The sequence below is a fragment of the Coffea arabica genome, chromosome 6e (genome assembly GCF_036785885.1).
Source record: "Coffea arabica cultivar ET-39 chromosome 6e, Coffea Arabica ET-39 HiFi, whole genome shotgun sequence".
NCBI classification, from domain to species: Eukaryota; Viridiplantae; Streptophyta; class Magnoliopsida; order Gentianales; family Rubiaceae; genus Coffea; species Coffea arabica.
In genome coordinates, this window is record NC_092321.1 from 37,150,889 (window position 1) to 37,222,977 (window position 72,089).

The 72,089-nt window shown below is 37.5% G+C and overlaps 2 long non-coding RNA genes across 2 annotated transcripts; one reads left to right on the plus strand and one right to left on the minus strand.

Annotated features, from left to right (window-relative positions):
• Positions 1-28,224: 28,224 nt before the first annotated feature.
• On the plus strand, positions 28,225-31,828 carry LOC140010045 (uncharacterized). The gene is made up of 3 exons (XR_011817305.1): positions 28,225-29,683; positions 30,927-30,989; positions 31,646-31,828. It is a non-coding gene; the product is annotated as an uncharacterized lncRNA (long non-coding RNA).
• Positions 31,829-46,516: 14,688 nt separating this feature from the next.
• Positions 46,517-47,920, minus strand: LOC140009194 (uncharacterized). The gene is made up of 2 exons (XR_011816548.1): positions 47,521-47,920; positions 46,517-46,726 (listed from the first exon to the last, which is right to left on the minus strand). It is a non-coding gene; the product is annotated as an uncharacterized lncRNA (long non-coding RNA).
• Positions 47,921-72,089: the final 24,169 nt, after the last annotated feature.

Here is a 72,089-nt window from a genome sequence, read left to right on the forward strand (position 1 = left end):
TGACTAAGATGCTTGCAAGGGATATACACCACCTCTCCTTGTAAAGTTTTAGCACACCAAGCTTTCCAAGTGCTCAAAGGAAGGATTAATCAGTTTAGATTCTTGATTTTCACTCAAATAAGCTCAAACTTAAGATGGAATTGAAGCTCTTTTCTCCCTTTTTTTTCTCTCAATTTTTGGCCACCATAGCTGTAAAATGAAGATAAAATGAAGTCCAAGAAAGATAAGAAGCTTGGACTTGAATTTGGTCAAAGAGGGTTAGATGTTCTCCAAGTGTCACTCCAAGATCTTCCTCAATTTTTTTTCCTTTTCCTTGGCTTTCTTAGTCAAGAATTTTGGCCATCACATTCTGATTATGGGCTGATATTTTGGCTCTAATAACAATGAGATTAAATTAATGAAGTGGTGTATTCAATCGGTAGTGAATGATACCCGTCGGTTCAAGCCGATTTTCCTTAAATCGCGTATACTAGGGTTTTAACTTATAATTCACTAACTTATTTTTATCACTTCCAATCACACACTTAATATCATCTAAAACTCACTCTAAATTACTAAATTTGATACATACTCCGTACCGAATAATTACACTACAAAAAGGTGTAAAAACCCTAATTTACGATAACTTGAAAACGAAAGAAAAAACCCTTGATTCAATGTTTATTTGCACTTATTGTGGGGTAAATGAGTAGTAAGGCTATTCTAAAGTAATAAATTCCAAATAAAAGGGAATTTTAAGAAGAATATAAGGAAATTTTACAGTCGTCACAAACCGGGCTAAGTTGTCTTCATGAAAGTTGTAGCCCTTTGTCTTAGCTTCAAAACGGTATAAATTTTACCCTAATCCTATAAGCGTAGCTTCGGTTGTGACTGATACGCTAAGAGACGTCAAACCTGTCATTTTGTTCTTTACCTTAAACCTTATTTCCGGTCACTTTTCTAGCTTGATTTTGTAATGGAATGACTTTTAGCCTATTGAACGGCTATTGTAATGAGATTATTTGTGTGTAATTTTGGGGGCTGATTGAGGAAAATAATGAAGCCATAAATGGCTAAAAAATAAGTAAATACAAAGAGCGTGCTGCCCAAATTTGCACTCGAGGGCTAGGTAGATGTACTCGCGACTTGAGTAAGGGTTGAGAATGAAACTAACTTGAATCATCTAAGGTATTCAAGTCTTCTTTCTTAGAGGTATATAAGTTAGAATCTGACTGAAACTTGTACCCTTGGAAAAATGAAATTTACGACTAATAGAAATACGTTTTCTTCGTTTCTTCGACTCAAATGGAGATTTCAAAGTTTTACGAGCGAGCATAAGTTTTACAAATATTCTACTCATGTCCTTTGGTTTAAATGTATTCTTTTCACTTCCAAAACTATACTTATACTTTGTACTAGTAGTTATTCGGATTTTCTTTGGTTCACCTAAACTTTGGATGGTTTTATTGTAATATTTTCTCTTGGTTATTATTAGGGTTCCTTGGTGATTGAGGGTATTATCCGGAAGGAAACTTTGGACGTTATTTTGCTTAAATAGGTGAGTGTTCTTTGTACGTTATGTTTCCAATGACTATGTGGATTGTTGTGACTATGTGACTATTTGTGAATGTTGGATTAAATGTTAAATGTTTTCAATAATTTCTAAAATTGAATTTTGCTAGGCGAGTGTGTACTTTATCGCACTCGACCTAAATGAATGTGAAATTTACAATGATTAAATGATTAAATGTTTAAATACTACTTGTACATGAATGTAAGCCTTTGGCTGAACTGGGCCCTTGCCCTTCGTTGCCGGTCGACTCGAGCCAGAAGCGGACTCGGTCGGGCGATTGGTGACCCTGGGTTAATGTTTGGTATACTCGAGTATGACCAGAAATCTGGTGGAGACTGGACAGTGTTCAGTAGGGGGAAAATGAAATGAATGAATGAATGGCAAGAACAATGGAGGGGTTTTCACTTACAAATGAAATTATTTTTAATGCTGGAGGAACAGGGAAATGGTTGGTGGAATGAATGAACGAAGGGCTCCATGTGAGCATGTACCCTTTTAGTGAATGTATTATCATTTTTATATTGTAAATGTTTTGTCGATTACTTCTTATTACATGATTAATGTCTTTGTTTAATTATTTGGCTATGTGTATGGAACCTCACTGGGCTTTTAGCTCATTCCGTTAGCTTTGTTTTCCTTACAGGGGATGCGAACGAGGGCGTGAGTCCTGTGCAGACTAGATTGGTCTAGTTTTTTTGAAATTTTATTTTTTTTATTGTTCTCGCGCTAGTGCTTGGATAAGGTTGGATATAGTATGAACTTAAAGCTTTTGTTCTAATTGGGATTGTATTTTTGTTTGAGATGGATATGAATGCAAGTATATGTTTCAAGTTTGGGAATTGTTTTTCGCTTAGTCTCGAGGTTATATCTTATTTCACTTGATGAGAGCGATCGAGTCCTGGCGAGAGCTGGGCAGGCGGTCCGCCAAACCCTTTGGTTCGCCTTAGGGGAAGGTGGGGCTGTCACACTTTGGTTCTCCTTCTTTGCTTCAGCCGAACCTCCCTTTTTGGTTTCTTACTCTCAGTTCCTTGTTCCAGATCTCCTTTTTAGTTTTTCTCTCCTCAAGCCCGTAGCTTTCTTTTTCTGTTTTCGCTTTCTCTCGATTTTCTTCTACCCGAAAACCCCAGCCCGTTCCTTTCCAGCTTTTTCCTGCACCACAGTCTCCCTATCTCTCCCTCTTGGTCTCTCCCTCTCACTCTCTCCGTTTCATCTTTTTGTTCAGTTCTCTCCGGATCTTTTCTTTCAGCCATCACTCTCTTTTCTTTTCTTTTAGCCGTCACTCCTTCTAGCTTAGTTTTCCCTCGAATCCGGCAACTTTCTCATTACTCTACTTTCACTCTACCTCTCACTCTCCCGTTCTCACTTTACTTTAACCCTAGCCGCCCCCTCCTATCCCTCTCGCTTGGTCCCTTTCTTTCGGCCAGGTTTTCATGCCTTTATATGGCACAAAAACTCTAAACCCTATCAGCAATGGTATGGATGGAGCCGCATTTTCTTGTGGTATCTGGGAGCCATTTGATGGCCTATATTCTGGAATCTTCCAGCTAAGAATCATGGGGTGAGTTGGCAATGGTACCAAATAGTTTGGAGAGGAAAAGAAATGCGAAAAATTGAGTGCTAAAATGAGCCAAAAAATGCCGCTGCAATTTTTTGTTTCTGTACAGGCGCATGGTTTCTGATAAGGAAGTAAAGAAAGGCTTGGATCGTGTGTAGCTCAGGATGCGCAAGCTTGCTTTCTTTTTTTTTTTAATTAATTAGCAACAATAATGAAAGAATTTTCTTTTCCGACAAATTTTAATGCTAAAAAAAATGTCTTAAAATAAAATTATGAGATTGATAAGCAAAAGAAAAAAAGAGGATAATAATTAACATTTAATCAAAAAATAAAGATAAATTTAAAATAAACATTCAAACCTTACATCACAAGTTTCCAAAAATACATCAAATCTCCCAATAACTACAACTACCATAAGTCGACTAATCAATTACATCCCAAAATACTAATCAAAAGTATCAAGTCGGCTTCCCCAAAAATTCTTTCCAATCCGAGCTCCTGTTAAGGAAAACAAACTAATGGGGTGAGCTAATGCTCAGTGAGGCCAAGAAAATCATGCAAGCATGTAACAGAGCGAGTAGAAGAGCATGGGAGAAAAATGAGATATTACTAACTAGAAATTGCATGTAATTGACATTTCAAGGAAGGAAAGTAAATAGAAACAATTCAGGGATACTGCAGCTCTCAGGAGCAAAATTTCACGTAGCTGGGTCACGGTCTTGATCCAATTCCATGTTGACACTCCGTCAACCAAGTAAGTATCAAATCCGTAGAAACCCCACTTTCCCTGGATTCCCGTTCACCGTTACACCCCCTATACCGGGCCCGCTCGTCAAGGTTTTGATATTACTCGAGTATATCGTGGCAATACTACGCGAGTATGCCAAACAAGATCTCCCAATAGATCAAGTTTCATGTTTGCTCATGGTTTACTAAGCTTCTCGACCAAGCCCATGCTGGCTCGATTCGCAAAGTTAGCCAATGAGGTTGGGCGTCCCCCATAAGTAAGAATGGTCGACGAGACAACGCTCCAATCAACAATTACAAATATAAGTCGATGAGATTCACTCCAATCGACAAAAGTCAAACACAAGTATAATTTCAAGTATGAGCAAGTCAAGTACAATATCAAGTAAAAGAGAACGAGAGCGATAAAGTACACACTTTACCCAACAAAACCAATTCATATATTCACCTAGAAGTAATTCAGGTATCATGCAACAAGTCATGCACTTGACACTCACCAATTCAAAATAAGTCAGTAAATAGGTCCTTTAGTGTTCCGCTCCGAGGTTTCCTTCAATATCCTCTTGAGCGCTGAAGAAATAGTGATCAATTATCACTCACATATACTCACAATCACTTAACATACAAGGAAGGAAATATATTTGCTTAAACTTAGAACAATGTCTCAAAAGAACTTCATTCTATTGAAATTCAAGATTCAAAAGTGAGGATTTAAAGTCACAAGGAAAAACTTGTATCCTCCATGAAGTCGGGTCTAAAATGAACTATCCATATCAAAAGGAAATGAAAAGTTCTTAAAACTCATTTCCTATGAAATCAGAAATTTTCCGCTTTACACTACAAAACTTGGAAAATTAGATCTTGAGTTTGGTATGTCCAAAAATGGAAATGTTTATACCATTGGTGATGTGCGACGGATCTAGACGAACACCAAGTTGGGATGATTTGCGGAACTTTGACCCTTCTAGAATCACAAGCCACGAACTAAGGAGATTCCTTAACGCAAGACTAGCAAATTTAGTGAACCAAAAGTATGGATAGTAGAACGCCACAATCAAGGAGACTACTTGGTTGATAAGTTCAATGAACAGCTTGAGATTGATTCTCAAGTATTCAAAGGAAATTCTCTTGAGGCAAGAGAGAGTGAAATAACTCACATATATTTTATAAAATCTAAATTCTCTTTAATGAATGAAAACCTAGGCTATATATAGCCTTACAACTTGAAAACCTAAAGTGACTTGAAAACCCTAACTCGGCTAGGCTAGGCCTTTGGCCCGATTCCACTACTCAAATCCACTATCTAATGGTCAGCTTATAATCGATCCAATGAAGGCTTTAAGCTGGTCCAGCATAACCCAATAAAAGCTAATTAACCAACTTAAGTTATAGTGAGCCTAGACTCTATAAATCGGATCCAACTCAACATGAGGTCTTGGACCGAATTTATTCCTAGCAAATAAAATAGAAATCTAGAAAATAAACTACTAACTATTACTAAAAGATTCAATCTCTTGCAGCCCAAAACATGGCCCATAAGCGGCCCATATTTCGTATCATTCCCCTCCTCTTAAAAAAAGATTTGTCCTCAAATCGTGTTTGGAAATGAATGGTACTACAAGAGTTGGCAGTATGAAACTTCAAATCTCCACATATTGGCTCTCTTAGAATGGATGATACTTGCATACGTCGTGATTATTGTAATTCGCTGCACATGTCTCTTGGTTAGCTTGAAAATGCTCACAATCCGCCATGGGAAACTCAAGGCTTTGCTCCAACCACTCCAAAGCTCTCTAATCAGCATTGTGTCATGAATGGTCGAATTTGGACCTACACAATAAATCACACGATTAGGATTTGTAGGTATAAAATCACTTGACATTCACAAGATAAGGATCTTCATAGTGATGCTCAATCAGGCTAGGAAAGTCTCGGACATAATTGTGCCAAGTTACAAAATTCATTGCAAGTTGTTGTGGGTATGGCCTATCTTGCACAAATGGAACAAGATCGAGATAGGTAGCTTTTGAACCCTCAAATTGAAGAATAAAACCAGGTTGAAAGGAATCAGAATTTGGACCAATGAGGAAAGGATTGTCACCAACAAAATAAGAAGGAAATGTATAACAAGTTTCAAGTGTAGAAACTCCCTTTGAAACTTCATTATTCCTCCCAACAAGCAAATCAGGCTCATGGTTGACGTTGAACATCAGTGGATGACAAAGAGAGACAACACTTAAGGTGCAAACTCCATGAAAAGTTTGATATTCACCAATGGATTTAGGCATAGAACATGCCAAGATCAACTCAATTTTTCCTTGCTTAACCTGCATAAAAGTAGAAACACTAAACAAAGTAGAGTCAAGATCGTTAGAAAAAACATATGATCTCACATCCTTTCTCACAATTAGCTTACTCTTAGAATTTTTAATCTCTTTTTCATGCTTAGTAGCTGACTTTTTCCCCTCATTATTCTCAACCTCTTTCTCCTTTTCAACTCCCTCGAATTTTACCTCTTCAGTCACAATTCTCTCCTCCAGCTCTTTCTTCATACTATAACGCTCATGCTCACTCTTCATGTATGCTAGATCAATACAAAGTTGCTTAGAGTTAAGCGACACAAGCCTGGTACGACGGCCATTAAATGTGAAGGAATACTTATTAGTATATCCATCATATTTGACTTCTCGATTAAACATCCACCATTGTCCCAACAGCACATGCGTCACTTGAATGGGAACCACATCACACAACACCTCATCTACGTATTGACCAATACGAAAAGGAACAAGTGTGTGCTTAGTAATCCAAATATCACCACTATCACTTTGCAACTTGTAAGGGCGAAGATGATCAATGGTTGGAAGATTCAATTTCTCAACCAAGACAGTACTTGCGAGATTAACTTCACAACCCTTATCAATGGCTAAGCTGCAAACTTTATCCTTGATATGGAAACGTGTATAAAACCAATCATTTTTTTGAGCTTTGATGATTTCCAATTGCGCAGTTATCTCACGCAATGCCACAGTATTTACTCCTTTAGGCACAAGATGGTGGAGCTCCAGTTGAGCATTCGTTTGTCTCATACTTTTATTACCTGCAAAACTCAACAAAAATTAGTAGAACAGTCCTCACTCGCTCCCTTACGTGTTTCGCTCACTCTCGTGTTTTGCTCAAGTGTTTAAAACACTCTAATGATCTCACCAATTCACTGCTCAAACCACTTGTTTGTTTCCTTTGAAGAAATCAGAAATTTTCTCAAGGAAGTTCAATCAAACTTTAATCAAAATAGCTCACAATTGTATCAAAAGAACAAGGAAACAAAAAGTAGAAATGGAAAGCTCAAGTAATGAATAAGGAATGGAAGAGGAAAGAATTGATGTACAAAGAAAAAAAGAAAGTCCAAGTACGATGATGGAGTTCCCAAGTGCTTTACTAAATTGCCCAATTGATTTTTGGAAACAAGTTAGGTGTTGGACTTATTTGGAAATTTCCTTAAAGTCGGCTAACCAAACAGAATTATTACCAAAATTTGTCCAGATTCCCTCTCCAAAAGCCGTCCTAAAGTCGGCTATAACAAATCAGAATTGTTCCCAAAAAAATTCCAGATTTCCTTCTCTTTTGAAACCTCCCAAAGTCGGCTGCAAAACAGAATTTGGTAGCTAAAAAATTTCCAGATTTTTGCTCCTTTTAAACCTTCCAAAGTCGGCTGCAAAACAGAATTTGGTAGCTTCCAAACCGCTGAAAATTTCCAGATTTGTTACCTTATCAAATCAGAATTGCTTCCACGAAAAAAATTCCAGATTTCTTGTCTTCTTGAAGCCTTCAAAAAGTCGACTATCCCTCACTAAAATTTCCTCTCTCCAGCCGCCCTTAGCTTGCCAACAATTCGGCCTTTCTCCTTCAAGACGCAACGCACAATTCTGTTCTCTCTTCCTTAGACAAGGCCAGGCAGTTTTGTTTCTTGTTTCAAGGAAATGGCTTCTCAAGACAACGAGAGTATTGTCACTCAAGAGTCCCCCAAGCGGCTTGCTCAAGAAATTCCCAAGAGATTTACTCCTAAACCAAGGAAGCCCCGTATGGATGCAAGAACGTACAAGAAACTTTTTATACGAAGGCAAGTGCAAGTTTTTAAGGCCCAAGATAATCAAGAACCTCAAGCAAGGGTTGTTCAAGTGATCAAGACGCAAGGTGTTCGAGACTTTCAAGAAGAGGTTGGACAGAATTTTTGAGTTTCTTTTCTTCTTTTTTTTTTCTTCTTTTTTTTTCCTGGTGTAGTTTCTGGTTTGGTTTGGAACAAGGAGTAACAAGACAGCTTGGTCAATAAAATTTCGGCTTCTTTCTTTGTTGCTTGCTACCCGAATGCCTTTTCTCTTTTCTTCCTTTTTTTTTTTGACTCTAAATCACACAATTACTCGGCTGTTTTTGGGTAAAATTCCAGAATGTTAATGTCAAACCAATGTTTTCTTTCAATCCTCCAATAATGATCAAGACATGTATCAAAGTTTCAAGACTTCAAGATTAGTTTCAAGAAACTCAAGAAACCCTAGATTATTGTAGTCCCTCTTCAAGATTCCAACCCCAAACAAGTTTAACCACAAAAATCAGTTTAGGAAACTAATGAAAACAACTTGGTGGAATAAACTAAAGTTTGGACAGATTGGCAAGAAACTCGCGCCCAAGGAAACCCTAGTTGCAAGTGAAAACCCTAGCCGTCGCAATTTTTCTTTTTTTTTTTATCCAAACAGAATATGCAAGGCACACAACTCGGTTATACTTGAAGGCAGGGTTCAAGACAGAATCACACAACAAGTAATGCACGAAGTGGATGCGAAGCAAAAGAAAACAAAGAGCTACGCAACAATAACAAACAAAGGCGGACAGAAATTTTTTTTTTTTTTTTTTTTGTAATAACAATCGGACTTGACACAAAGAGAGACTCAACCAGATTTGAAGACAAATACTAGAAAACTTACGAAGAAAAGAAAAGGAGAAAAAACAAAGAACCTCAACGGGATATACTTGATGTCGTCGACTAGCTCTGGATACCAACTGATATGCGACGGATCTAGACGAACACCAAGTTGGGATGATTTGCGAAACTTTGACCCTTCTAGAATCACAAGCCACGAACTAAGGAGATTCCTTAACCCAAGACTAGCAAATTTAGTGAACCAAAAGTATGGATAGTAGAACGCCACAATCAAGGAGACTACTTGATTGATAAGTTCAATGAACAGCTTGAGATTGATTCTCAAGTATTCAAAGGAAATTCTCTTCAGGCAAGAGAGAGTGAAATAACTCACATATATTTTATAAAATCTGAATTCTCTTTAATGAATGAAAACCTAGGCTATATATAGCCTTACAACTTGAAAACCTAAAGTGACTTGAAAACCCTAACTCGGCTAGGCTAGGCCTTTGGCCCGATTCCACTACTCAAATCCACTATCTAATGGTCAGCTTATAATCGATCCAATGAAGGCTTTAAGCTGGCCCAGCATAACCCAATAAAAGCTAATTAACCAACTTAAGTTATAGTGAGCCTAGACTCTATAAATCGGATCCAACTCAACATGAGGTCTTGGACCGAATTTATTCCTAGCAAATAAAATAGAAATCTAGAAAATAAACTACTAACTATTACTAAAAGATTCAATCTCTTGCAGCCCAAAACATGGCCCATAAGCGGCCCATATTTCGTATCAATTGGAAACTAGATTAAAAGTACTAAAAGTTCCCAGAAGACATCCTTCCAAGATTCCAAACAGAAAGCATTTGTTTTTCAGCTCAAAGTTGTTGATTCATAAAGATGCGACAAAACCAGTCTTGATTTTCGGCAATGTTTGGAAATTTGGCAAAATTCACAGGAAGTGAATCAGCCTTTGAAATTTGTAACACAATAAGAGTCCCAAATAAAGTTTCAAACACAACAAGCAGAACTAAATTTGGAGTTTTAAATAACAAGATATAATAGTTTGAAGTCGGTTGATTTTGCAACCTGACCAGTGAATTTCCATATTTGAAGAGCAATGTTTGGGGCATTATTTGGGCATCGACATGGTATTGAAATTACACCAAATCTGATATACTTAAATCTCCATAAATGGACTACCTTTTTATCAAAATTTAGATAAAAACTCACACGGGAAGGCAGTTAACAAAACGATCAAAATTTGTGAAATCTTTCAAAGTAAATCTGCCATCCTATTTCTCTTTCTTTTCAAAAGTTTTGTCCAACGAAATCAGTCCCAATTCGCTCCATTTTTTAAACAAAGATTCCAGAAAAAATTAATAAGTAATTGATGGTTAAATGACACTAATATTTTCGAAATATAACATCCCAAAACAGATTTGACCATTCGGTCAGCAAGGAAGGGAAAATTTTCCAGTTTCCAGCTTTGACATAGTTTGGAAATCAGACCAAATCTGAATCTACACAAGTCCAAATTGAGAATGATTTATGGTGTTGAAAACTAAGTTCAAAATTCTACAATTCATCAGAAGGCATCATTTGGGAAATCTTTTCGCAAGTGGGACAAAATCGGGCCACAAGATGCAGCTTCCCAGTTTCATTCGAATAGACAGTCAAAACAGAACAGCCGACTTTGCCAATTCGCTACGAATCACTCAAAATGAACTAGCAGGGGATTTTTATACCATTGGAAAGCTATGATTGTCTAGTTTTGAATGCCACAAATGGCACTCAATTTCAACTTTTGTACAAGTGTTACATTCAGACAAAGAAGCACTATCCGAGTACCCTGCTATGTGTTTTCCAGATTTGAATCTTTATCAAAACTCAAGTTTTGTGTAACCATTCGATACGATTTTTGAAAGGCACTATGTACACACAATATACAACATATATCCATCAATTTCACAGCCAACCAACCATCAAAATTTTGAAATAAAAATAGAACAACGTGGATAGAATTTTCGGCCAGCTTGCCTTCACAACTTTCCTTCGATTTCTCTCCACTTTCTAATCGAAATCATCTCATTCATCACATAAACAACCATAATCAAACATTAACGCATCAAGTCAGCTACCTAAAGACCTCATCAAGACAGCTAGCCTATGATTTAAAGCGAAATAAATGGTTCCTCAAGTCCTCTAGCCTATTTTCTTGCTTAGGGTTGCAAACCCATGAAGATTAACCGCTAAACTACTTATAATTTGAAAGGTAAGAGAGGAGGAGTGATTACCCTTTAACCCTTGAAGAAAACCAGATTTTCCACCGGAAATTCTTCAAGAAAATCCACAAGATTGCTTCTTGTTCCAAGGTAGAATGAATCCCCAAGAAACTAGAAAATTGGATGATGATTTGTAGAGAAATGGAAGCCAAAAGAAATGGAGTTCTCTTATTCCCTTTCTTCTCTTGTGTTGGCCGAGAATGGAGAGAGAGAAATGAGAGAGTTGTGTGTTGTCGCTTGTCTTGGAATATTGGAGGGAAAAGTAGCTAGGAAGATTTGCCAAAAAGTCAACTTTGAATAGTTGTCTGAATAGGCTTTCGTACCACCAATCTCTCTCGGGTTTGATACTCTCATCCACTAATATTCCAAGGTAATTCTCTAACACTGTAATTACTCACACTTACGAGTCTAATATTAATTTCTCAAATCTCTAATTAGTAGCACGGTGTGACTTTCGAGAAATTTGTGACGCGCATGCGATAAAGCAAAATTTAAGGGCAATTCATGCAACTAAAATATAATTAACTAACTCACATCTAATCCCTCAATTAACTTTTCTTAGTCTACTATTGATCATTCTTAATTCTCCAAGATTATTGCACTCTCGGACCAAATATTGCCTCGAAAAATGTGCATTCACTTTTTTCTCGCTAAACGAGTCACAGAAAATTAATTTTGCTAACGGGACTTATTTTAAAAATATAAGTAAGGCATTGTTCCATGTAAATGGATTTAACATGGTTGAAATAAATTATTCGGAGAAAACAGTTGAATAAATAATTAAATAAACCAGTAAAATAAGATAAAAATAAGAAAATTTTCGGGTCCTCACATCCTTCCCTCCTTAAAAGAATTTCGTTCTCGAAATTCACACCTAGGATAATGCCATACCCCTTAATAGTTATGCTTATCAAATCGATCAACAACTTACACTCTCCAACCCATATCTCACAATTTCTATTCACCCAATTAGCAATTAAACTTTGATCCCCAATAGGCATTTTAACTTCCAAGTCATAGGATAACTTAATCGGCCTCATGTTTACCCCACTCATAAATCCAGGGTTTGCAAAAGAGTGTGTTGTACCAGGGTCACTTTGAACCTTAGCTAAACAATGGAAAACAAGAACCATACCTTCAACGACCTTAGTGGAATCGGAAACCTGCCGATAGTCAAATACATAAACCCTAGCCAGCACCTTAGATCGACTCCCTCCAGCACTACACTGCTTAGATGCTGACTTCTCTGGCCTTTGAGTACTACCTCCTCCTTTCGGCACACTTGGGTATCTTGAGAGCTGGTGCTCGGCATTACCACAGTACAAATACTTTCTCGATTTTCTCCAGCACTCATTCTCTGTATGGTTGGGTTTACTACAATAACCACAAACAACTTGAGAAGCTACAGCCTGACCACTTGGAGGTGTCCCTCTCGATTGACCTCGTCCATTGTGGCCTCCTCTATTTTGAGTCCCTTTTGGTGTACTAGGTATCTCCATTCCTCCCATTCCTTTATCCTTTTTAGATGGTGAGGCACTCTTATCCGCTTGTCTAGGAGGATGACTAGGAACGCCCCTTTTCTTGGCATGAAAATCTTTAACTTGCAGCCTTGCACTTTCGACTCTCTGCGCTTTCTCTAGGGTTTCAGCGAATGTAGAGATTTGGGCTGCTGCTAACCCCTCTTAAATCTCCATATTAAGTCCTTGTACAAAGCGCCTATCCTTCTCCGTTCATTAGTCACCAATTCTGGAGCGTATTTAGAAAGCTTAGTAAATTTCCCTTCATAGTCGGCCACGCTAAAAGCTCCCTGTCTCAATTTTATGAATTCGTCCTCCCGTATCTCTTGAATCAGGGACGGGAGAAGCTTCTTATTAAATTTCCTTACAAAGTTTTCCCAGGTCCAAGGGGTCTATGCTCTTTCCTATTTTCCCCTTATCACGTGCTACACCCTCAAATTGAAAAGCAGCAAAGTTCATTCGCCTCTGCTCAGTTTAGTCTAGGGCAACAAATATATTGGTCATTCTCTCTAGCCAATTTTCCGCTAACTCGGGATCAGGTCCCCAAATAAACTTAGGCGAGGCAAATTTCAAAAATCTCTCCAAAGCTCTATCTTCTCCTCTATCCTGAGCCCCGGGTTGATTAACAGGTCCTAGACTCGGTCGCTCGGCTAACCGCTCTAAGATATCAGTCATGCAGTTAATGGCAGTAGCCACTTGATTATCCCCCTCGTTTACTTGTCCTTGGCTCGATCCAGTAGCCGACCCTTGATCGTCTCCTTATGCTTGAGGTTGTCTAACCCCACGCCCTTGGCCTCCACCACTTCTTCGACCGTCCATGGTTCTAATTATATCTAGATGCAAGAACAAAAATAATTATGTGAGAGAATACTCAAAAATAAAAGCCAACATGAAAAACATTGGAATAAAACAACTAGCATATATTAACATTTCAAGAATCGTACAATTAGCAAGTCACAGGGCATTTACAAAAATATAGCACACATGTGTCACAAAAATACATTTAGTCATGCACATCAAAAGTAGATTCAAGTGCTTCAAAAGATAGGCCACACAATTAAGCAAAATACAATGGCCTTTGAACTAGCACCACCCCAGTTAATCCTAGCTACAAAAGTCAAAAGATTCATCACTCTAAGCCTAATGCTCAGCAGGACCGTCAGGCGAGACCTCCACCTCTAGGTCCTACTCCAAAGGCTCCTCCTCAGGAGTGCCCTCGTGAGTCGGGCTATCGACAGCCTTTATCGCCTCCTCTATCAACATGGTAGTGTCAGCCAAGATCCCAGCGGCCTGATCCCGGACCTTCTCGACTACCGTAGCGAGTCGAACCCTAGTCCTCTGCAGCTCGTCACGAGCGGCCTTAGCTCCAGTCCGTTCACCTACTACTATCTCCTCAAGCTCCACAATCCTAGCACCCTGGGCATCTATCATGGCATTCAACTCCTCAATCTCCTGAAGTAATGTCCCATTAGTAGCCACCAACCGCCGACGCTCGTCGTCAATGGACAATACCAGATCATTAGGATAAGCGTGCGTCTCCCTACAGGGACAACGGGGAAACCTAGAGGAAAGCGAGTATCGAACGTGAGCTCCTCCACCAAGTGCTCGATAATAGATAGGGCTAAGAGGCTCTATATGACCATTAACATGCCCATTACCGTTAGCAGCGTGACCTCCATTACCGTTCTCCATTCCTACAAAATAACCACAGATTCTAGCTTAGAAACTTAAAGTCACTAATTCGCTCAAACATCAACTTAAGGGATAACTAAGTTATCTCGTTCTTATTCTCAAAGGTAAAGTCTCTAATACATTCCCAAATAGATCTCTAAACCTAGTGCTCTAATACCATCCCTACAAGCGGTCACTTAATTTTCAAAACAATCCCACAGTCCAGCATCCTAAACTTCAGGCCTAGGATACACTACAAAGATCTGAAGCTTAAACTCTGATACCAACTGTGATGCCCCCACTTCTCCCTGGGGCGAACCCAAGGGTATCCGCGGAACGCCTGCCTATCTCTCGCCAGGGCTCGATACGAATGCAATTCAAGCTTAAAGGTAAACAACCAATAATGAAAGTAGATACAAAGAAAGTTCGCTTTCTCAAATAAACATTCAAACCTTACATCACAAGTTTCCAAAAATACATCAAATCTCCCAATAACTACAACCACCATAAGTCGACTAATCAATTACATCCCAAAATACTAATCAAAAATATCAAGTTGGCTTCCCCAAAAATTCTTTCCAATCCGAGTTCCTGTTAAGGAAAACAAACTAATAGGGGTGAGCTAATGCTCAGTGAGGCCAAGAAAATCATGCAAGCACGTAATAGAGCAAGTAGAAGAGCATGGGAGAAAATCGAGATATTACTAACTAGAAATTGCAAGTAATTGACATTTCAAGTAAGGAAAGTAAACATAAACAATTCAAGGATACTGTAGCTCTCAGGAGCTAAATCTGGGTTAAGATCTTGATCCAATTCCATGTTGACACTCCGTCAACCAAGTAAGTATCAAATCCGTAGAAACCCCACTTTCCCTAGATTCCCGTTCACCATTACACCCTCTACACCAGGGCCGCTCATCAAGGTTTTGATATTGCTCGAGTATATCGTGGCAATACTAGGCGAGTATGCCAAGCAAGATCTCTCCAACAGATCAAGCTTCTGTTGACACCAAATTTTTGATTTTTTAACTTTATTTGTTTAATTAATTTAATAGCTCTATTTGTTTCAAATCTAGGGTTTTTATTTTATTTTATTTTGTTCTAGTTTATTTTATTTTCTTTTTTTTATTTTTTTTTATTTTTTGTTTTCATACTAAATTTCAGAAAAACAAAAGGAAAAAAGAAGAAAAAGTAAAAAATGACAAGTGGAGGGGGCATGCATGGGGACAAGTGTCCCTTTAGATATTAGACAACAAGGCACCTAAAGGGTTAAATGGTAGACATTTGGAGGCCCAAGATTTAAAAGGAAAAAAAAGAAATGACAAAAAGGGAAATGAATGGCCGGCTGGGGGAGAAAAAAAAACGGAGTGAGCCAGAAAACAGGGGAAGGGGTTTCGGCCAAAGAAAAGAAAGAGAGCAAGAGCAAAAAAAAACCTGGGGAAAATTGGGGAGATTTTCGGAAGGCAAAACAAAAAAGGAAAGGGAAGATCCGGACTGAAACGGAAAGGAAGGAAAAAGCTACGAAAAATCAGAAAATAAAGCTGGAAGTTGGAGAGGAAATGGGGCGGACAAAGGGAAAACAGAGGCTTTGGAGTTGAAAAATAGAACAGGAACAAGAAAATCTGGGAAAATTGAGAGGGGAGAGTCTTCGGGAGGCAAAGACGAAAGAGAGAGCCCAAGTGATAAACAAAAGGCAAGGAAGAAAAAACAGAGGAGGAGGAGACGGATCGACGGATGAAGGGATGGTATCGCTGAAGCTTCAGAAGCGGCTCGCCGCCAGCGTCCCCAAGTGCGGCAGAGGCAAGGTCTGGCTGGACCCCAATGAAGGCAACGGAATCTCCATGGCCAATTCCAGAATGAAGGAGGCGAAGAGAAAGGGATGCCATTCTGGATACGGTAAGCTGTCCTTTTTCTTTCAAATTTCAGTTTTTCTTCAAGCTCCCGAAACCTGTTTTTCCATGCCTTGGTTTGTAGCAATTTCCTGTCGACTATTTGTGAATTTGGAGTATGTATGTTATACATGATGATTGGAATCGAAATCCTTGGTTTTCTGACAAATTTTTGGGGCTAGTTATACTTCAATTCGAGCAAAAATCTGGTGAAATTTTAATGCCTATTTCCTGTTCGATGAAATGCTTGTTTGAAAATTTTAATTGGAAGGTAGTTTATTTGCATGTGCGGGTGGGGAAAACAAATGGTCAGTGAAGTTCCATGCCTGTCCGAATAATTGATTTTCATGAAAAAATAGAGTTTGAAGAGTTTCATTTTCTTAGATTTCCTTTTGCATGAAATTGATTTAATGGCATGAATTTGAATGAGATGAGATTCGTGTGAGCTGGAATTTGAATCTTCGGACGTTCTTCCTCTACAAAGAAAGACAGAAATGGTAGATTGACGTCTGATCCGTTGGGGAAGAAGACCTTTTGGTTTAAAATTGCAATTTCAGTCCCTCGATTTTCATTTTTGTTTTGTAATTTACCTCCAGAATTTTTAAAACTCCATAATTCGCCCCAAACCTTTCATAATTCTTTCGATTGAGTCCCTGTTTTTATTGCATTGGAACCCCTCAAGTTTCCCTTGTTCTGATATGGTCCAAAAACGTTTGTAATGAAACCAATTTCGCCCTTTAAATTTTAATCATCTTTTCACTTTTAAGTAGTCTTTTCGGGTAGATTAATTATTGGTTTTAGGTTATAATTGTGGCTTAATAATTTTAATTGATTTTTCCATGTTGGGTTCTTGGGAAAATGGTGATTTGGGCTGAGAGGTTATTTTACTTGGGTTTAAGGGAGTGGGTTTGAGTTTATTATTTTGAGTTTTGGTTTGGATTAGAGGGTAGAAGCTCACCTGGTTTGTTGGATAATTTTGGGGTCATAAATAATAGGCTGGCCCATTCCATTTGCCTTGATATTTCGAGTGAGTTTAGGATGCTCTGGCCCAACAAATAAAGAAAAGGGCCCAATGGCCTGTTAAGTTAAGAAGCCTGATGACGAAATTTCATTCCAGTCCCCTAACTTTTGGATATTTTCACTATGGCCCTACAAAACTTTTAACTTCTTTCAATTGGGTCCCTAATTTAATTGTAAATAGGCCCCTAAACTTTCTTTTTCTTTAATTTTGGCCCCAAAACTTTGTTAATTTTCGCAATTAAATCCCTTCTTCTTTTAACTTTTTAACTGTGGGTTGTTTACATGATCTAATTGATTCAATTTCATGTTTATTTTTATCTTTTGTGATTATTTGTTAACTAAAGTGATGCCTTGACCCTTTCTTTGTTTTTTGGAGGGTAAATAAGTAATTTCACTCCATTAGGGCTCCAACTCAAGGGAGGTACACTCTATCCCTTATTTTCACTTTATTTGATCCTATGTGCATCTACGTGGCTTATGTGTGTAATTGCATGACCTTGATTGTTTTATTTCATTTTTATTTATTTCTTTAGTTATCGAATTTTGCATTGATTTTAGTTCAATTTTGATCATTTGAAAGGCACTTGAATGCCAAAGTTGTAATAGTTAGGGGTTTGTTTATTTATTTTTTATGCCTCTCCCCTTTTAGATTGTAGTTGGGCCTCCCTAATGTAATAGATAGGGATTTATTTGTTTTGTTTTTACTTTGTGTGATTTGCATGCCTATGTGCTATGTGTTACCGCTTTCTTAGGACGTGCATCTAGATATCATGCCTATGTGCCATGTGTCTTATGTGATTTATGTGTTTATTTTCTTTATTATGGTTTATCTGATTTCTTAGACTGTAATAAATGCATGTTATCACACTAGTCCAATGCTAGCTGTGATTCCTTTCCTGTCACCACACTAGTCCAACGCTAGTTGTGGCTCTTTGTTCCGATTTCCCACTAGTCCAATGCTAGTGAGAATTCATAGACATGGGCTAGTCCAACGCTAGACACTTAGGACTTCCCACACGTTAGATCATGATTGCGTGATAAAATCACTTCATCTCATGCATATTTTCACTTTTTAGGGTCTTTTATCATTTGTTTGCATGACATCCCCCTTATACGTATATCCCTTCCCCCATATTTTCCCTTATACGTATATTACTTACCCCTTTTGCATGAAACATAACATTAGAATTGTATTTCATTTTTAGAAATAGGATTAGGGTAGACCATTTGCTTGATTAGATTAGGGAATAACCCCTTGAATATGGGATATGGATGAGTTTGGCTTTCTAGCCTTAGCACGCTCGTATTCCCTCTATTAAAGGGAACATTGAAAGTCACGAGTATAAGTCCCCCGCACCCATTATGATGCATTCCTTTAGGTCATACATATTGGTATATTATTATTTTCTTTACTTTTTCTTTCTTTCGAGTCTCGTGACTTGCATTATTCGTGACTTCTTCGAAGAGTCTTTATTGGGCATCACAATCAATGTGATTGGTACCAAGTAAGCTTTGAAGAGAAATTCCGTCCCTCCTAGGTCTAGGGTTTGCATCCATATAGTACATCCGAATGTGATAAATCTTTAGGTTAGAAAATAAGAAAATCTTTGACTAAATCGCGCAACTAGCCTTGGCTAGGTTGAAAAGGTGCCTCGGATTTTTATCCTTGCCTTCCCTTTCTTCAAATGTGACTCCCGAACCTTTTTCTTTGATTTACATAGACTAGGAGTCGTTTAAAAGGGGTTTTTTTCTACTTTTTCCTTTGAAAAATTCATTTTTAGGTGACTTGGTACACCTTAACTCTATACCAAGTGGCGAATCCGATTTTGTTTTAAAAACCATTTTTAAACTATAATTTGGGCCCAAATCGTCGCACTTTCAAAACCCCATTTAGGCCCTTTTTCTTCATTCATTTTCTTTTAATCAAAATCCTTTTTTCAAATCAAAAATCAAACCAAAATTCACTTTTTAAACCATTTATTATTTTATTAAAAATGGGGCACGACAGCTGGCGACTCCACTGGGGACTTCCTAAGTGGGTCCGAGCACTTGATTTAGTTATTCTTATCCTTTTCTACCCTTTTCATGTATTGGATTTGGATGTTTAGGGTTGCATTTTTCCTTTTTAGATTTTTTGCATTTCACGCGTATCAACTCACTCCCTCACTATTGGCGTACGATTGTTTGGATGGATGGATGGTTTATTTATGTGATTCCGCGCTTTGCATTGCATTTTGGGATGGGGGGTAGTTACCCTAGAACCTTTGACCGCATCTAATGGTACAATCCCTCCCCTCAAAATAGAAAGCACCTCATACGTGCATGCATAGTCTTATTTACCCTATTTTTTTCTTTTTTGTGGGCGTTTCCCACACCTCCTTGTAGGATTAGGATCGATTGCCTTGGGTAGGCGGATGGTGTGCTCTGCGCCCATAGCGCTACCTAAGGGATCACTCGAGTCACCGATCAAAGGCCCTGGGAGTGATGACCCTTCGCCTTTAGGTCTGAAGGCTTGGGAGCCGAAACCTTATCGAGTCTAGATGCATTAGTGAGCCAAACCTCATGCATCCTTATTAGAATTGCCTAAGGTAGAGTCGACCTTATCCTGAATTAGGAACAATAGGCACGAGGGGAGGGATTCCACCCTTCTTTCCTTATTTTTCTTTATTGTCTTTTATATCAATTAATTGCCTCAACGTGTTATGTGATTATTTATTGAACTAACATTTCTTTGTTTTCTTGTCTTTTGCATTCACAAACGCTAGGAATTAAGAGATCTGGCATGATCTACTTTTAGAACTTACCCTCTTAGATAGGTTATTGCATGTTTAAGATTCCAATGAATTGCATTTATAGATTGAAAATTGAACATCATTCTAGGCCCACCCTGGCATACAAAGGGTTCCTCAGGTCATATTTTGCATATTTAAATTGCTTTGATAAATTGGCATCATGCATAAGCCTTAGAGGGAATGCCACTTAGGGAATCCCGTTATAGGAATAAACCACCTCGTGTCTCGGATACTTAATCCAATGAGACTTGCACGGTTATATTTCTTGTACTGTCCGAAGGGGTAGTGCACGAGGTAAGGTAGGATCCGATCTTTTCGAAGACGACAAAGCAATTTTCGCACATTAGGATATGGGCATCTAACAATCATCTTTTGGCCATTTTAACATATCTGGTAAAAATCCCTTGCGGAAAGGACATTAATTTGAAGAAATTTACCAATGGTCCTTCTTTGTTGAGACGATAAACATATTAAGGCCAAATCTTGATTTTAGAAGACTCATAGACTAATGCATCACAATGATTTTTTGAAACTACCAATAGGTAGACAATTCAATAAACCATCATTTCCATTCAATTCATTTGATCAAATTATCCATCAAATTCATCCAATTTATTTGGTCAATTCATTCATTTTAGGACAATATAGTCAATTTTGAATAAATCATCCATTTCATTCTTTTGACCAGTTTTACCATTTTTAGGGCAATCCGGTCAATTTTGAATAAATTATAAATTTCATCCAATTCATTTGACTAGTTTACCCTTTTTAGGGTAATCCGGTCGATTTTAAATAAATTGTCAATTTCATTCAACCCATTTGACGAATTAGGGTTTCAATGTCGAATTTCAAATTGGGAAACCTAGTCGATTTTGAGAAAACCATCCATTGCATCCAGCCATTTGGTCGGTTGGGGTTTTGACCCATGCTTCATTGAGAAAATTTGTCAACGAATTTCAATCTCTCTAATAGGAAGTTCGTCAAGATCAAACCGGTGCGTTTTTGTAAATTCTTGTATCGATCAAAGTGATCAATCCATTCGGACGTTGTCCTCATTTTGACAAATGTCTCTCGTCACTCCAATTGACCAAAATTTTCAAATTATTTTTCACTCAATAAGTTGATTGGATCCATCAGGTATTGTATAGTGCCTGCTCTGGAGGATTGCATTTTTCATGCTAGGCCTACCCTTGGCATAAAAGGGCTCCCCCATAGGACATGCATGCCAATTTTATAGTCTTGCTTACTAACTCGGGGTATTTTTCTTTTTTATTTTCTCCCCTCCCCTGCATTCATAAAAATGTTTCAATAAGGTGAAAATATTTTTCTATATCTGATAACGATCTTGTCTAATAAATCCTGAAAATTATAAGAATTACACAATGTAAATTTGAAAATTCATCTGAAAGCGCTCGTGTAAAACATTTAAGAGATTTCATTGCTCAAAGGAAAAAGGGGGCTATTAAGAGAGAAAAATGTGTATACATGTGTAAAGGAGTTCTTTAGAATTTTTCTCATATGTATTGCTTTTAAAATTTTTCAAACATTGGCAATAATGAAGCTTTTATTCAGACAGTTATTTGTTTTGTATATACTCGTGTACATTTCATTCTTTATTGAGTTCATTAAGAGATTTCACGATGAATTTTAAGAAATAAGTTCAAAATTGAGATTTTTCAACCTCTTGCCTGAAAATTCACACTAGATTGGGGATCTGAGCTATACAATAAGAGTGTTCGAGATTAAAAGAGGTCACTCAAACTGATTGGTCTGTTTCGAAAAATCCAATGCAATACCTTTTTTTTCCCTTCACTAAACAATTCTTATTTTGCCCACTTCTATGGACCCCCAAAAATCAGTCACATTGATTAACAAATTGCAAATTGGGACAATCTTTGCTTGGAAAAATGCCCACTGGTTTAACCAGATTCATTTCACATCTAAGTGAAAGCAAAAATGTACATCACTTTTTCTTTATTTTGAAAATTTGGAATGATACTTTAGGCTTTCGTTTCTCTATCTCTATAGACTTTATCATTTGCTCTCCCATTTGAGCTTTAAAAGAATAATTTCGTTTCAAATAAGGGCCTTAATGATCACTACCTTACATTGGGAAAATTTTCAAAAGGGAATGGGTTCTCAATGAGCTATTCTTTACTTTGGTTGTCATGAGGCGTAAGAATGATACTTTGGCCATCGTTTCTACAACCTAAACACTGCTTATCCCTTGCATCCTCATTTGAGCTAAAATGGGTGGTTCTTTTCAAAGGCACTTATGATCGCACCCCACAATGGGGAAGGAGATTGGAGAATTTGGAAAAAGGGGAAGAAAAATCAAGAATGCTAAAATTAAATTGGAAAAACTTGATTCTACCATTACTATCTGGGCTTCAATTTTGACGAAAAAGAAAAAAAAGGAAGAGTTTTGTCCGACGAACCACTTATGGATGAGCAAGAGTCTTCTTCAGTCAATTAATTCAGATACATGCAAGAAATGTCGCATTAATAAAAGTTTCCTTTCAGGGTCAATGTGAGGAATGGAACGAAAGTCAGGCCGTCTTCCTTTCCAATCAAACATTTTATCCCTAGTTATCTTTTTTGAACCTTCAGAATAAGCTATTTCGTTTGGCAACCCCTGAGAATCGCAAACCCCACATTGGGGTAAATTCAGTTTTGAAAAAGAAGGAAAAAGAAAAACCCCAAACTGGGGCAAAGTTAATTTTTGAAGGAAGGCCGAAAGAAAAGAAAATGAAAGAAAAGAAAACCTCGGTGAATGAAACGACCGAAGGCCAGAAAAGAGAAGAAAGAAAAGAAAAGAAAAGGAGGAAAATGAAAGGAAAAAGCCTCAGTTGAGAATAAATTGGGACAGGTTTTGATTTAACCCTAAAAATAGGGTTTGTGCAATAATGCAATCTCAGACCATTCAAGCCACTCTTGAAATTTGCTTTCAAACCTTAACCTTTTCTAAGCACCCCACTAGACCCCATTACAAAAGCCGAAAGTCCTGACTTATGTTCTTTGCAATGGCCCTGTCAAGAAAATTTCTGATGGCAGAAAATTTTAGCTGTATTTCTGAATTGCTTGGGTATGGGGTTGATACTACTCACCATGTGAAAACCCACCAGGTCGAGAAAAAGAAAAATAAGCAAAAAACAAAGCAAGAAAAGTAAATGCAAGAAAAATGCAAGGAAAAATTCGACGCTGAAGTCCCTGGTGAATGATGAGAAAAAATGCAAACAAAATCTGAGATCTTTGAGTTCAAAACAGGGGCAATTTTGGAAAAATGCGATCTTCGGTGCAATGTCCTTGAAAGTCTTATTCTTTAACTATCGTTTCCAAGCCACATTACAAGCTCATAAAGTCCATCGCTGACTTATCCCTCATGACAACTCAAAGCAAGGGTTACGCTCCTAAGAAATCTACCTATCACTCATGATCATAAGGTTATAACCTGTTTCCGCATGTTTTGGTATCGTTTTTACCCCTCTGTTACAAGCTTACAAAGCTTATATGTTGACTAAGTTTTCTTAAGAAATGAGGGTGGCAAACTATTTGCTTTCACTAAGATGTGATATCGAATGGGCACAAAAATAAGACAAATCTTGACCTCCAATTTCCTTTAGCCACTTCCAAATCAGAAATAATGCCCACTTGATTGGTCCTGAAAGATGAGCCAACAAGAAGTGGTGACCTGTTACCCTAAGCACCGATGCTAAAAGTGACGAAGAAAATCTTCTTGAATTTGGTGTTACTCTGAGGGATTCATCATGAAATTTCTGCATGAGTTCAAACTTGACGTTTAAATTTCTTCACATTGTATATATGATTATTTTCTAAATTTTAGAAAGTGCAGTTTCTCCTTGCTCAAATAAATGGGGAATCATCTGAACAAATTTTTACAATCAAAGGAGTCCACACTGGGGCAAATTTTTTATTTGTGAGATTTCGCGAAATAAGCCCACACTGGGGCAAATTTTTGTAACACATTTGAGAATTTTGTCCAAGAGTCAAGCAAGACATTTTTTTTTGAATCAATCATGCTGCTCTTTACATGAGTAGTAGGGGCATCAATTCAAAAGAAATAATAATTTTAAGCGTATATTGTACTTTGGTAAGCCCCCTGTGCAGGTATTCATGGCTGAAATCGACGAACAAGCATCTAGTGATGTGGAAGGCCGATACCGAAGAAAGAGAAGAAAGAAGGAAAAAGGGCCTTACACTGGGGCAAATTATTTTTGAAAAGATTCTTTCAAAACTCAAAAAATCAAAAGATCAAAAAAAATAAAAAATAAAAAAAATCAGAAAAAGTCAAAAATAAAAAAAAAATCAAGTTGAACTTCTGGTTTCTTGACAAATTAAATTTAATTTCTTGTTTTTTTGAAACATCACGTTGGGCCTGATTTTTGTACCGCTAACATCACAAAAATCACGTTGGGCCTGAACTTTGTGCCGCCAACATCACGTTGGGCCTGGTTCTTGTGCCGCCAACATAACAAAAATCACGTTGGGCCTGGATTTTGTGCCGCCAACATCACAAACGTCACGTTGGGCTTGGATTTTGTACCATCAACTAAGGCAGGCTCGGGTTTAATCCCACTGACCAATGCATCACACTGGGGCAAATCTTTGGATAATTTTTCAAGCAAGTCTTATACAGTTTCTTCATACATTTCTTTTGCACCGCCACTAGCCGTTGGGTCAGTCCCACTAGTGAGCATTTCATTTACATTGCCACTAGCCGTTGGGTCAGTCCCACTAGTGAGCACTTCATTTGCATTGCCACTAAACATGGGTTAGCCCCACTATTGCGCATTTCATTTTTCACTGCCACTGAACATGGGTTAGTCCCACCAGTGAGCATTTTATTTTCTTTGCCACTAAACATGGGTCCCACTAGTGTGCATTTTGTTTTCATTGTCGCTAAACATGGGTCAGTCCCACTAGCGTGTATTTTGTTTTCTTTGCCACTAAACATGGGTTAGTCCCATTAGTGTGCATTTTATTTTCATTGCCGCTAAACATGGGTCAGTCCCACTAGCATGCATTTCATTTACACTGCCACTAGCCATTGGGTCAGTCCCACTAGTGAGCATTTCATTTACACTGCCACTAGCCGTTGGGTCAGTCCCACTAGTGAGCACTTCATTTGCATTGCCACTAAACATGGGTTAGTCCCACTAGTGCGCATTTCATTTTTCACCGCCACTGAACATGGGTTAGTCCCACCAGTGAGCATTTTATTTTGCATCGCCACTAGCCGTTGGGTCAGTCCCACTAGTGCGCATTTCATTTTTCACCGCCACTGAACATGGGTTAGTCCCACCAGTGAGCATTTCATTTTTCATCGCCACTAGCCGTTGGGTCAGTCCCACTAGTGAGCATTTCATTTTGCACCGCCACTAGCCGTGGGTCTGTCCTACTAGTGTGCATTTCATTTTCATTGCCACTGAACATGGGTTAGTCCCACCAGTGAGCCTTTCATTTTCATTGCCACTAAACATGGGTCAGTCCCACTAGTGTGCATCTCCGTTTAAATTTTTTTGTTCGGGTCAGTCCCGTTTAAATTTTTGTTCGGGTCAGTCACATGATTTTAAATTTCTTGTTCGGGTCAGTCCCATGATTTAAAAGTTTGTTCGGGTCAGTCCCATGATTTAAATTTTTTTCGGGTCAGTCCCAGGATTTAAATTTTGTTCGGGTCAGTCCCCTTTTAAATTTCTTGTTCAGGTCAGTCCCATGATTCAAATTTCTTGTCAGGGTCAGTCCCCTTTTAAATTTCTTGTTTCGGTCAGTCCCGTTTTGAATTTCTCATCTGGGTCAGTCCCAATTTAAAAATTATTTGTTAAAGGGGTCAGTCCTCATTTCAAGAGCATCAGTCGCTCGAGTAGTTTGCAGCCGAATAACCACAGGTGAGTATTTGGTGTCTACGTCTTTGTCTCGAGTTTCTTCGAAACTCAGACAAAGAGGGGCAAACTGTAGACACCAAATTTTTGATTTTTTAACTTTATTTGTTTAATTAATTTAATAGCTCTATTTGTTTCAATTCTAGAATTTTTATTTTATTTTATTTTGTTCTAGTTTATTTTATTTTCTTATTTTTATTTTATTTTATTTTTTGTTTTCATACTAAATTTCAGAAAACAAAAGGAAAAAAGAAGAAAAAGTAAAAAATGACAAGTGGATGGGGCATGCATGGGGACAAGTGTCCCTTTGGATATTAGACAACAAGGCACCTAAAGGGTTAAATGGTAGACACTTGGAGGCCCAAGATTTAAAAGGAAAAAAAAGAAATGACAAAAAGGGAAATGAATGGCCGGCTGGGGGAGAAAAAAAAACGGAGTGAGCCAGAAAACAGGGGAAGGGGTTTCGGCCAAAGAAAAGAAAGAGAGCAAGAGCAAAAAAACCTGGGGAAAATTGGGGAGATTTTCGGAAGGCAAAACAAAAAAGGAAAGGGAAGATCCGGACTGAAACGGAGAGGAAGGAAAAAGCTACGAAAAATCAGAAAATAAAGCTGGAAGTTGGAGAGGAAATGGGGCGGACAAAGGGAAAACAGAGGCTTTGGAGTTGAAAAATAGAACAAGAACAAGAAAATCTGGGAAAATTGAGAGGGGAGAGTCTTCGGGAGGCAAAGACGAAAGAGAGAGCCCAAGTGATAAACAAAAGGCAAGGAAGAAAAAACAGAGGAGGAGGAGACGGATCGACGGATGTAGGGATGGTGTCGCTGAAGCTTCAGAAGTGGCTCGCCGCCAGCGTCCCCAAGTGCGGCAGAGGCAAGGTCTGGCTGGACCCCAATGAAGGCAACGAAATCTCCATGGCCAATTCCAGAATGAAGGAGGCGAAGAGAAAGGGACGCCATTCGCCTCCTTCATTCTGGATACGGTAAGCTGTCCTTTTTCTTTCAAATTTCAGTTTTTCTTCAAGCTCCCGAAACCTGATTTTCCATGCCTTGGTTTGTAGCAATTTCCTGTCGACTATTTGTGAATTTGGAGTATGTATGTTATACATGATGATTGGAATCGAAATCCTTGGTTTTCTGACAAATTTTTGGGGCTAGTTATACTTCAATTCGAGCAAAAATCTGGTGAAATTTTAATGCATATTTCCTGTTCGATGAAATGCTTGTTTGAAAATTTTAATTGGAAGGTAGTTTATCTGCATGTGCGGGTGGGGAAAACAAATGGTCAGTGAAGTTCCATGCCTGTCCGAATAATTGATTTTCATGAAAAAGTAGAGTTTGAAGAGTTTCGTTTTCTTAGATTTCCTTTTGCATGAACTTGATTTAATGGAATGAATTTGAATGAGATGAGATTCGTGTGAGCTGGAATTTGAATCTTCAGACGTTCTTCCTCTACAAAGAAAGACAGAAATGGTAGATTGACGTCTGATCCGTTGGGGAAGAAGACCTTTTGGTTTAAAATTGCAATTTCAGTCCCTCGATTTTCATTTTTGTTTTGTAATTTACCTCAAGAATTTTTAGAACTCCATAATTCGCCCCAAACCTTTCATAATTCTTTCGATTGAGTCCCTGTTTTTATTGCATTGGAACCCCTCAAGTTTTCCTTGTTCTGATATGGTCCAAAAACGTTTGTAATGAAACCAATTTCGCCCTTTAAATTTTAATCATCTTTTCACTTTTAAGTAGTCTTTTCGGGTAGATTAATTATTGGTTTTAGGTTATAATTGTGGCTTAATAATTTTAATTGATTTTTCCATGTTGGGTTCTTGGGAAGAGGGTGATTTGGGCCGAGAGGTTATTTTACTTGGGTTTAAGGGAGTGGGTTTGAGTTTATTATTTTGAGTTTTGGTTTGGATTACAGGGTAGAAGCTCACCTGGTTTGTTGGATAATTTTGGGGTCATAAATAATAGGCTGGCTCATTCCATTTGCCTTGATATTTCGAGTGAGTTTAGGATGCTCTGGCCCAACAAATAAAGAAAAGGGCCCAATGGCCTGTTAAGTTAAGAAGCCTGATGACGAAATTTCATTCCAGTCCCCTAACTTTTGGATATTTTCACTATGGCCCTACAAAACTTTTAACTTCTTTCAATTGGGTCCCTAATTTAATTGTAAATAGGCCCCTAAACTTTCTTTTTCTTTAATTTTGGCCCCAAAACTTTGTTAATTTTCGCAATTAAATCCCTTCTTCTTTGAACTTTTTAACTGTGGGTTGTTTACATGATCTAATTGATTCAATTTCATGTTTATTTTTATCTTTTGTGATTATTTGTTAACTAAAGTGATGCCTTGACCCTTTCTTTGTTTTTTGGAGGGTAAATAAGTAATTTCACTCCATTAGGGCTCCAACTCAAGGGAGGTACACTCTATCCCTTATTTTCACTTTATTTGATCCTATGTGCATCTACGTGGCTTATGTGTGTAATTGCATGACCTTGATTGTTTTATTTCATTTTTATTCATTTCTTTAGTTATCGAATTTTGCATTGATTTTAGTTCAATTTTGATCATTTGAAAGGCACTTGAATGTCAAAGTTGTAATAGTTAAGGGTTTGTTTATTTATTTTTTATGCCTCTCCCCTTTTAGATTGTAGTAGGGCCTCCCTAATGTAATAGATAGGGATTTATTTGTTTTGTTTTTACTTTGTGTGATTTGCATGCCTATGTGCTATGTGTTACCGCTTTCTTAGGACGTGCATCTAAATATCATGCCTATGTGCTATGTGTCTTATGTGATTTATGTGTTTATTTTCTTTATTATGGTTTATCTGATTTCTTAGACTGTAATAAATGCATGTTATCACACTAGTCCTGTGACACCCCGAATATTAGGAAGTTGTTTGTAAAGAAAATACTAAAGTGTATTTCTTTGGGTTTGATTTAAAACCTTATTTTGTTTTAAAAGACTAGAAACCCTAATATTTTAATCAAAAACCCTAGTTTACTTGTGACCAACAGGATTTCTTAAATCCCTCATACTTTAATTGAAACCCTAATTTTAATCACTGGAATTGTAAAATTCCTCACGTTTTTCTTAAAAATACCCTTTATTTGGAAATTATGTATTTATTATAGCCCTACTACCCAATCATTCCCCAATAAGTGTAAATGAATCTAGAAAGTAGGGTTTCACTTTTGGTTTTAAGATTGGGGCAAAATTAGGGTTTTCGCGATTTTCGCCGGATGAATTTTCGGTATGGAACAAGGATCAAATTTGGTGATTAAAAGTGACTTTTAAGTGAGAAGTAGTATGCGATTAGGGGCAATGATATAAGGTTAGTGAATAGGAAGAAAAAAACCCTAGTACATGTGTTTTTAAGAAAAACGGTGCGAACCGACGTGTACCGCGCACTACCGATTGAACGCACCACTGGACTACCACTTTCTTACCACATGAGCTCATTGATATTTGAGCAAAATATCCCCTCATTTCCAGCTGCCGTTGACTGAAATTTGTGGCCAAAAATGCAAGGGAGAGAGAGAAAAATTTGCATGGCTTTGGTGGTGCGAAGTGTCACCACCTCATGGCTCCTTGATTAATTTTTTTTCTTGCCTTTTTATCCTTCATTTCAGCCATCTTTCTTCTTCATTTTTTCTGGTCTTGGCTGAGAGAGAGAGAGAGAGAGAAACCCCAAGAGAGATTTCACCATTTCTTCTTGAAATCTAGTCACCAAGTGAGGAAGAAAGAAAACTAAACCGATTAAAGTCATCCTTGAGTGTTTATCTAGTGAGGTGTTGGTGAAATCTTGAAGGGGAAAGCAAGAGTTGCTCTTGGTAGACACTAAGCAAGGTAAGGATGATGATTTCCCCATTTCTTACTCTTAATCTTGTTTAAATTAGCTTAGCATCTCAAATTTGTGGTGAATAATGGTTGTTATCATGTCTTGGGTGTTGTTTTCTTTGTGGATACATGAATTAGGGTTTGATGAATTGCTGCCAAACTTGATGTATGCTTAATATATGTTGTCTCCAAGATTGTATAGGGGGTTTTGGTAGCAAGTGAAGCAAGAAATCAAGAAAGGTTGCATTGAATCCCAAAATTCCAGATTTCTGGAAAATTTCAGCTCTATTCTGTCCGGTTTTATTGCACCATGTTAGAGGCCGAATTACGCTTGGAATAAAACATGAAAGTTGTATAGAATAGTATTTTATAGTTTCCTACAAAATTTCACCTCAATCGGAGTAACGTAACCTGAGAAAAGACCAAATTACCCCTGCTGCCCTGTTTCTACCCGAATTTGAGAATTGCTTCTGTAATGGGTTATTTTGGTTGGGAATATTTCTGAATTGGTTGTTGAGGTCTTCTGAAGAAATGTAGCCTAATGTCTTAGATTTCTAATGGCTTTGGAATCACTTGATTTGGACTTAGGTATCCTGACTTACAGTTTATTAACCAGAATGCGGTTTGTTCACCTGTTTTTGCGGTTCTGGTTTAGTCTCCTGCATTTTTGGCCTAGTTGCATTAGAAACTGGACTGAGTGGCCTTCTTCAACATTGTAGCTCTATCTCTTAGATTCAAAACAGTGTGTATTGCACCTCCATCCGATAATCGTAGTGCCAATGGTGCCAAAACCGCAAAATGATGTCAAAACTGTCTTTTGTAAACTTCATTTCCGCACTTGATATTAGCTTAATTTTGTTCTTGTATTGTTTGAGCCTATGGAATGGCTATTGAACTGAAATTGTGTTATGGATAACTTTGGGTTTGATTGAGGAAATAATTAAGCCATAAATGGCTGGAAAATTAGGTAAACACAAAGGGCGGGCTGCCCAAATTTTCGCTCAAGGACTAAGTTTCTATTTGAACTAGTATATTTTCGTTTGGCAAATACTATGACCGTTTTTCCATTTTAAAACATGGTCCTTCTTCAATTGGAAACTCCAAATGTTTACTTACTCTTATCAAATAAAGAAAAGTGGTTTAGGGTTTGCTTGGGTATTTTGACCAAATACTAGTATAATTGTCGCGTTTCTTTGATTGCACCTAATTGTTGTGCTAGATGAGCTGTAATATTCTTTCTCGTTTAATTTAGGTTTTCTCGATGACTGAGGATAATATCCGGAAGGATATTTTACCCGTTGTTTTGCGTACATAGGTGAGTGTTCCTTGTTTGTTATATTTCCTTGACTTATTGGCTTGTTATTATTGATTGATAATGTGTTAAGTGCTTTCAATGATTGTTAAAACGAGTTTTCTAGGTGAGTGTGTACTTTATCGCACTCGACCTAAATGAAATGTGAAATTTTCAATGATTAAATGCTAGTTGCGCATGAATGTAAGCCGTTTGGCTGAACTGGACCCTGCCCTTCGTTACCGATCGACTCGAGCCAGAAGCGGACTCGGTCGTGCGATATGGTGACCCTGGGTGAATTTGGTATACTCGAGTATTACCTTGTAGTCCGGCCATGTCCGGATGGGTGGAGTCCGGCCAACGTCCGGATGGGTGGAGTCCGGTCAACGTCCGGAAGGGGATGAATGAACGAACGAAGGCACGAGGGTTTTACTTCTCAAAAAGGAAATTTTCAAATAATTGGAGGAATAAGGGGAAATGTCAGGGGAACGAACGAACGAACAAATAGCTCCATGTGAGCCCGTATCCTTTTAATGAATGTGTTACTATCGCTTTCCATTGTAAAAATTTCTTGAATTATTGATACTCCATGTTTAACGTACTGAATTGACTATCTGACTATGTGTTCGGAACCTCACTGAGTTTTTAGCTCACCCCTTTAGTTTTGTTTTCTTTAACAGGGGACGGCGAGCAGGATGAGAGCATAGACTAGCCAGTCTAGTTCTTTTGTTTCTTTTGTAGTGGTTCTCGCCTAGTGCTTGGCACGGGCTGGACGTATGAAGGATGGAGAACCTTTGTATATTCGATCTTTATACTTCCTTTTGGAGATGACAATGTATATAAGTTCTGCTTTAAGTTTTGGATCGTTGCCCTTTTTATTCTTGTGATTTATTCCGATTTTAATTGAGGACTGTAGTGAACGACTGAGTCCCGGCGAGAGCTGGGCAGGCGACCCGCCGAACCCTGGGGTACGCCCTAGGGGGAGGTGGGGCCGTCACAAGTCCAATGCTAGCTGTGATTCCTTTCCTATCACCACACTAGTCCAACGCTAGTTGTGGCTCTTTGTTCCGATTTCCCACTAGTCCAATGCTAGTGAGAATTCATAGACATGGGCTAGTCCAACGCTAGACCCTTAGGACTTCCCGCACGTTAGATCATGATTGCGTGATAACATCACTTCATCTCATGCATATTTTCACTTTTTAGGGTCTTTTATCATTTTTTTGCATGACATCCCCCTTATACGTATATCCCTTCCCCCATATTTTCCCTTATACGTATATTACTTACCCCTTTTGCATGAAACATAACATTAGAATTGTATTTCATTTTTAGAAATAGGATTAGGGTAGACCATTTGCTTGATTAGATTAGGGAACAACCCCTTGAATATGGGATATGGACGAGTTTGGCTTTCTAGCCTTAGTACGCTCGTATTCCCTCTATTAAAGGGAACATTGAAAGTCACGAGTATAAGTCCCCCGCACCCATTATGATGCATTCCTTTAGGTCATACACATTGGTATATTATTATTTTCTTTACTTTTTCTTTCTTTCGAGTCTCATGACTTGCATTATTCGTGACTTCTTCGAAGAGTCTTTATTGGGCATCACAATCAATGTGATTGGTACCAAGTAAGCTTTGAAGAGAAATTCCGTCCCCCCTAGGTCTAGGGTTTCCATCCATATAGTACATCCGAATGTGATAAATCTTTAGGTTAGAAAATAAGAAAATCTTTGACTAAATCGTGCAACTAGCCTTGGTTAGGTTGAAAGGGTGCCTCGGATTTTTATCCTTGCCTTCCCTTTCTTCAAATGTGACTCCCGAACCTTTTTCTTTGATTTACGTAGACTAGGAGTCGTTTAAAAGGGTTTTTTTTCTACTTTTTCCTTTGAAAAATTCATTTTTAGGTGACTTGGTACACCTTAACTCTATACCAACTGGCGACTCCGATTTTGTTTTAAAAACCCTTTTTAAACTATAATTTGGACCCAAATCGTCGCACTTTCAAACCCCATTTAGGCCCTTTTTCTTCATTCATTTTCTTTTAATCAAAATCCTTTTTTCAAATCAAAAATCAAACCAAAATTCACTTTTTAAACCATTTATTTATTTTATTGAAAATGGGGCGCGACAGCTTCATGTTTGCTCATGGTTTACTAAGCTTCTCGACCAAGCCCATGCTGGCTCGATTCGCAAAGTTAGCCAATGAGGTTGGGCGTCCCCCTCAAGTAAGAATGGTCGACGAGACAACGCTCCAATCGACAATTACAAATATAAGTCGATGAGATTCACTCCAATCGACAAAAGTCAAACACAAGTATAATTTCAAGTATGAGCAAGTCAAGTATAATATCAAGTAAAAGAGAACGAGTGCGATAAAGTACGCACTTGACCCAACAAAACCAATTCATATATTCAACTAGAAGTAATTCAGGTATCATGCAACAAGTCATGCAATTGACACTCACCAATTCAAAATAAGTGAGTAAATAAGTCCTTTAGTGTTCCGCTCCGGGGTTTCCTTCAATATCCTCTTGAGCGCCTGAAGAAATAGTGATCAATTATCACTTACATATACTCACAATCACTTAACATGCAAGGAAGGAAATGTATTTGCTTAAACTTAGAACAATGTCTCAAAAGAGCTTCATTCTATTGAAATTCAAGATTCAAAAGTGAGGATTTAAAGTCACAAGGAAAAACTCGTATCCTCCATGAAGTTGGGTTTAAAACGAACTATCAATATCAAAAGGAAATGAAAAGTTCTTAAAACTCATTTCCTATGAAATCGGAAATTTTCCGCTTTACACTACAAAACTTGGAAAATTAGAACTTGAGTTTGGTATGTCCAAAAATGGAAAAATTTATACCGTTGGAAACTAGATTAAAAGTACTAAAAGTTCCCAGAATACATCCTTCCAAGATTCCAAACAGAAAGCATTTGTCTTTTAGCTCAAAGTTGCTGATTCATAAAGACGCGACAGAACCAGTCTTGATTTTCGGCGATGTTTGGAAATTCGGAAAAATTCACAGGAAGTGAATCAGCCAATGAAATTTGTAACACAACAAGAATCCCAAATAAAGTTTCAAACACAACAAGCAGAACTATATTCGGAGTTTTAAACAACAAGATATAACAGTTTGAAATCGGTTGATTTTGCAACCTGACCAGTGAATTTCCAGATTTGAAGAGCAATGTTTGGGGCATTATTTGGGCATCGAAATGGTATTGAAATTACACCAAATCTGGTACACTTAAACCTCCATATATGAACTATCTCTTTATCAAAATTTAAATAAAAACTCACACGGGAAGGCAATTAACAAAGCAATCAAAATTTGTGAAATCTTTCAAAGCAAATCTGCCATCCTATTTCTCTTTCTTTTCAAAAGTTTTGTCCAACGAAATCAGCCCCAATTCGCACCATTTTTGAAACCAAGATTCCAGAAACATTTAATGAGTAATTTATGGTTAAATGACACTAAGAATTTTGAAATATAACATCCCAAAACAGATTTGACCATTCGGTCAGCAAGGAAGGGAAAATTTTCCAGTTTCCAGCTTTGATATAGTTTGGAAATCAGACCAAATCGGACTCTACACAAGTCCAAATTGAGAATGGTTTTTGGCGTTGAAAATTAGGTTCAAAATGCTTCAATTCATCAGAAGGTATCATTTTGAAAATCTTTTTGCAAGTGGGACAAAGTCGGGCCACAAAATGCAGCTTCCCAGTTTCATTCGAATAGACAGTCAAAACAGAACAGCCGACTTTACCAATTCGCTACGAATCACTCAAAATGAACTAGCAGGGGATTTTTATATCATTGGAAAGCTATGATTGTCTAGTTTTGAATGCCACAAATGGCACTCAATTTCGAATTTTGTACAAAGTGTTATGTTCGGACAAAGAAACACTATCCGAGTACCCTGCTATGTGTTTTCCAGATTTGAATCTTTATCAAAACTCAAGTTTTGTGCAACCATTCGATACGATTTTTGAAAGGCACTATGTACACACAATATACAACATATATCCATCAATTTCACAACCAACCAAGCATCAAAATTTTGAAATAAAAACAGAACAACATGGATAGAATTTTCGTCCAGCTTGCCTTCTCAACTTTCCTTCGATTTCTCTCCACTTTCTAACCTAAATCATCTCATTGATCATATAAACTGTGAGAACCCTATAAATTTTCACATTTTCTCAGCATTATTTTATTTCTTTGCCTACATTTTATACTTTCCTTGGAAATATTACAATTTCTATGCATTTTTACAAGCAAGTACGGTTTTAAAATCATTTTTCCCAGTATGAGTTAGTGTACATTAATTTGAAGTGCGTTATAGACGTGGGACCCGCTAGTGAGATATAAGTTTGGTGACTAAGTGATTTTTGTGCTAAGTGTTATTATTATACAAGGTGCTAGAGTTAATTGCAAAGATTAGAAGTTGTTGGGGGCCATAGTGTGAGGATTAGCAAAGTAAGGGTACTAGTAATCTAAGAGCTTCTAGGCTTTTCTTATGCTCAAGTTTGATTGGTGGACAAAAAGCATACTTTGACCATTGGTTTAAATATCTTCTAAGCTAGTAAATCAAAAGAAATACAAAGCAAAAACTAAAAGAAAATAGAGAGAGAGGGCCAAACCTCTTAGGGAGAAAAAAAAAGAGAGCTTCAACTTTCATCTTCCATTTCTTGCTTAGAACTTGAAATCTAAACCGATTAATCAATAGTTTGAGAGCTTGAGAAGCTTAAGGAACCAAAAATTTCAAGGAGTAGTGGAGGATCACTCTTGCAAGGCCTTATCTTGAGGTATAATGGCTGATCACCCTTTCTTTTCCATTAATCATGGTTAAGTTGGGTATTAATGTTAGAATTGTGCTTGTGATGCTTGTTTGAAATGGTTTTGATGATTGGAGGGATGAATTTTGAGATAGGGTTTTGATTTATTCACTTATAATTCTTGTTGGTTAGGTGTTATATGGTGTATATATATGGTATATAATCTTGTAAAGGAGAAAGTAGTGGTGGTTTTAAGGTAAAAATGTGAATTATAGCTTGATGTAGCAAAATTCCAGATTTCTGGAAATTGAAGCTTCAGTTCTGCCTGGTTCTAGTTCCCTATGTTAGAGGCCGAATTAGGCTTATCACAAAATATGAAAGTTGTAAGAATGATGTTTTATAGTTGCCTACAAAATTTCAGCTCGATCGGAGCACCGTAGCATGTGAAATGACTGAAATACCCTTGACTGCCCATAACCCCTATTTTCCCAGACAGTTTTCTATTTTCGTGGGAATTTCAATTTTTGACTCTGAAAATGCATGATTTAGCTTTAGAGGTCTTCATAATACATGTAGGTATATGTCTTGGCTTTGAAACGCCATAAGATACACCTCAATCGGACTTCGGTAGCCTGAGTTATTGTCGTTGAATCATAGTGCGGTTAATTAGTCTGATTGTGCGATGCAGGTTCTATAATTTGGAATTTTGACCTAGATACACTACAAACTGGACTGACAGATCTTCATCAAAGTTGTAGCTCTCTGCCTTATCTTCGAAACGGTATAAATTACACCCCAATCCGATAAGCGTAGTTTCGGTTGTGTCCGTTACGCAAAACAACGTCAAATCTGTCTTTTGTTTTCCAACTTAAACTTCATTTCCGCACATGTTCCTAGCTTGATTTTGTACTTATATTACTCTGAGCCTATTGAACGGCTATTATAATGAGCTTACATTGTGAATGACTTTGGGACTGATTGAAGAAAAATGAAGCCATAAATGGCTGGAAAATAAGTAAATACAAAGGGCGTGCTGCCCAAATTTGCACCCGAGGGCTAGGTAGATGTACTATTTTCACTTCCAAAACTATATTTATACTTTGTACAAGTAAATATTCGGATTTTCTTTGGTTCACCTAAACTTTGAGGGTTTAACTGTAAAATTTTCTCTTGGTTATTATTAGGGTTTGTTTAGCTTCCTTTTCATATGATTTTACCCAAGACACTTGTTATACGTTATTTCTTTGCATATGAGTTAAGTTCAGACCGAACGAAGAGCTTTACACAAATTTGAACAACTGTCTTTTCATATCCGGCCGTATTTTGAAGTGGCACTATTAATTTATTTTCAATGGAATTTTCTAAAAACCTTTTTGGTATGATTTTGTATTTGATTTGGGGGTAAACTCTTGGTTACTAATGTCCTCTAATCTAAATATACACTTTTCACCTTAAAACCCATATTTATGTATTGCACTAGTAAGCATTCGGATTTTATATGAATTACTTAAACTTTTGATGAATGAACTGTGATAGTTTCTCTTGGTTATATTAGGGGTCCTTGGTGATTGAGGGTATCACCCGGAGGAATACTTTGGATGTTCTTTTGTGTAAATAGGTGAGTGTTCCTTGTTTGTTATATTTTCCTTGACTTCATGGCTTGTGTTATTGTTTGACAATGTGTTAAGTGCTTTCAAGGATTTTCAAAACGAGTTTTCTAGGCGAGTGTGTACTTTATCGCGCTCGACCTAAATGAATGTGAAATTTTCAATGATTAAATGATTAAATGCTAGTTGTGCATGGATGTAAGCCTTTTGGCTGAACTGGGCCCTGCCCTTCGTTACCGATCGACTAGAGCCAGAAGCGGACTCGGTCGGGCGATATGGTGACCCTGGGTGAATATTTGGTATACTCGAGTATTAACTTGTTGTCGGGTGAAGCCTGGCCAACGTCCAGGAGAGGGTGAATGAAATGAACGAACGAATGTCAATGCAAACGAGGGTTTTACTTACAAAAATGCATTTTAAATTGTGAGAACCTTGAAAAAAAAAATATACATATAGGTATATATATATATATACTTGGCGCATTTGCATCTTTGACTTTTAAAAAATTTTATTATTGTTGGTTCTTAGATAAGTATGTAAAAATAAGTTTAAAGTTGCAAATAAGTTAATTGTGCAAAATATTGGGTTATTTGAATTTTTGCCAAATTAAGTTAATATTTCTTGACGTAGAGTATTTTATTACTTTAATATTAATTCCTTGAATTTCAATAGCTAATTTTAAGTATTAATAATGTTAGGTGTTAACGGGAACCTAGAATTAAGACGAAATCGTTTTAGGTCAAAACTCTTTATAATTACACTTAGGACGTTGAATCTCGATAATTTGATTTTTGCGAGACTAGTATGCTAGTAGGCAATCAAATTTCATTTGGGGTGAAATCTTTGAGTTAGTTTACAAATGAGGGACCTAAGTGGAAGGTCGAACAAGATGTTAAAAGACCAAATTAGCCTTCCTCCATTTCAAATTCACCATGCAGCCATGGAACCATCTTGAATGAGCTTCAATTCCAAACACTTCCAATTTCTGCCGGGTCCATTTTCCACTCTTCATTCCAGCACCTGCCATCTCAAATGCTGACTCAACTCCACTTAAAACACTCCACTATATCAACTGCATTCCACTACAACAACACTTCAATTCTATTCCTTCCTCCTGCCGTGAGCCGAGAATGGAGTGAGAGAGAGAGGGAGCCGAGTTCATCATTTTCCTTTCTTCCTGTCCGCAAGCTATAAAAAAATGGGACTGGCTGTTCATTCTTCCTTCCATCCGTGAGCTAGTGAAGAGTCTGAGGCCAAACTTCCTCCATTCTAGTTGCAAGCTTGAGCAGGGAAGAGGGAGAGCTGACGGGCTGCATTTCTGGACTGTCCGAGAAGAAAAAATTTGCAGCTGCTATCCGTGTGAGTTGAGCCCCAAGCTGAGGTAATTTCTGGACCTAGACTAGTTGTTTAGGGGTAGATGATGTTGATTATAAGCATGCATGTGGTGGTTGTGTGGTTGGATGATAGATTAAGTCACAAGAAAAATTGATTGTGAAGGAATTGGAGTTGCCGAATGAGTAAGCTGGAAATTTGCGGCTTGAGTTGGCCAATTTGGGATAATTTGAGTTAAATGTGTTTTTAGCTAGCCAAAATCTGGGTGATTGAGCTTTGCATGAGGATAATTAGCCTTGATTAAGCAAGAAAGTTGTAGGAACACAAAATCTGCTTGCATGCAAGCTAACCGAGAAGGACCGAATGAATCTCTGGTTGGATGATAATTTTTTTTATGTTGTCCGCACATGGTTTGGATCAAAACTGATAGATAGTTAATTATTTTGATCATGCATGAAGCTGATGTGAGTCGTAGTTAAGGAAAAAGAAAAAAAAAAGAAAGAGATGAAATCTGAAATTTGCGGCCGAGAGAAGGAGTTGAACATTTGATTAGTTTTCTTCGAATTCGTAGCTAAGATTTTCGTATGGGATGTTTAAGGTCTGCTTGTAGCTTGCTAATCACCTTTTGCATGTTGAGTTGAAGTAAAAATTGAAGAAAACTAGGGACAAAAGCTCTATAAGTAAACTACTATATTGCTGGAATTTTTCTTGGTTGTCAGAACAAGGGGAAAATCTGAATTTTTGGAATTTTTTTTTTGAGTAAGCTAACCGTGACTTTCTTTTATGTTTGAGTTAATTTCTGGTTGATTGTGGTAAGGAATGATTGTATGTTGTCAAGAGCTAATGATTGATGAAGCTCTTAGCCATTTGAGTAACTTTTGCAAGAGTTTAATTTTTGGTGAGTTTATTCAAGTAGTTGGCTGAAATGTACTTGGAAGGTCCATGGTTTGTGATTTGGGATTGTTTTGAAACCTTGAACTTCCTTTGTTGAATTTTGTTTGGAATTGAATCTGTTGAGACCTAGGGCTAATGATTGATGAAGCCCTAGTGAAATTGATGTTTGGTTTGTGATTTTACTATATTGGTGATTTGGAATTCAAAGTGCAAATGAGTTGGAATCGTGAAGTCCGTTTTGGTCTTTTTAATTCGAGTAGTTGATCAAGCTTTATTGAAATGTTTTATCTTAATATCAAGATATAGAAATTGAGTATAGTACGATAAAACTAAAATTTAAATGTCGGGATTTTTTAAAAAAACCTTGCTAACTAATTAATTCTTTTCTATGCTTAAACTAGTTCTAGTATTTTTAAGAAATAATTGTATTAACTTCCAAACTTTAAGTTTTTCATAAAATTATCCTTGACTAGTTGTTTTAGAGGAAAATTGTTAAAAACGCTAGATTTGAATAATTTCAAATAAAAGGCATGGAAAACTTGTTCGGCAAGAAAACTTGTTTGAATTAAATTGGTTGTAGTTGTACCTCTAGAAAGAAAAGTAGTTTTAAAGGAATCATACGAAATATTTTATTACTTTACTAGCTTTAATTCTAAGAGATTTATTGATTTATTCCGAGAAAATAAATTAGTTTTATACCAGATAATTTTCTGTATTTAAACCAAGATTTTGTATAGTGAAACTTATAGTTTTTTTTAAACTTGGTTTTCTAGGGTTTAGCAAGGACGTGGGCTTCGATTCCCAGCTTGACTTTTGAGCTTCACTTTTGGTGAGTGTCCGTGCTTGTTCTATGACTAAAGTGTTAAAGTGCTTTCTTGACTTGTTATGTGATAATTGGATAGTGGTTTTCCTGAACCATCGAAGTGGCAGTGTGTACTTTATCGCACTAACCTTTCGAGTGGTGACTTGCTTGAAATATTTTCTCGAATATCTTGCAATTGTTGACTGGAGCATTGACTCGTCAACTAATCTACCAGGCAGGGGAATGTACCACACCTTAGGGTGGGAGGGCCTCCTATCCTGACTTGGTAAAAATGTGTTGTGACGTCGTTGGGTGAATCCCTCGACTAGTTTATAATTGTGACATCGTTGGGTGAATCCCTCGACTAGTTTACAAAAAGGTATACTCGAGTAATACCAAACTCTCTCGTGAGAAGAACGGGCCCGGTGGGAGTATGTTGGTTGGAGCGTGTTAAGAAAAAAAATAATGAATCTACATGGACTTTAGATAGTGAGAGTTGACGGAGGGTCAACTGCGGTTAATTTTGATCGAGAGTAGGGAAAATGGCTCCTGAGAGCCCTGTATCCTACCCTGTGCTGTTATACGCTTTTCTACTTGTTGAATTTAAGCTTGAAGTTATGATTTACTATTTGTGTTATATGATTGCATGTTTTGGGGCACCACTGAGCTTTAGCTCACCACACGATATTTGTTTTCCTTAACAGGTTTTGGCATTCGAGAGATTTGAAGTCTGCTTTGAGCTTTTGCAAACGTTGTTTCGAATCGTCTGTGTATCTTTTGTTTTGGGTTGCCACTTGAAGCTGGAAAAGTGCAAACCCTAAGTTTTGGCTTGTATAAATTTATTTGAACTTTACGAATCACCGTGTGGTTTATAATATATTTTTGTAGTTATGTGTTGAGCTGGTTGGGGGTGTGTTTAAGAGTGAACGTTCAGATGTCCAATGGCAATGTTATCTCTGAAGTTAATGTGTTCTTAGTATTCTGGTTGTAAAGGTTTGGCTTGTTCGGGAGACGTATGGTGTTTTGGTTTAAGTTATATGTGGATAATTAGTCAGTTTACTTGTGTGAGTCCTGGCGAGAGCTAGGCAGGCGACCCGCCAACCCTCTGGTTCGCCTTAGGAAGAAGTGGGGCCGCCACATAAATGATTGGAGGAATAAGGGGAATGACAGGAGAACGAATGAACGAACGAATGAATGGCTCCTTGTGAGCCCGTATCCGTTTAATGAATGTGTTATTATCGCTTTCCATTGTAAATGTTTCTTGAACTATTGATACTCTATGATTAATGTATTGGATTGATTGTTTGATTATGTGTTCGGAACCTCACTGAGCTTTTAGCTCATTCCTTTAGTTTTGTTTTCCTTAACAGGGGACGGCGAGCCAGGACGAGAGCTCTGTATAGACTAGCCTAGTCGAGTTCTTTGATTTTGTAATGGTTCTCGCCCTAGTGCTTGGCACGGGCTGGATGTATGAAGGATTGAGAACCTTTGTCTATTCGATGTTTTTACTCCCTTTTGAGATAGTACTGTCCATAAGTTTTGCTTTAAGTTTTGGATCGTTGTTATATTTATTCTTGTGGGTTTATTCTGGTTTTGTTTGAGGGTTGAAGTGAACGACTGAGTCCCGGCTAGAGTTGGGCAGGCGGTCCGCCGAACCCTTTGGTTCGCCTTAGGGGAAGGTGGGGCTGTCACATAAACAACCATAATCAAACATTAACGCATCAAGTCAGCTACCTAAAGGCCTCATCAAGACAGCTAGCCTATGATTTAAAATGAAATAAATGGTTCCTCAAGTCCTCTAGCCTATTTTCTTGCTTAGGGTTGCAAACCCATGAAGATTAACCGCTAAACTTCTTATAATTTGAAAGGTAAGAGAGGTGGAGTGATTACCCTTTAACCCTTGAAAAAAACTAGATTTTCCACCGAAAATGTTTCAAGAAAATCCACAAGATTGCTTCTAGTTCCAAGATAGAATGAATCTCTAAGAAACTAGAAAGTTGGATGATGATTTTGTAGACAAAATGGAAGCCAAAAGAAATGGAGTTCTCTTATTCCCTTTCTTCTCTTGTGTTGGCCGAGAATGGAGAGAGAGAAATGAGAGAGTTTTGTGTTGTAGGTTGTCTTGGAAGATTGGAGGGAAAAGTAGCTAGGAAGATTTGCCAAAAGTCAACTTTGAGTCAAATCCTGTGGCTAGTTTGAAGGTTTGTATCCAACGACCCTGCTGTGACCTCTGAGCTCAAACCCTATGGCTAGTTATTCGAGTCGAGCCGGCAAGGGCCTGGTCAATTAGGTAATGAACCCTGGGTCTTCTGTTTTGTCGAGTGGAGTGTTATCTCCTCGACTAATCGGTATACTCGAGTATTACCACCTCTGCTTCTGTGTCGTGTTCGGGCCCAGCAAGGGTATGTTTGGTGGATGAAAATTGGTGTAAAATGGAGTCTATGGTCATGGTCGTATCTTCAAACGTTGACGGAGGGTCAATGAGTTTGGATCAAGTGTTGCAAAGGAGGAAATTGGCACTTGAGAGCCATCTGTATCCTTTTACTTCCAGTTTAACTGTGGTGTTCCTCCCTCTTTATTTGATATCTTTATTTGATTGATTACAAGTGTATTTTCGTGATATTTGAATGCTTAATCTGTTGGTACCTCATTGGGCGCAAGCTCACCCCCGTTATCTTTGTTTTCCTTACAGGGGACACAATATTTGAACCATGATTTTGGAGAAAAGAGTTGAGCTAGATATAGTTATTTTGATTAAGCTCCTCTGCAATGGCAAACCCTAATTGTACCTTGATACATTATGGATATTCTGGCTTATATTGCCAGTTGACTATTGAACATTTCAATGTATCTATATAAGTGTTTAATCATGTATGTTAAGTGTATTTGATTGGATATGTACGTTTATGTGGCTTTAGTGAACTTTACTTGTATCCGTTGGGAAATTGGGTGAGTGAGGAGTTTGAACGAGGAAAAAAAATTCTAACAAGAAAATTTTCAGGGAATTCGGCCGTATATCCGGCCATATCTTGGCTGGATACTTAGCCGGATTTACAGGGGATGTGTGACGACCCCACCTCCCCCTAAGGCGAACCAGAGGGTTTGGCGGGCCGCCTGCCCAGCTCTCGCCGGGACTCAGTCGTTCACTACAAACCTCAATTGAATTTCAAGATATATATATATATCAAAGGTTCCCAAACTTTACATATCAAAAGCGAAGCGTCCACGCTTCCGCTGCGCCACTCTGATCCTTGATACCAACTATTATACAGGAGGAAGTCCAAAACTAGACTATTACACATCCAATCAATTCTAAACGTTCAATACAATCCCAATATGAACGATTACACAAAAGGAATTCTAAGTTCAATCCATACATGAGATAATCCATGCATAAACACTACAAGCCCTTCCTTCGCCTTGAGCCCTGTGGAGGGGAATAAAACATTTTGGGGTGAGCTAGAAGCTCAGCGAGTAACCAGTAAAATCAGTTATCCAATCAGTTTCACAATCGTTCATTTCAATAATGTCATTTCAATATGGAGTATCAATAATTCAAGAAACATTTACAATGGAAAGCGATAGTAACATTCATGAAAAGGATACGTTCGTTCTCCTGTCATTTCATTGCATTTTGGTTTCATTCGTGCATTCATTCACCCCGTCCCTGGCTTTTGGCCAGGCTCCACCAACCTACAAGGTAATACTCGAGTATACCGAAACGTTCACCCAAGTTCCTAGTCGCCCGACCGAGTCCGCTTCTGGCTCGAGACGACCGGTAACAAGGGGCAATGGCCAGTTCAGCCCAAAAGGCTTACATTCATGCGCAAGTAGCATTTAATCATTAATCATTGAAAATTTCATATTTATTTAGGTCGAGTGCGATAAAGTACACACTCGCCTAGAAAACTCGTTTTAACAATCATTGAAAGCAAAATCGATAATAACAAGACACTGATATGCAAGCACGCATGATATGTAAGAAAACAGTTCCAAAATTAACTTTGAAAACAGTTCAAAAGTAAATAATGCGGGAAAGCGGTTCAAAAGTAAATTCGGAAACAGTTCAAAAGTAAATAATGCAAGAAACGGTTCAAAAGTAAATTCGGAAACAGTTCAAAAGTAAATAATGCAAGAAACGGTTCATAAATAATTTTAGAAATAGTTTGAGGTCACTCACCTCAATGGCTCAGCAATCATCCATCATACACTCAATGCAATCAAGTCCTTTCAAAGTTCGGACAGCACTTCCCCTGAATTTGCTTACTTTTCCAGCCATCATGGCTTCATTATATCCTCAGCCAGTCCCAAAGGTACACACACAACAACAAGTTCATCCAATAGCCATTCAGCAAGCTCCAAGTAGTACTAGTACAAGTCAAGCTAGGGAAAAGTTCGGAAATGAAAGTTAAGCTCAAAACCAGAAAAATAGTTTTGACGTCATTTTGCGGTAATGGTACCAAAGGCGCTACGATTGTCGGATGAAGGTGAAAGATACACCGTTTCGAAGCTAAAAGACAGGGCTACAACATTGTAGAAGGTAACTCAGTCCAAATCCCAGCACAACTAAGTCATATATGCCAAATACCAAACCAGAACCGTAATTGCAGGTTTACAAATTACACTATGCTGTAATCAGTACAACTCAGTCTAAACAGGTCCAAATGCAGAAATTCCAAAGGCATATGGTAGCTAGGACATCAAGATACATTTCATCAGAAGACCTCAACACCCAAATCAAAAACAATTCCAGTCAAAACAACCCATTTCAGACGCAGTTCTAACATCCTGATGAACCCAGAACAGCAATAGTAATTTCGAATTTTCTCACTCTACGCTACTCCGATTGACCTGAAATTTTGTAGGCACATTTAAAATGTCATTCCCTACAACTTTCATGTTTTAAGATAAGGCCAATTCGGCCTCTATCTAGGACCTAAAAATTCGGACAGAATGAAGAACCAAGAACCCTAATTTTCCAGATTTCTTCCAAAACAGAAATTAATTGCAATCTTCCACTTTTTCCACCTCATAGAGTCCTTAAACATCATTTCCAATCATCATAGATAGCCACACAATCATGCTTATATTAAAACAGAAAATTCCCCAAAAATAATAAAACTTCATTATTTCAACCACAAATCAAGAATCAATCCATAAACTTGCATCTTATACAACCACTAAGCATGCTTTAAGCATCAATTAAAGGAGGAGGGTGGTTCTTCACAACTTACCTTTAAAACAAGAGAGAGAGAGAGCTATGGGTCACCTTAACTTTCCAAACAACTTCACACACCAACTCACAATCACTACTTGAAGAGGTTTTATGGAAGGAATTCAAGATTAAACGGTTAATTTGTGAGATTGGACAAGATTGGAGCAAGAAACTTGGAAGCTTTTCTTTCTTTTCTTGTAAGAAGAGGTTCAGCCAAGCTTGAAGGAAAAATGGAAGATTTTTGGTCAATTTTGATATTAATTTGGTAAAGGCATGAATAGTGGTCAAATGGCAAGACTAACTCTTATGGTGACACTTGTCACCTTTAGGTTTAAAACTTATCTTTTTGTCTCTCCAATACAAATATCTTAACACCTTGTAAAATAATATCACTTAATACAAAATTCCAACAAGTTGTCAAAAATATAATGCATCTACCGCACTAGCGGGTCCCACGTCCAAAATACGCTCTTAATTTCTCAAAAACTAACGAATACTAGAAAAATCATTTTAAAACTATCTTTGCTCATAAAATTTATCTGGGGAATTTTTCTAATAAAGAAAATGAAGAAAAGGCGGGCGATTAGATAAAAGAAACCCTAGAAAATTAGAAAATTTCCGGGTTCTCAAACTCATTTTTTTTCGGGGCGTCACAGTCTCCCTCCTTAAAAGAATGTCGTCCTCGACATTCCCTCTTGTACTAATCAAGTCAAGACATCCCGCAAGAATCACTAATATTGCAAACCAAACCCACAGTCCGGCATCCTAAACTTCAAGCCTAGGATACTGTGACGCCCCCACTTCTCCCAAGGGCGAACCCAAGGGTATCCGCGGAACGCCTGCCTAGCTCTCGCCAGGACTCGAGACAAATCAATTCAAACTTAACAATATATAACAATTTATACCAGTCTAATAAGGAAAAAATCGCTTCCATAAACGAATATCCAAGTCTTGTACCACGTGTTCAAAATACATCCGTTATCCAATTCTTACGTCAGGATCCAAAAGATACATCAATTCCCAAATATATACAATAGCCAAAATGTCTAGTCAATTACAATTGAAACCCTAATACAAAAGTACATCCAAAGGGTTCCAACGAGTTTTACTCCATCCATTCCTGTTAAGGAAAACAAATCTACGGGGTGAGTGAAACGCTCGTGAGGCCAAGAAAACACACATGCAAGCACGTTGTCCAAATAACAATCCCAATATTCAAGTAATTTACAATTCGAGCGAGAAAAATAAACAGAAACAATTCAAGGATATAGGAGCTCTCAGGAGCTATTTTCCTCTTGCTTCGCCACGGCTCGATCCGATACCCCCTCGTGATGACACTCCGTTATCCTGGTGGGTATTTTATCCGTAGAAACTTCACTTATTACTTCCTCCGACCAACATTCCACCCTCTCGGATCCGAAACCAAACACGCACGAAAAAGGCGATACTCGTCGAGTATGCCACACGAGATCTCAAGAGATCAAGTTTTGATTTTTGAACACGCACGGAAAGGGCGATACTCCACGAGTATGCCGAACAAGATCTCAAAAGATCAAGTTGTGTTTTGTTATTCTCTTGGTTTATCAAACTTCTCGACCAAACCCATGCCGGCTCGAGTTGTAAGATTGGTTAAGAGAATTGGGCGTCCCCATAAGTCGAGGAGGTTCACTCCACCCGACAACAAGACACGCATGACATACACGACATGCATGGCAACACGACACGCACACGAAAACGGGTATATTTTAGTCGACGAGATTCACTCAATCGACTTTGAAAACCAAGTTAATACAAGTAAAGTTCAAGTAAAGGAGAGCGAGTGCGATAAAGTACACACTCGTCTCATCAAGTGATATTCACGTATATAAGCAGGTAAATCAAGTAAACACGACAAGTCAGGCACTTGACACTCACCAATTCAAAAGTAATTGAGCGAGAAAATCTTTAGTTGTCCCCTCCGGGATTCTTTTCAAGACTCGCTTGAGCACCTGAAGCAATTAACAAGTATTTTTCACTCACAATCACGTATTAATCAAGAAAGGAGTTACGCTTATTTGGACTAGTCAATACCTCAAACCAAGAACCTTAGCCACTCAAAATAAAGGTTCAAAAGTGAGGTTTTATTAACACAAGAAAAACTGATTTCCTTCATGAAATCAAGTTTAAAGCGATCAATTATCATCAAGAAGGAGTAACAAGTTTTCAAATTTTCATTTTCTAAGAAATCAGCAAATTTCAGCTTTGCGCGTCAAATTTAGAAAAATCAGATCTTGCACTCAGTAGGTCCAAAATTATAAAACTTGGTACCGTTGGAAACCTCTTAGAAAGTGCTAAAAGTTCTTAAAAGACACTTTTTCATGAATCTAAGTGAAAGGTATTCAAAAATGAGCTTGAAGGTACAGGTTCGGCGTACAAGGCAGAATTAAGTTGGATTTCGGCCAACTTTGGAAATTCGGCACGATTCACATGTTGTAAACCGGCCTCTGAAATTTACAGCTCAATTAGTGTTACAAGTGAGGTTTATAACAAAACAAGCGGATCAAGAATCGGAGTTTCGAGTACCGAGATACGGTAGCTCAAAGTTGAGGAAGATTCAAGACTGAAGAAGAATTTCCAGTTTTGAACCTCCAACACTAGCAATTTAATTCGGTATCGAAACGAACTTGAATTGGTGCCAAAATTGGCAGTATTTTCTCCTATATGCAAGGTATTCCTCTATCAAATTTCAGGGAAAAATACCCTCGGGAAGGTAGTTAATTAGTCAACCAAAGTTCAGGAAAAATTCTAAGGCAATCTGCCTTGTGACTTTCATTTCACAATTTCAAATCGTTTAACCAAGAAAACTATCCGAACATGGTTCATTTGTGAAACAAAGGTCTAAGACACATCCATGATACCTTTGGTAAGTGATGAGCATCAAGAACTTCAATTAATAAAATCATTCCCAAGTTTTGCCCCAAATCAGTCCAAATACTACGTTTTTCCAAAACAGGGCAGTCCTCTTGTTTTAGTCACAACTCAATCAATTTAACTCGGAATGAGGCATGGTTTATGGCGTTAGAAAATAAATTCACGGGACTAAAATTTCACAGAAGGAAATGTTCTGAAATTTGGCAAGCAACCAGCTCAAAATTGAGCCTCAAGTTGCTGCCTCAACAAGCCATTCCAGCAAATCCGAGAGACAGGACAGCTAACTTAAAACGTTTGGTTCGGATCACTCACAAAGAATCAGAACGTGTATTTTTTCTCAAATTAAAGCTAGGAATGTCTAGTTTCAAACTCCACTGACGGCACTTGATTTCGACACCCGAGGACAGAGTTATGGCCAAAATACGACCACTGGACAGTTTTACCCGAAAATAATTTTCCAGCATGCCTAGTTCATGAATAAATTCATTTGCCCATCCAATCGTTAATGTTTTCCAACGAAAATTTCTACACACATAATATAACATATACACATCAGGATCATGCCAATAAATCACCAAAAATGGGCCTTATCATGGCCGAACAAAACAGGGGCAGATTCGGCAATTTCTGGTCATGACCTCTACTTGAGTTCCCAACAATAACACTCCATAAATTCATCATTATAACCATTAAACTACCATTAAATCCAACATTGATCCTCAAATTAGCAACAACAACCCAAGTGTGGGAATACAAAGAGCCCACTATCACATTTTACATCCATATCAAGCTAACCAAATGCATGCATGAACTTAACAAGGTAAGATAGCTTCCAAACTTCAAGTTTCCAAGAGTGGATCATCACTTACTTTGGGTTGATGTTCAGCAGAATTTTCGGCCCTCTATTACCCCAGAAAAACCGTGATTTCCAGCCCTTGTTTGCAGCTCAAAATGCTCCTCAAGTGTCAAGCTAGGTGTGGTGCAAGTTTGGTTGAATTTGGAGATGATTTGGGGTGGTTTTGAGTGAGATTAGTGAGCAGAAATTTTGAAGCAATGGAGTTAGAGAGAGGAGGGTGTTTGGTCGGCTATGAGGAGAGAGAAGATGGAGAGAAATCTGATTTCCTTTAGCTTCCAAGAGAAGGTGAAATAAGTGGTGTAAATTCACCCAAAAGTCAACTCTCATTAGGGGCGCGTTTGGCGCGATTAGGTTCGATTTTCTCGCGCGTTTGGTTCACTAGTGCACTGAACCTCCAATGCATTTATATTCATGTAAGTGTTATTCACTCTTAATTGTCCCGATATAAGGGTCTAAAGTCCCTCAAATAAAGTCGCGCGTGTGAAAACGCGTACCGTCAATTTTAACGATATAACGCGAAACTTCCGAGAAATTCTTATAATGATTGTACTACTAACTATCACTTGAGTATTTATTCATAAGATTACCTATTTTAGGACCATAGTACAAGTCTTCAATATTCCAAGCTTATTGTGCTACTACGCGGATAAAATCTCCAAGTACTATTCACTATTTTTACTAAACGTACTCCAGGAAATTAATTTTCAGAACGAGTCACTTTAAAAATATAACGAAGTTATATTTCCATGTATTTAGGTCTAATAAGGCTAGAAAATATTCCTCGTGGCAAAAATCCAATTAAATAGTTTATTAAGCCATAAATTAGGCATAAAATAATAGTTTTTACGAGTCCTCACAGATACACTACAGAGATCTGAAGCCTAAGCTCTGATACCAACTGTCACGACCCCACCTCCCCCTGAGGCGAACCAGAGGGTTCGGCGGGCCGCCTGCCCGGCTCTCGCCGGGACTCAGTCGTTCACTACAAACCTCAATTAAATACAAGATACGATCTCAAATAAAAATCAAATATCCCAAAACTTTACATATCAAAAGCGAAGCGTCCACACTTCCGCTGCGCCACTCTGATCCTTGATACCAACTATTATACAGGAGGAAGTCCAAAACTAGACTATTACACATCCAATCAATTCTAAACGTTCAATACAATCCCAATATGAACGATTACACAAAAGAAATTCTAAGTTCAATCCATACATGAGATAATCCATGAATAAACACTACAAGCCCTTCCTTCGCCTTGAGCCCTGTGGAGGGGAATAAAACATTTTGGGGTGAGCTAGAAGCTCAGCGAGTAACCAGTAAAATCAGTTATCCAATCAGTTTCACAATCGTTCATTTCAATAATGTCATTTCAATATGGAGTATCAATAATTCAAGAAACATTTACAATGGAAAGCGATAGTAACATTCATGAAAAGGATACGTTCGTTCTCCTGTCATTTCATTGCATTTTGGTTTCATTCGTGCATTCATTCACCCCGTCCCTGGCTTTTGGCCAGGCTCCACCAACCTACAAGGTAATACTCGAGTATACCGAAACGTTCACCCAAGTTCCTAGTCGCCCGACCGAGTCCGCTTCTGGCTTGAGACAACCGGTAACAAGGGGCAATGGCCAGTTCAGCCCAAAAGGCTTACATTCATGCGCAAGTAGCATTTAATCATTAATCATTGAAAATTTCATATTTATTTAGGTCGAGTGCGATAAAGTACACACTCGCCTAGAAAACTCGTTTTAACAATCATTGAAAGCAAAATCGATAATAACAAGACACTGATATGCAAGCACGCATGATATGTAAGAAAACAGTTCCAAAATTAACTTTGAAAATAGTTCAAAAGTAAATAATGCGGGAAAGCGGTTCAAAAGTAAATTCGGAAACAGTTCAAAAGTAAATAATGCAAGAAACGGTTCAAAAGTAAATTCGGAAACAGTTCAAAAGTAAATAATGCAAGAAACGGTTCATAAATAATTTTAGAAATAGTTTGAGGTCACTCACCTCAATGGCTCAGCAATCATCCATCATACACTCAATGCAATCAAGTCCTTTCAAAGTTCGGACAGCACTTCCCCTGAATTTGCTTACTTTTCCAGCCATCATGGCTTCATTATATCCTCAGCCAGTCCCAAAGGTACACACACAACAACAAGTTCATCCAATAGCCATTCAGCAAGCTCCAAGTAGTACTAGTACAAGTCAAGCTAGGGAAAAGTTCGGAAATGAAAGTTAAGCTCAAAACCAGAAAAATAGTTTTGACGTCATTTTGCGGTAATGGTACCAAAGGCGCTACGATTGTCGGATGAAGGTGCAAGATACACCGTTTCGAAGCTAAAAGACAGGGTTACAACATTGTAGAAGGTAACTCAGTCCAAATCCCAGCACAACTAAGTCATATATGCCAAATACCAAACCAGAACCGTAATTGCAGGTTTACAAATTACACTATGCTGTAATCAGTACAACTCAGTCTAAACAGGTCCAAATGCAGAAATTCCAAAGGCATATGGTAGCTAGGACATCAAGATACATTTCATCAGAAGACCTCAACACCCAAATCCAAAACAATTCCAGTCAAAACAACCCATTTCAGACGCAGTTCTAACATCCTGATGAACCCAGAACAGCAATAGTAATTTCGAATTTTCTCACTCTACGCTACTCCGATTGACCTGAAATTTTGTAGGCACATTTAAAATGTCATTCCCTACAACTTTCATGTTTTAAGATAAGGCCAATTCGGCCTCTATCTAGGACCTAAAAATTCGGACAGAATGAAGAACCAAGAACCCTAATTTTCCAGATTTCTTCCAAAACAGAAATTAATTGCAATCTTCCACTTTTTCCACCTCATAGAGTCCTTAAACATCATTTCCAATCATCATAGATAGCCACACAATCATGCTTATATTAAAACAGAAAATTCCCCAAAAATAATAAAACTTCATTATTTCAACCACAAATCAAGAATCAATCCATAAACTTGCATCTTATACAACCACTAAGCATGCTTTAAGCATCAATTAAAGGAGGAGGGTGGTTTTTCACAACTTACCTTTAAAACAAGAGAGAGAGAGAGCTATGGGTCGCCTTAACTTTCCAAACAACTTCACACACCAACTCACAATCACTACTTGAAGAGGTTTTATGGAAGGAATTCAAGATTAAACGGTTAATTTGTGAGATTGGACAAGATTGGAGCAAGAAACTTGGAAGCTTTTCTTTCTTTTCTTGTAAGAAGAGGTTCAGCCAAGCTTGAAGGAAAAATGGAAGATTTTTGGTCAATTTTGATATTAATTTGGTAAAGGCATGAATAGTGGTCAAATGGCAAGACTAACTCTTATGGTGACACTTGTCACCTTTAGGTTTAAAACTTATCTTTTTGTCTCTCCAATACAAATATCTTAACACCTTGTAAAATAATATCACTTAATACAAAATTCCAACAAGTTGTCAAAAATATAATGCATTTACCGCACTAGCGGGTCCCACGTCCAAAATACGCTCTTAATTTCTCAAAAACTAACCAATACTAGAAAAATCATTTTAAAACTATCTTTGCTCATAAACTTTATCTGGGGAATTTTTCTAATAAAGAAAATGAAGAAAAGGCGGGCGATTAAATAAAAGAAACCCTAGAAAATTAGAAAATTTCCGGGTTCTCAAACTCATTTTTTTTCGGGGCGTCACAGGATGAAGAAAAAAAATGTTGTTGCTCTCTGCCCTGATTCCGGCCGGCAATCCAGCCGGATTGTGACATGCATTTGCTCTTTTCATTTTCCGTTGGAGCGTTATATCGATGTTCTTCTACTCCGTTTTGGTTGGTAATCATGTTTTCGGCTTAGTAGTCCTAGCGAGAATTAGACAGGCAGTTCGCTAACCCTTGGGGTCCACCTTAGGGGAAGGTGGGACTATTACAAAAATTACTTTGCTCATGGCTTTGCTCATGTTGGTATTGAATGATTTTGAATTGGTTATGGATGCTATGTGTAAGGGGGAGTTTTTGCTCAATTTTTTTTTCAAAATATCATCCATTATTTTATCATCATCAAAAAGGGGGAGAATGATATCTTGATCCCGATTTTTTGATATTTACAAAACAATTGGATAATTCAAACTAATATTTTTTCAATTTGAAAACTTGTCAACTCTAAAGAAATTTGATTCAAAAAGCAGTTGAAAGAAGAAAAAGGAAGTCGAAAACTGTCGGACGCTCACAATGACAATACTGGACTTCCGATAGACAGGGCAGGTACTAAAAGATCATATCGGAAGAAGAACATCATCACCGGACGTCTGAAAGAATTGAAATGATTTTTCAAACTCTCTGTCAGCTTTCGGACTCAAGCATTGGAAGTATCAGACGTCCGATTCTCCCAATGGCTAGTTGACTCTTCAGCTACCTTCTATCCGTTGGAAGGTTTAATGAAGCACTTTCTTGGTCTCCCATAAATAGTGCATGGTCAGAAACTTCAAAATGCTTTTTGCACACTAAGAATACAAAAGATTAAGAGTAGTTTTAGTGAGAAAATACTCTTCAAGGAACATTTGTACTCTTTGTGGTGTAAGATTCTCTGTAAACTTTTCATTTGTGAGATAATACTTCAATAGTATAGCTTTGTGAGGGTTATCCTTCTGTAAAACTTCCTAGCTTGACCGAGTGAAACTTGGGGCAATGAGGAAGTCATCCTTCCTTTGTACACAAGATTGGTTGTATTTCATCAATTTGAAAAAGCTTGTTTTGTGAATTGATCTTCGAGCTTAAGAGGAACTTGGTAGTCAATTGGTTTGTAATTCTTCTCTTTTTATTTATTTATCATCTTGTGATTCTTAAATTGCATATCTATTCTACTTCTCTCAAGTAATATTGCTCCTTTATTGATTGATTCATTGTGTGATCACTTAGAAAAGAGGACAAATTTCGTATTGAGCAAAAGTGCCCATAACCTGATTAGTTATTTTTAATCAACCTAATTCACCCCCTCTTATGTTGTCTTCGAGCCTAACAGTCGCTAGCCAAAATGAGAGTGTAAGTCCACTGCAAAATAAGAAATAAAATTTTTTTAAAGCAAGTAAAATCAATCAGTAATTTTTCTTGATAATGTTGATTCCTTGACAGCTTCCATCCATAGAGACAACACTTAGAAAAAAAGAAATTTTAGAAAAAAACTAAATTCCTTGACAGTTTCGATCCACAGAGATGGTAGTCGAAAACAAATCAATAATTTTTAAGATAATGTTGATTGCATGACAGTTTCGATGCATAAAGATAGCATTTGAAAAAAAAGAGATATTTTAGGCATAAATTGAGAAGATCTACATAAAAGAGATTTGGAAAGAAAGAAACTCTTCTGGAGAAAAAAGAAGAAGAAGAAAGAAACACATAGGGAGGAAAAGGAATGGGTACTCTGGCTCAACTGTTTGTGCATTGCTCGAATGCGTGTAAGGCCCATGAAAGGCAATGTTTTTAAACTCGAACTAGAGAATGAACCAAAAAATCTTTCAATTTGCTGTCCGATTAGTTCACTTCGGTTCAAAGATTTAATAATTTTTTATTTTCTTAGCATTAAAATTTTTGAATGAAACAAAAATATTTATTTTAGAAAATGAAAATTTAATAAAAATAGATTAAACCTCTCTATTTTTATCGATTTTTATTGGTTCACCCAATTCTTGTCCAAATTTGACTAATTCAATTGATTCTTTGAGTTATTCATTAGAACGGACTGGAGGTATTGCCGGTTTGTAGTTCGACCAGTCAAACTAGCTGGTCCAATCTGATTTCAAGACACTGGTGAAAGGTTTATGACCTGACGACCAAAATCTGATGTGGCAAGTAGGTGTTCCCTAACCGACTACCTCTAGAGTTGTTGACCACCAAGGAGAGGTTTAAAACTCTCGTTGGATGTAAATCAACGGATCAACCGATGCAAATCCCTTGATTTGCATTCTTCTCCATAATTTCCTAAAAAAATTCACCAACCAGTGTAGAGGAACCCATCTGGTTTGGTGGCCATTCAATCCCCTCCAGGTTCCCCATTGACCTTTTTGGATCCACCTTTTCCCTTTAGTGTAGAATATGAGTAGGTGTAGAATAGAAATTATCGTGTCAACAAGAAAAAAAGTGGGTGTTCCCTTGCTATATACTGATCCTAATAAATTTAAAATATGACCTTCAAAATGTGATGACCCAGAAAATTATTTCTCTCACCTCCCAACTGTGATACCCAACTTTTAGGATACTATTGTTGTTTAGTTTCAAAAGAAAAAAAAATATTATGCTTCCTTTAGTTTATTTTTATTTTAAGATATTGTTTTGTTTTAAAGACTAGAAACCCTAAAGTCTAATCAAAGCCCTAGTTTTTACTTGTGACTAACCCTTTTCTCAAATTTCTCATATTTTAACCGAAACACTAAATTCAATTTATGGAATTGTAAAACCCCTCACGTTTTCTTAAAAATGCCCTTTTTATTGGAAATTATGATTTTATAATAGCCCTACCACCCAATCACCCCACAATAAGTGCAAATGAACATGAAAGTAAAGGTTTTCACTTTTCGTTTTCAAGTTGGAGCAAGTTAGGGTTTTCACGTTTTTTCATAGGGTGATTCTTCGGTATGGAGTAAGGATCAAATTTGGTACTTGAGAGTGACTTTTAGGTGAGAAATAATATGTGATTAGAAGCAATGATATAAAGTTAGTGAATAGGAAGTAAAAACCCTAGTACGTGTGATTTAAGGAAAAACGGTGCGAACCGACGTGTACCATGCACTACCGATTGAACACCCCACTTGACTACCATTTCCTTACCAGCACATAACCTTGATATTGGTGGAAAATATCCCCCCCCCCCTCATAGCTATCCTCTTGGCCGAAATATTGGACTCAAAATGCAAGGAAAGAAAAAAAAATTTGGATGGTTTTGGTAGTGCCAAGTGTTGGCAATTTGTGGCTTTGACTAAACTTAATTTTCTTACCTTCTTATCTTGGAAATTAGCTCATTCTTCCTCATTTTTTTCTGGTTTGGCCGAGACAAGAGAGAGAGAAAGAGAGAGCAAGAGAAACAACCTTCTTTCATCTTGATTTGTACCATTTGAGTGAAAGAAACAAGATTCTAAACCGATTAACTTGTGAGTTGTGAACTTGGGAAGCTAAGGGAACCAAAAATTTCAAGAGGAGGTGAAGTATTACTCTTGCAAGCCCTTTTGTTGAGGTATAAGGTCTGACCCATGGCTTTGGTTCTTTTATTTTTGTTTAAGTTGTTATATAACTCATGTTTTGGTTAGATTAGTAGCTATACAAGTTGTTGTGATGATTTTGGGGTGATGTATGTAAGCTAGGGTGTGACTGATTTCCTTCTTATACTTGTTGTAGGAGTGGTATATGATGTATATAGGCTTGTATAAGAGGTTGTGGTAGTGATTGAATCAAGAAAATGAAGAGATTGCCCTTGAAATCCCAAAATTCCAGATTTCTGGAATTGTATGCTTCAGTTCTGTCCGGTTTCAGTGCCCTATGGTAGAGGCCGAATTAGGCTTGGAACAAAACATGAAAGTTGTATAGAATGATATTTTATAGATGCATAAAAAATTTCAATCCAATCGGAGCAACGTAGCCTGTGAAAAGACCCAAATACCCTCACTTCCCTAGGATGCATCCAGTGATCCGTTTTAGACAGTTCATCCAGTTGACCGTGTATATTTACTATGATCCGTGATGATTTAGCCATTTTCCAAAACATGAAAGTTTTAGTACTCTGTCTTATCTTTCCAACGCCTCCAAGAACGCCTTAAACGGACTTTGGTAGCCTGAGATATGGCCATTTAAATGTAGTATGGTTAACTAGCCAGTTAGTTGGAAGTTGGTTCTGTGAATTGGGAATTTGACTGGGTTACACTGGAAATTTGACTAAGTGATCTTCATGAAAGTTGTAGGCCCTCATCTTAGCTTCGAAACGGTATAATTTTTACCCCAATCCGATAAGCGTAGCTTCGGTTGTGTCCGTTACGCAAAACTCTATAAAATCTGTCTCTTGTTAAACTTCATTTCCGTACTTGTTGTTAGCTTGATTTTGTTCTTATATTGTCTTGAGCCTATTGAACGGCTATTGAAATTAGATTGTTGTGTGTGTACCTTTGGGTTTGAATGAGGAAAATAATGAAGCCATAAATGGCTGGAAAATTAGGTAAATACAAAGGGCATGCTGCCCAAATTTACGCTCGAGAACTAGAGAAATATACTTGCAACTTGAGTAAGGGTTAAGAGTGATTACCACTTGAACTATCTAGGATATTTGTGTCTTCTTTTACCGAGGTATATAAGTAAGGATTGGGCCGAACTTGTACCCTTGAGAAATACAACTATGACTACTAGGAATACGTTTTCCTTATACTTTCGACTCAAATGGCATTTCCAAGTATAAATGTTATAAAGTTATATAGTTTGAAAAGCGAGCGAGTGTTTCACGAATATTCTCCAAGTGAATTTCCATGTCTTGATTCTTATTGAACGAAACGTCTACGTTTCGAACCTTAGTTGATTTTTAAAGTTCTGAAACAAAGTTTTATCGTAGATTTGGACTCCGAACCCGGAGTATAAACCAGACGTGATTACTAGGGGCACTTCATTTTGGTGAGTGCTTCCAAATACCTGATTGAACTGGACACTTATTTCCAATACTTGATCAATATGATTAAATGATATATGATTGGCTTGATCGGGCAGGAGTGTACTTTATCGCACTTGCCCTTATTTGATATATACTTGTTTATTGTTGAAATTGAATTGATATACTTGTTTATGTTGTGCGTACTTCCTGGAATTCCAGAAACCCTGCGGCAAGTTACTCGGGTCGAGCCGACAAGGGCTTGGTCGATTGGGTAACAAACCCTGGGTCTCTTGATTGTCGAGTGGAGTGATATCTCCTCGACTAATCGCTATACTCGAGTATGACCACCCGTGTTTATTGAGGATGTTGGGCCCAGTAGAGGGTTTGAATGGTGGACGGAGAGTAGTGTAAGTGGTGCTCTACTGGATTGGTTCCTTTACTTGAAAGTTGACAGAGTGTCAACTATTACGTGATCAAGCTCCTGATGATGAAATGGGAAGTTGGCTCCTGAGAGCCATCCGTATCCTTATGCTTTGGAATGATTATTGCTTATTGGATTATTGTTTATTCTGAAAAACTTTTACACTCGCTCATTTTGAGATTGCTACTTGACGTGTTATTGCTCACTTTTATGAACTCTTCATGCTCGTTACTTTGCTATATCAAAAACTTGTACTTATAAATAATGGTCAATTTGCTATTTGGAACCTCACTGGGCTTTTAGCTCATTCCACTCCATTTGTTTTCCTTGCAGGGGTACGAGCGAGGCGTGAGATATGTAAAGACTAGCGTAGACTAGTTGTTTTTGACTTTTGACTTGTACTCGCGCCATCACTTGATTAGGATGATTGTACTTGGATTGTATACACTCTGAACCCGTTTGGGTATATAGAGGCTTTGTATTTTGAATATGCATCGATGTAAATTGTAAGTATGAATTGCGATGTTATTTATTGTCGACGGTTGTGTGCACGTGATACGAGTGAGTGAGTCCTGGCGAGAGTTGGGCAGGCGGTCCGCTAAACCCTAGGGTACGCCCAGGGGGAGGTGGGGCCGTCACACCAACTATTTGCATTTTTTATTTAAATTATATTTTTATAAAGTTTGCATTTATTTAGTGATCTACTTGCTAATTGTTAAACGAGTTTCTCTTACTTGCATATTTTAACCTACGAGTGATTAATTTCTTGAAAATTGTTAATTTCGTGACATATTAGTGAATTTGGCCAAAACCCTAGAAGAATGTAAGTTGAGATATTAGTGAAGTTAAGAAAGATTTTTGGGAGTTAAAAGAAAGTTAGAAAAACTAAGGGTTGTTAGTAAGAAAGCTTAAGTGGAGGACACTATTTGGGGCACTATTTGTGATACCCCAACTTTTAGGATACTATTGTTGTTTAGTCTCAAAGAGAATATTACGGTTTCTTTATTTTATTATTTTGTTTTACAGACTAGAAACCCTAAAATCTAGAAATAAAGTCTAATCAAAACCCTAGTTTCATTTGTGACTGACCGTTTTCTCATATTTCTCATATTTCAACCGAAACCCTAAATTCAATTTTTTGGAATTGTAAAATCCCTCGCGTTTTCTAAAAAATGCCCTTTTATTTGGAAATTATTCATTTATTATAGCCTTACTACCCAATCATTTCACAATAAGTGCAAATGAACATGAAAGTAAAGGTTTTCACTTTTCGTTTTCAAGTTGGAGCAAGTTAGGGTTTTCACGTTTTTCCGTAGGGTGATTTTTCGGTACGAAGCGAGGATCAAATTTGGTGCTTAAGAGTGACTTTTAGGTGAGAAATAATATGTGATTAGAAGCAATGATATAAAGTTAGTGAATAGGAAGAAAAAAAAACCTAGTACGTGTGATTTAAGGAAAAACGGTACAAGTGAATTTCCATTTCATGATTCTTATTGAATGAAACATCTAAGTTTCGAATCTTAGTCATGTTTCAAAGTTCTGAAATTGAGTTTTATCGCAGATTTGGACTTCGAACCCGGAGTATAACCCAGACGTGATTACTAGGGGCACTTCATTTTGGTGAGTGCTTCCAAATATCTGGTTGAACTGGACACTTGTTTTGATACTTGATCCATGAAATACATGATACGAGATTTGTTGATCGGGCAAGGGTGTACTTTATCGCACTTGCCCTAATATGATATATACTTGTTTATTGTTGCAATTGATTCGATATACTTGTACTTGAGTTGTAAGTGCGGAGCGGCAGTAGGTACCACACTCAATCCGAGTGGGAGGTGCCTCTCGTTCCCGTCACCGTACTTTGATTTTAATTCAGTCGATTGGAGTGTTACCTCGTCGACTTTTGGGGAACCCCAACTCACTGGCTAGTTAATCGAGTCGAGCCGGCAAGGGCTTGGTCGATTAGATAACGAACCATGGGTAGTTCGTGATGTCGAGTGGAGTGTTATCTCCTCGACTAATCGGTATACTCGAGTATTACCACCCGTGTTTCTTGAGGATTTTGGGCCCAGTAGGGAGTTTGAATGGTGGACGGAGAGTAGCGTAAGTGGTGCTCTACTGGATTGATTCCTTTACTTGAAAGTTGACGGAGTGTCACTACTACGTGATCAAGCTTCTGGTAATGCAATGGGAATTTGGCTCCTGAGAGCCATCCGTATCCTTATACTTTGGGGTGATTATTGTTTATTGGATTACTGTTGCTTTGAAAAACTTTTACACTCGCTCATTTTGAGATTGCTACTTGACGTGTTATTGCTCACTTTTATGAACTCTTCATGCTCGTTACTTTGCTTTACCGAAAACTTATGCTTATAAATAATGGTCAATTTGCTATTTGGAACCTCACTGGGGCTTTTAGCTTATTCCACTCCATTTGTTTTCCTTACAGGGATACGAGCGAGACGTGAGATATGTAAAGACTAGCGTAGTCTAGTTGTTTTTGACTTTTGACTTGTACTCGCGCTATCACTCGATTAGGATGATTGTACTTGAATTGTATACACTTTGAACCTGTTTGGGTATATAGAGGCTTTGTATATTGATTGTGCATCAATGTAATTTATAAGCTTGAATTGCGATGTTATTTATGGTCCATGGATGTATGCACGTGATACGAGTGAGTAAGTCCTGGCGAGAGCTGGGCAGGCGATCCGCCAAACCCTTTGGTACACCTTAGGGGGCGGTGGGGTCGTCACACTATTCAAAGTTGACTTGGAGAAACCTTTCTTGTGGCTAGTATTTTAGATCAAAAAACAACCAAGAGGCCTTCATTTTTTTTCTTTGGCTGGCCGAAATTGAGAGAGGGAGAAAACTTCATTTTTCTTGAAAAATTTTGAAGATCCAAACTTTCTTACACCAACCTACTTGCACCTTTAGAAGATTTTGGGAGAAAGAAGCTCCTAGGGGTTGATCTTGCCATCATCTTGGGTAGATCTTGCTAGGATTTGAAGCTTTGAAGAGGTAAGTAGCTAATCTACTTCATTCTTTTACATTTCAAGTGGATTTAGGTAAAATCTTGGAAGATCCATGGTAGATTTGAAATTTTATGGAAGTTTTGGTACTAGAATCTTGATAGTCTCTTGTATGTTTGAATCTTGAAAATTTTGGCCAAGAATTTGTGGATTGTTGTTTCTTGATATCCAAGGGTTAATGATTGATGAAACCCTTGAGGATTTGAGATATATTTCTAGTGATTTGTTGGTGAAAATGGAAGAAATCTCTATGTCGACCAAGTGTTTGATTTTTTGTTAAGGGTTGTTTATGTGCACATTTTCATGGTTTTTTTTGCTAACAATCTTGGCTATATATTGTTTGATATGTTCATGGATTTGTTATGGAAAAATTGGGAAGATTTGATGGAGAAATATTTGGAAAATTCTTGTGGGAAAATTCTGCCTTTGCTGTCCAAAACAGGGAAAGATATTCCAGCCTTGATTTCCACTTTTTCTTAATAATTTTGGGCAAGTTCTTGTTCAAGAGACTTTTTAACACATCACTCTTTTACTTTTTTGTTGAATTTGAACCAAAACTATGAATTTCTTCCTTGTTTTCTTATTGGAAAGTTTGCAAAATGGACTGAAACTCAGAAAGCATTTTCAGTCAACTTGTCAAATTTTCTGGAATTAATTGAAAACAAATTAGAGTCTAAATTTTATACCATTGGAAAGCTCTTTGAGTCTAGTTTGAAACGCAACCAACGGCATTCGATTTTGATTTTTCTACATTGAGTTATAGCCATTTTCCTGAGACTGCTCAAATGCCCTGATATGACGCGATAGCTTTCCAGTGCCTCTATGATTTCTATTTTTGACCATGAAAATGCATGAACTGAATTTCGATGTCTTCATAAGAAATGTAGATCTATGTCTTTTTTCGAAATGCCATAAAATTCATCTCAATCCGATAATTGTACCTCTAGTTATGATCAAAATGCCAAGAGCTGTCAAAGCTGTCACTTTGATTCTTCTCCATTGCACTCTTTCCTTCACTTTTCTTGGTTCAATTTAACATTTTTCACTCCATATTATACCTGAACCATTGACCTAACATGTACATGGATTTTCCCTTTGAATTGAGCTTGAAAACATGTGTTTTGGAAGACTTTTAGGGACGTAAAAATATGGAAATCTTGAGGAACATCTTGGGACTTCTAAGTTGGGACTTGGGAGTAATTTTGATTAAATTGTGGTTTGGAGTAGTGAATCTCATTGTACTCTAATTATGTGAGACCTCGGTTAGTCCTTAACTGTGATATTATGTGAATGATTCGGTTTTAGGGTTTTTAAATGTGATTATGTTCTAAATATTCGGAAAACCCTAAATTAGGTTGTTATTAAAACCCTAACTGTGTAAATTTTTGGTTTTGAGCAAAACCCTAGTTTTCGTATTAATCATAAGTTTGTGTGGTAGTTAATCTTATGCATGTTGATATATGTTTTCATATGAGTAAATGTCGGATTTGATGCATTTTACATGGGTTAGGAAGAATTAGAAAGTTAGAAAACCCTGAACTAGAAAATTTTTAGTATTATAATTTAATAGAAGTCATAAGTTGGGTTTAAAACCCTAATTTTGCCTATGACAAGAAAGTTGTTATTTAATTGTTTTCATGAAGAATAAGGTATGCATAAATGTGGATGATTAAGTTAGTGAGGTGATTAGTAGAGAAACTAAGTAAGATTAATTAGTTTGGATTAGATTAAGTTTAGATCCTATGGAGTAAAATGTAAGAAGTTCAAATGTTTAAGGGCAAGAGTTGAACAAAATGCAAGTTGGAGTGTAGGGGCTAAGAGGCAATTGTGGAACTTTTATATGATTGGGTGAGTGGGAAATATCTCTTAGGGTTGATGACTAAGCTTATGACTAAGCATACCTCTAGAATATACAAGAGAAACCAAGCTAATAAATAACAAACTAGCAAAAGAAAAAGAGAGAGAGAGGGCCGAGAGGGAGAGGAAGAAAAAGAGAGAGAAAAGCTTTTGTTTCTTGCATTTTTTTTTATCAACCTCGACTTTGGATCTTGGAGGAACAACTTGGAGCTTGAGTTTTGGAAGATCAACTTAAGAAACTTGCAACTAGAAGGTAAAAATCTCACTTGAAAACTTGGTAAAGTTAGGAATGATCTTTGATGGATTAAAATGATGTTTCATGGAGTTGTTTTAATGTATTGTTGCTTATGAGATACTTGTGAAGGAATTTCATGGTTTATTTTGTGGATTTATGGCTGTCTAAATTTCGGTCAAGTCAAGGGAATTTAGGGCTTCTTGTTTTAAGCTTTGTTTAGTTAATTTGGTTAGTGATTAGACTTGATAATGGAACTTTTGGAGTGATTAATTCATTTGAATGGTGAATTCTTAATAAAATTAGGTTTGGTTATGAAACCCTAATGTAAAGGGGAAATTAGTTTGGTTTAGTTAGAATTTAGAAGGTTAGGGTTTGATAGGTTAGGGTTTTGAAGTAAGTGAAAATCTAGTGAAATTGGAATCTAGATTGTGGTTAGTGTTTGGTAAATTTTATGGTAATTTGGGGAGAAAATTGTAGACCATTAATAGGCCTTTTAAAAGCTGATATATGTATGATTATTTGGTATGAAGTTGGTGTAGACACCAAATTTTCAGCGTAATTTCATTTACTTTTTTTTTAAATTTTATTTGTCGTGCTAGGTTTATTCACTTTTTAGTTTTTTAGTTTTTTTATTTTATTATTTTATTTTTAAGCTTTAGCATAGAATTTCTCGGGAAAAAGAAAAAGCATTCAAAAATTATGTTTTAGTTGTTTGATTTAAATTCAATGTTTTCTTGAAAAAAAAATATAAAAAAAAATGAAAAGAAAAAGAAAAAAGAAGCCACGCTCGGTTTCAGTCGCAACAGAAGAAATTTACAGCTGCATCTCTCGGCTGTTTTGGCTTGGGTTAGCCCCGTCTGATGATCATAGTACAGTCCACCTGGCTTAGCCTGGAAATCCCAATGGTGAAGTATCAAGAACCATCAGATGGTTTCCCAAAAAGGCAGTCGGCTTCATCCAACCATTGCTGAGAGGGTTTTAGTTTTCTGAGGCTATATAAAAGAAAGGGGATGACAGCTGAAAAGGGGAGAAAAAAAGAGAGCAGAGTGACGGCGGAAAAATCTAGAGCAAGAGAGAGAGCTGAGGGTTGGCGACGGCTGGTGAGGAAACTAAGAAGAAAAGCCGAGAGAAAGCTGTAGAGGAGGAAGGAGACCTGAACCAAAAAGAAAGCTTCGACCGTACGTTTGAGGAAGAGCTTCAAGTTGCGGGTCAAAGGTTTTCACCATTCCCACGATTCTCCTGGGGTTATTCCACGTCTAAAACCCTTGCTGGGATAGAGGTAATCCATCTTTGTCTTTGGGTTTTAGCAAAACTTTCATTTTATCTTCAAGATCTGGTGATGGTTGTATGAGAATTTACAGCTTTCTAGTTTGTTTATTCATGATTGCAATTTGTTGTTGCTGATTTCTGATGAACATGATACTATACCCCTATTTTTGGATCCTTTTATCATGGTCTGGTCTATTAGGACTCCTACAAGGGGCCTGCGCATAAAACTTTCCTGCTGCCACAGGAGCAAACATCGTGTTTGCTACGGCAGAATTGATAGATCCTTTTCTTTCACTGTTTTGCTGGGGTTGTGACCTGGGATTGTTAGGGGAAGTAGTTTGGGCTCCTCGGTAATGTTTGCTACCATAGGTGAGTCTAGGAGATAGCCAAAGGTCGAGAGAGATGATTCGTTGCTGCTATTTCCTTACGTTGCCGTGCATTTCACAGACCAAGTTTATTTTTTGTTCTTGTATTTCATTGACATACTGTGTGTATGACCACCGCAAGTCCCTTCATCCTTGCTGCATTTCATTTTCATATCCAGTTGGGCTTGTGAATTACCAAATTCGTTGGAATTTTCTTGGGTTGCTTTGCATAGATATGTCTCGGCCAAGTGAAACAAAATCGCAGCAGCTTGCTTGTTTAAGTTGCAGAGAAACCTTGCTGCGTTTTCTTTTTGTGTTGCAGTTTGCTTGTTTAGTTGCAGCTTGCTTGATTTGTGTTGGGTCGAATCCTGTGGAATTAGTTGGTAAGCTCGTGTTTTCCATTTGAGTTCATTGGGTCACGGCTGTCTTCCTGCATAGTTGAAACCTGGAAAATTGCGGTGAGCTTGGGAGCAAAGGGTCGCAAGCTTCGTTCTTGTTGTTTAGTTGCAGAAACTCTTGTTCTTCAAAGTTAGCATGTTGTCCAGATCACGTCTGTTGTTTTTTGAGTTCAGAAGCCTGTTTGATTTCACCCCTACCTTTGTTTCAAGTCTTTGCATTTTGTGTTTGGGTTGTTTGAATGAATGCGGATTTGGCCAAATGAGTAGCAAGCGCAGAAACTATATTGCTGAGAGTCTCAATTGCAGAAATCTTCTTCGTATGCATGCATGAACAATTTGAACCTTTGCACCTGGACGGACCTTGTTTTCCTTTCTTTCTTTCTTTTTGCTTGCTGAAGTTCACGCTTGCCTTAGTTTTCATGTGGGCTGTTAGCTACGGGATGGTGATGTCGTGTTTCTGCTTGCCGTAATTTAAAGGCATTTGCTTGTTGCAGCAACAGACGTTGCCTGCAACTTGGAAACACTTAGTTATTCCACTTTTTGTTTGGTTGCCACTGTCCTTGCATTTGTGCCTTTTGAATAACAGTTGTCAATTCACCTTCATCCGAGAATCTGGAGCTATGTTTGCTAGGAATGTTGAGTCTTTTATTTTGTTCTTGATTGTAAGATGACGGTTGGGATCATTAATTCTCATTTTTGTGGATTTGGTTTGAAGTCTCAGCAGATGTTTAAGTTAGTTTGGGTTGTTTTTTTTTTTTGTTTTTTTTTTGTATGAGTACATCTTGGCTAAATGAAAGGAGTTGCAGAGATTGTATTGTCTGGGAATGGAATTGCAGAAAGCTTCTACGTAGCATGCATGTAAATGCTTTTAAAAATTGCACTTTAACCCCCCAAGTCTCCCCTCGTTCTACTATGACCCAACCAATTGAATGATCTCCTCAATTTGGTCCTTGGTAGTTTTAATTTTACAACTTCATTGCTTGTTTGCTTCAATCAATTACTATGCTTTGTTTCAATTACACTTAAGTCATGATTTTAAGAGCTTTATGACCAAGTGAGCTTGTGTTTTGCATATTTTCTTTAACGTTCCTAATTAAATTGGTACCCTGACCATTTTATTGTTTTGGAGGGTAAATTAGTAATTTCACTTCGTTAGGGCATCGATTCAAGGGAGGTACACTCTATCCCTTATTTTGACCTTATTTGACCCTATGTGATCCAACGTGCTAAGTGAGAATTGCATGTCTACTTTGCTTTCCTTGCTTTTCCTTAATTTCTTTCATTTATTTCATTTACTTTCGCTTTTATTAAGTCATTCTTTTATGAGCGAATTGCGCGAAATGTCACTAAACTATTTCAAAGTGCCGGTTCTGGTCACTCAACTTTTTTATTAGCGCGAAATGTCACTGAACTAGTAAATCTGTTCCGTTTTGGTCACTCCGTGTATTTGTGCCGTCAGGAGAGACGGAAATCAACTTTTTGAGGGGCAAATTCGTCTGCACAGTCTTTTCCTTGAAACTCTCCACCATAAATCACTCTAAAGCTTCAGACAACTCGTAAGTTCAATTAGGAAGTGCAAACCCTTATCCTGTAATAGATTTCTTCTGCAAATATGGAGTAGGAGGGACAATATACGAAGTTGCAATTTGCTGGGAATGTGTTGAAGCTTCATTGGAGGAATACCTAAGAAAAGAACTCCGACTTGCAATTTGCTGGGAATGTGTTGAAGCTTCATGAGAGGAAAAGGCAAGGAAACAACTCTGACCTGCTCTTGTGGCAGTAAAACCAATTTGAAGACTTCATGGACTGATAGGAACCCGGCAAGGAGATATGTTGAATGTCCTAATGGCAAGGTAAGTGTGTGAAGATATAGGAAATTCGTTAAATTAGGTTAATGTTTAATTGTTTAGACATTTATCGGCTAAAAAGAATTTGGATAATTTTTTTGTAGGTTGATGGCTGTGGTTATTGGAATTGGTATGATGAAGAAATGTGTGAGCGTTCGAAACAAGTCATACCCGGTCTTTTAAGAAGAATAAATAGGGTGGAAATCGAGAATGAAACTTTGCGGCAACAAATTCTCAAGTTGCAAAAGAAAGCTGAGAAAATGGAGGATAAAGTAAAAAATCTGAAGGAGAAGCTTGGAAGAAAGAATGTGAAAAAAATGGTCATTGTTCTTTTTGTTATAGCCTGGACAATTGTTAATGCATCAATGTGGATTTGGGGGCCTAACAAGGGACAGAAGTTTGGAAGGCTGCAAATTGATGGCTACTAGAGTATTGTTGTACTTCAAATCCTAAACCAGTGTTGTCAAATGTTTTAATACACAGCTCGTTGTTGTTGAGGTTGTAGTGTTTTTATATACACCTCATTTTGGTTGGTGTTGTTTACACCATGGATGTTTGAAATTGTAATTTATGAATAAAAGACTGAAGTATTAGTTCCAACATATGGGTGGTGCAAAAGAAAAGTAGCTCACAAATGCAGAAAACATAAAGCCAAATACAACAAAAGAGATAATTATCACTATCATTCCAAACAGCTGCTTTACAAAAGAGATAATTGTCACTGTCATTCCAAACAACTGCCAACAAAGTTAGCCATGTTTCACATATAAATAATCTGGAATTGTCCTAGACATAGAATACATCCAAACAAGTCCTTTAATCTGATCTTCCACTTCTACTTCTACTGCTCCTTGATGTTCCAGCCCATCTACCAATCTTGAATGGAGGCTCTTTGCCCAAGTACTCATAGTTGGTGTTGATCCTTATCTTGTCAATTTCAGACAGCTTTCTCTTTGAATGGAGAGACTGTTTGTTGGCCGCTGTAGTAGACTGGTCGGTATCATTGACAGGCCTAACTCTCCTCACCTGTACACAAGTACAATAAATATTAACAATAGCTATTTACCATAGTAAAATTAAAAATAAAATTAGAAATAAATTTTTGCACCTACAGGTGTCTTAGTCTTTCTAATCTGCTGCTTTTTCGTACTACTAGTGGTAGCTTGTGCATTACGTTCAGCATGTGAACCAGTGTCATTATGGGAAGTAGTTTGCTCTTCAGCTCCATGTGGCTGAGAATTGACACAACTTGAAGAATATCCTTGAACTTCCACATGAGCAAAATCAGGCTCCTGAGAATTAGCTCCATGTGTTGTGCTTGAGCCATTGTTGGTGCCTTTTGACTTTCTAGCATGTTTAGGAGCTGGAGCAGGTTGACTGCAGCCTTCACCTCCATTATTTTCTTGAACACTTTTGCAGGTAGCAGCATTGTGGCCTGCCTGACCACATCTTCTACAGTGCATGATCACATGCTTTTTTAATTTTTGCACATTATGCGTTCCCACATGAACACCACTTCTATTTTCAGAACTACCTTTTCTTCTTGCTTTCTTGGGCCTACCAGGTTGGACACATGCAAGTGGAGGATCTAATATGGGAATATCACTCTGAGGCCATAGAGACTTTCCACTAATTGGATATAGTACATTCTCATATATAAGAAGAATAAAATTGGTCTCATATATTCTTCCCCCTTTGCTCTTTTTAGATAGGTTTGAAATCCCATGAGAACATTTGGAGGTAGAATTTCGGGTTGTGGTCCAAACCATTTCCACCAGTGATTGAACCAGATTGGAAATTCTTTGCTACAATGTTCTTTGAATGTAAAAAACCAGGAATGATTGAATGGTCTAAAAAGGAAAGCACGATACCAGGCCATTTTGTAATCCTGATATGTGAATCCATCTGGAATGAAGTTTACTGAAAAGGATTTTTTGGAATAAAGAGAAGTCCATTCATTAGGAGAACAAACTTTCTTTATAATACACTTGGAATGACTAATAATATTTGGATTCTTTTTATCTGGAATAGGGTAAATCTCTACAGATTGAGTATCTGTAAGGATTAATTCATAATAATCTAGATTTTTTGAAGGATCATCTGGTTGCCAATGGCTCTTGGCTGTTATCATCTTGAAGCAGCCCTCTTAAAAGTGCTGCTTCACGAAAGGTTCTAACCTATACTCCGTTATAAGTCTTCAAGTCTTTGAAGGACTTCAGAGCACGGACTTTTGTTAAAAGAAGCCTAAGGTAGTACCTCTCTCCTTCAGTCGGATGGACTGCATTTATTCTTCCTCGACCTCTCATTTTCCAACGTTTCTCATCAGGAAGCCAAACAAAATGGTCTAGAAATTCAGAATATGTACAATTCAGAGTCGGAGCTTCTGCATCTGTTCTATTTATGTAGAAGACTTCAGTGAGCATTGTCTTTTTGTTTCTTGGATTGCTCACAACATTGGTCAAATTTTGATGCTTTTTGAAACTTATAGGCTGATAGTTTTCTAGGTGAAGTTGCAAATGAATTACTGCAGGTTTTATTTCGCCCATAGCAAAACAAAAAAGTCTCCATCCAGCCTCAGGTGGTGAGACCCAGTGAGCTGCTCGATACTGCTGGATTTCATCAATATGGCTGTTTGGATTATCGGAATTAACATGAAAACTGATTCTATCATGTCCTTTGAAAATGTATTTATAGATGTATTTAACAGCCTAAATTGTTGAACAAATTTCAACATTAATGTGACAATCAAATTTAGCCAATAAATAGGCATTATAGGGAACTACCCATCTATTATCCAAGTAATGCTGTCTAACTTTGACTCTAACACCATTATTACTTCGCCTATATACTGGATAAGAATTAATAGTCTGGGTTGTTTCCTCACAAAAATCCTTTGGATAGGAATGCCCACACTTGCCATTCTTTGTCATACACATACTTGATGGATTTAAAACACCGCATGAACCATACATCATGTGTTTTTTAACCATTCTATATAAGTGTGGGTATTTCACTTTGTCTGGAATCTCAGCACTCACAATTTTATCATACTCTTCAGGTCTGAACATTTTATGTTGAGATTTCAAAATTAAGAGGAAGTGTGCATGTGGCAAGCCTCTTTTTTGAACCTCTACAACATATGTATAGACTGCCACTTCACCAAAAATACTTTTCTTTAGGATTTCATTTTTTAATTCTTCAAGTTTAGCACGAAAGACTCTTACAATCAAATCAGGCCGATTCTGTGCTTCTTCCTTTTCAATTAGGTGTTTTTTTATTTCTGGCCAATTAGGATTGCAAGTCATGGTCAAGAAGATATCTGGTTTGCCAAATTTTTGGACCAAGGTCATTGCATCTATGTATTTCCTTCTCATATTTCTTGGCCCTCCAATAAAGCTTGTTGGTAAAAAAATTCTCTGACCAATATTTGCTGCCTGTGTTTCACCAGCAGCCACAAAGTTTTGTATTCCTTGCAAAAACTCTCTCCTTATTTCCTCTTGTTGTGATCTATAAAAATCTAGTCTTTGAGATTCAAGCTTAACATACATATCCACTATAAATTGCTGAATTAATCTAGCAAAATGAAACAAAAAAGACTCATCATTATCCCTTATCTAGAACTTATAAGCATAATACTCTCTCACAGAAACAAAATTTGGATCATTATCAATCTTCGCCATTGCTGGTAGACAAATTACAGAATAATTAGTTAATTTACTATGCTGAACTGAACTACAAATAGATGAATAAGATTGGCTGCACCTACCATCTTGTTCCATCTGTAATAGTTCTTCAGCAGTAGCAGCAAGCATTGGGGAAATTGAACTTTCAGAATTCTTATTTCGAGTCTTTTTCTTGTAGACCTTTTTTCCTTTTTTTTGGATTCCCTGATGCCAACCAAGTTCACCAAAAGGAAAAAGAAGAGGGTACTGCAAGGGGTCATAACAGCCATAGTAATATTCTATACTGTGACAATAACCACCATAAGTATGGACTCGAATATCTCTCAGGCTTGTTTCCCCATTTTCTTCTCCTTCAACCCACAATGCAGCAATTTGGGAGACCGTAGGTTTGTTAAATACCCTTTGGTCTACAGCAGGCAGCGTTCTCAAGACAATACGATAAGTATCAAGATTATGAACTTCTCTTAAACCACGAAAAAATCGAGCATATGGATTGTGTTCAAGGATATTCATAACCTTCTGGATAATACTTTCTGTTAGCCTTGGACATGCATTTAAACGATTTGTCAGCTCATTTTCAGTATCATGAAAATACAACTGCAAATTTTTTGAGGCCTCTAGGTCACTAATGAAGTGATAAACTTGCCCCTAAATCCTAAAGGTATAGACACCTTTATTTCTCTTTGCTAGATTCTTCTCGCACTTAACTCCAAAAGAAGTGAAAGCAAAAATGTTGTTAATTGTTCTTATACATATTCTAAATAATTTTGCCTTTTCTGAAGATGAAGTTAATAGCTCTTTTAAAGGAGCTGGAATTGGGTTGCTAGCTAACACTGTGTCTCCATTAGAATAGCAAAAGTTGGCTGTTTCATGGAAAAAAATTTTTGCACCACAATGTGGGCAATCTGGTTGTTTTGGAAGAATGCTTGCCGCACCTGGACTGCAATCTAACAGGTCTCGCCCTTTTTTTGAACTCTT